Source organism: Stenella coeruleoalba (genome assembly GCF_951394435.1).
Source record: "Stenella coeruleoalba genome assembly, chromosome: 1".
NCBI classification, from domain to species: Eukaryota; Metazoa; Chordata; class Mammalia; order Artiodactyla; family Delphinidae; genus Stenella; species Stenella coeruleoalba.
Genome location: NC_137169.1, coordinates 38,060,580 through 38,130,745, shown reverse-complemented (window position 1 = coordinate 38,130,745; position 70,166 = coordinate 38,060,580). Strand labels below are relative to the sequence as shown.

The 70,166-nt window shown below is 54.6% G+C and overlaps 1 protein-coding gene and 1 pseudogene across 3 annotated transcripts; both read right to left on the bottom strand.

The window, feature by feature from the left end:
- Positions 1-24,581: 24,581 nt before the first annotated feature.
- Positions 24,582-45,462, bottom strand: LOC307195921 (fatty-acid amide hydrolase 1-like; annotated as a pseudogene). The gene is made up of 13 exons: positions 45,439-45,462; positions 45,013-45,108; positions 36,114-36,231; positions 35,704-35,853; positions 35,194-35,385; positions 34,475-34,668; positions 32,875-32,893; positions 32,270-32,393; positions 31,248-31,345; positions 30,830-30,929; positions 29,071-29,181; positions 26,090-26,235; positions 24,582-24,710 (listed from the first exon to the last, which is right to left on the bottom strand). The product of its transcript is annotated as a fatty-acid amide hydrolase 1-like (transcript).
- Positions 45,463-51,857: 6,395 nt separating this feature from the next.
- On the bottom strand, positions 51,858-69,147 carry FAAH (fatty acid amide hydrolase). 2 transcript variants are annotated; one of them, XM_079927509.1, is made up of 15 exons: positions 68,526-69,147; positions 62,876-62,989; positions 60,260-60,394; positions 59,920-60,053; positions 59,634-59,840; positions 59,342-59,382; positions 58,988-59,112; positions 57,228-57,353; positions 56,595-56,692; positions 55,354-55,453; positions 55,037-55,077; positions 54,276-54,315; positions 53,670-53,778; positions 52,985-53,130; positions 51,858-52,531 (listed from the first exon to the last, which is right to left on the bottom strand). In XM_079927509.1, the coding sequence occupies exons 1-15, from the start codon at positions 68,718-68,720 to the stop codon at positions 52,403-52,405; spliced, it is 1,740 nt and encodes a 579-aa protein (XP_079783635.1). In that variant the 5' UTR covers positions 68,721-69,147; the 3' UTR covers positions 51,858-52,402. The 2 variants fall into 2 exon arrangements, with proteins under 2 accessions (XP_079783635.1, XP_079783636.1); XM_079927510.1 differs by lacking the exon at positions 51,858-52,531 and having other exon boundaries at positions 52,998-53,225.
- Between the last annotated feature and the right edge of the window lie 1,019 nt (positions 69,148-70,166).

Sequence of the window (70,166 nt, the reverse complement as noted above, 5' to 3'; positions counted from 1 at the left end):
TAGAGACACACAAGGTCCCCTCTTGTCCTTTACAGATAAGAACTAGTCTTGGATTTTTCCAGGGCCCATCACAAGTTGCCACTCCCATCACTGTCCCCCTTTACCCACCTTGGGGGTGACTCAAGAAATTGCCACGTTGACGTGAGTGGGTTCCAGGCCTGAAATTTAGTAGACTAATGTTTTCCCTGAGCTTGAAGTTTTAGCCCTCTCCTCAGTCATCAGCACCAAGCCACCCCAAGCAGGCAAACCATCTTCATAAAACAGCACACTTGCAGTGCAAACCCAGCAGGCAGGGTCTTGAGCACCCCCCTTCCCTCTTGTTGGCCACCTCTGCAACCGCTATATGGAAATCCTCCGATTCCGGCTGCCGAGTCTTGCCCCCCAGGCTAGATAATTGGATGCCTTTCTTTCGAAGATCCCTGCTGGTTTCCAGCTGTGTCGAGGGTACAAAGTAAACAGGAGATGTTTGGGGGCCTTGCACACAGTAGGTGCAATCAGTTTTCCAGGCGCTGTGGGCAGGGACCCCTTCCTCTTTGGCTGGTCCCCGCCCTCACCCCCAGGGCCAGCGTGGAACATGCCCAAACTGGAGGAGAGTGAGTTGGACTTTGCCTCTTCACTTGGTCAGAGAAGAGAAAAGACAGCAAGAAGGCCCCAGGCAGACATGGGGTCTCACTCCAATCTTCACCCTGCTCGCCCCTGCCCCCAGCCTCAGATGGGCCATGGGCTTCTCTCTCCAGGAAGGTAATGGCTTCTGGCCTGAAACAACTGAGCCGCTGAGCCACTTCAGATTGGCCTCCCTCTCCCCACCTACTCCTCACACACTTGTACTTGGGGGCTGGAGGGAGGGGGGGTTCTGTCTGCCTCCCCTCAGGGTAGACTGCCCAGACTAGTTCCCCCAACCCGTGTGTGCTCTCCTAGGTAATAAACCTGAATGGGGGAGGGGAAATGGTCATGGATCCCAAGGGGTCTCCCTTCTCCCCAGCCTCCCTCCTTTGGGGGAAGGGGTGTCAGATTTCATCGGCTGTTGGACTTTTTTCTGCGGTCTGCCTCTTCTAAACTAATTATAATATGGTAGTAACAGTAACAGAAGTTCCCACAGCCTGAGCACCTACTCTCTGCTAGCCACTCGGCCACATGCTTCACATTTCCTTTATATAGGTCCTATGAGGAAGGGATTATCTTATCCCCATTTTAGAGATGGGGCCTGAGGCATACAGAGATGAAGTACCTTACCCAAGGATACACATCCACCAAGTGGGGCAGCAGGATTCGGATCGGGGCAGGCTGTGGGGGAGGAGGGCCCAACCCAGCTAAGGACCACTGAGATGCCACTGAGCCCCCCCCGGAGGAACCCTGGGTGTGTGTAGGGGTGTGCTTTTCCCACCCTCATTCCCTTTAATCCTGCAGGCCTCCGCCTGTGTACCTCTGTGGTGGGCTTCTGCCTGGTCGGCCCCTCCCCACAGCCTGGCTGCTGATTAATTGTGACTCAGCCCTCCCTGCAGCCAGCTAGTCATATCTGCCCCATTGGCAGCCAGAGGAATCCTTCCTGAGCATGAAATCAGGCCTGACTGCCCCATGGGGGGCCAGGCACTTTAGGTGTGAGGGGCTGGCCAACTGGACCTACAGGTCCTGTCCAGTAGGTCAGGGATACCCAAGAGAATTTCCTCTTGAAGGTCTGATTCCTTCAGCTTCACCTCCAAGGGATTCAGGACCAGAAAGGTTGCAGGAGGGAAGGTCAATTAGGGAACCAAGCCCAGACAGCATCAGGGCCTGGCTGTAGTTACACAGGGAGGGGACTCTCCTCCTACCATGCCCAGCAGCCTGAGACACCAGAGCACATCTTCACCACACCGTAGAACCTCCCTCCCCGACTGACCAGGGTCCAGGGGTAAGCCCAGACCACTCTAGGGTGGATCCCAGATTCTGAAAATAACGCCCCCCCCTCTCTTACACACACACACATATACCCTCTTTCCAGTGACAACAATGGTGTGTGTGATGGACACAGGCACACATGCACACAGCACAGGGGCTGGAGGCCGCAGCCAGTGCCATGCTTGCTAAAGACTCATTAACCCTGACCCCTCTTCCCCATTGATCGAGCCAGCCACAGGATCACTCTGTCACTGCCTAGGCCATGGGGTGAGGTGTCCTCCATGCCACAGTAATTGCCCTCTGCCACCTTGACAGCAGCTGTGGGGACTGAGAAGGTGACTCTATTTAGTGTTCACTGTCTGCCCACGCAAAGGATGGGCCTCTCTCAGAGGCGTGCTGTGTGTGTGTGTGTGTGTTAAGAATATGTGTCCATGGTCATTTTGAGTGTCCAAAATGAGTGCCTGTCTGTGGTCGCTGTGTGCCCTCAGTCATTATATGTGGCTGTGATGTTTGTGTGAGGGGTGCGAGGCTGAGGATATACATACTGGCAAACACAAAAGCATACATGGACATACACTGAGCATGAAAGCATGTGTGTTCCCTGGACATACCCCAATCATACACACTGAACATTTTACACATGAAAAGTGGCTGAGACATTCCTGACAGCCTGCCTTCCGTTGTCTTGGAGCTGGGTTCTGTGCCCTTTTCCCAGATGGGTAGGGGGAAGCTACTGCCTTCTTTCCCCAACCTCCTCCCTGACTGCACCTCAGGGAAGCAGCAGGCCCAGAGGACCTGGTGAGGAAAGTCTTGGACCCCCAGCCTACAGAGAGGACCCCCAGCCAGAGTCACCAAGGGGACTCAGTGTCATGCCTCAGTCCCTTCCACCCCGTTGCAGAAGCCCAAGAGTAGGCCCAGACTCCAGAGACATGGGCCACCCTGGCAGGCTTACACTCAAAAACACTCATGCTCACAGACACTGGCACATGCTCGTCCTCAGGGTCCTTCCAGGGGGCTATGCACCTGACCACATGCCTGCATGGGCCATCCTGTGGCTGGCATCTCCACCTGTGTTGGGGTGTCTGCTGGGGCGGCAGGGAGGCACCACATCTGGATGCAGGATGGTGTGTCTGTGAATGGTAGAGCATCTGCCTGTTTCTGCGAGTGTGTACGTGAACGCTCGTGTGACCGTGAGCCACTGCTGTGTGAGTGTGTGAGTGATCATAGGCCTGGCTTATGGCTTACCTGGGACGCTGAGCCTGGGGGCATGTGTGCACGCCTCTGTGTGTTCTCACGTGCTTTTGCAGCTTGGAAGGGTGATGGCGAGCCAGGGTGTGTGGGTTTGTGGGCTTATGTACGTAGCGTTATCGTGTGTAACTCTGTGCGCGCGCGCGCGCGCTCGTGCGTGTGCGTGTGTGTGTGTGTGTGTGTGTGTGTGTGAGCGTGTGCCTGGAAAGGTGCTGCCATGCCGGCGTCTGAGGTGCGCCCCACCTCGGGCTCTTCTGCGGCCCTGCGGCCTCCACCCACCCAGCTGGGAGCGATGGGCAGCCCGCCCGGGGGAGGCCCCGCCCCCTCCGCCCGAGTAAACTTTTCCCAAATCCCCGAGCCGCTTAGGGCGAAGCCGCCCCCGCGGCCTAATCCGCGCCCCCCGCGGATCTGCATAATCGGGTTAGCGGCCGCGCTCCCTCCCGCTCCCGCCGCCGCCGCCGCGTGCGATTCTCTCGCTGTCACTTAGGGAGGCTCAGCGCGATTTGCGGCCTAATCCCCCGGGATCGCTCGGCCGCCGCTCCCCGAGGGGCCGCCAGATTGTTCCCTTCATAATTGATTGACTCTATTTGCCGGATTGGGACTTCAAAGCGCCGGCGGCGCGGGGGCGCCTGGGAAGGAGCGGGGCCCGCGGCGGGTCTGCCGGCCTGGCCTGGCGAGGCCCCTACCCCGGCGGGCGCCTTCCACCCCGCAGCCGGCGGGGCCCGGAGCCGGGAGGTGGGGCAGGAAATTCGCCCGTGATGATGACGGTGGCAAGGACTACGCTGATGAAGTCGATCACGTCGTGACCGCCATCGCGGCGAGCTCTGGGCCGGCGCGGTGCTCAGCGCTTCCTGAGTCCGGGCTCTAGATCCCCCTCACGACCTGAGAGTCTGCAGAGTGTGAATATCCCCCATTTGACAGGTGAGGAAACAGGTTGAGAGAGACCTCTTCCTTCCGGGCACACCTTCTAAGGGCAGCGCTGTGCTAGGTTCTGGGGATCCAGCTGTGAGCCAGGCTGACCCGGCTCTGCCTGCATATGGAACGCTCTTCTAGTGAAGAAGACAAGGGGGCACACAAGAAACAAGTCAAGAAATACGTGAACAGAAAATAAGGCAGAGGGATGTGACAGTCACTCGGGGGTGGGGAAGCAAATTAGCCTGAGTGGTCAAGGAAGGCTTCCTGAGGAGGTGATGCATTGTCTGGAACCTGAATACTAGGGAGGAGCCTGCTCCACGAAGAGCTGGGGGACAGGCCTTGGGGCAGAGCACCAACCCGTAGCAAGTAGTAACGCTGAGCGCGCAACTCAGGCTGCCTGACTCCAAAGCCCAGAGGCTGAGGCCGCACCTTTCCTTTTCCACCTGCCCAGCCTAAACTGAGCCCCAACCTGAACATGGGCTGAGCCCTTAACAGCAATGTCCAGACCCACTCGCACAGGCGCCCGCCCAGCTCCACGCTGCCCACTCCACTGCGGGCTCCTGGATTGGCGGGTAGGTGCTGGCCCCTGTGTGCTTCCATATCCCACTGATCAGAGACTGCCTCAGTGGGGAGCCCTGCACCCAGAGCCTCTCTGGAGCTAGGGCCTGCTGCTTCCCCCAACTCCTGAGGAAGCAGGGGCAGGGGCAGGGCACAGGGGAAGCTGGAGGGGGCCCCCTCCCACACCCTGCACAGCCACAGCCAAGCTCCCAGGAATCCCTGGCCCAGACTCGGGAATCCCCAGAAATGCTTAATTAATTCTTGATTACCCACTGTCTCTGCAGCTGCCATTAACCACCTCCCCAGCCTGGGCCCAGTTAGGCCACGTAATTAAATTAGTGCAGGGAGAACACTTCCAGGCAGGAGTAAGGTGCTCCTGCTGGGCCCCTTGGAGGTTCTGGGGGACTGATATGGAAAGGCTCAGAGACACCAGGGGAGCATCCAGGGTCACACAGTGGGGCTAGAACTGGGGCTCAAGTGTAACTCCCTCAAATTAGTTCTGGCTCCCTCATCCTACCTCTCTTGAGACCTCTACTCTAAGCACATTTTATTTTATTTATTTATTTTTATTATTATTTTTTTTTTTGCGGTACGCGGGCCTCTCACTGTTGTGGCCTCTCCCGTTGCGGAGCACAGGCTCCAGACGCGCAGGCTCAGCGGCCATGGCTCACGGGCCCAGCCGCTCCACGGCACGTGGGATCTTCCCAGACCGGGGCACGAACCCGTGTCCCCTGCATCGGCAGGCGGACTCTCAACCACTGTGCCACCAGGGAAGCCCCTAAGCACATATTTTACCTTAAATGTTTTTATGATGACAAGAGATTTGCTTGCTGTCCTTAATTAAATTTATGCCAATTCACTGAGCTTTTGGAGGAGTGGATCTGGGGCAGGAGAGGGGAGACCGGGATGTCCACGGGTAAGAAGCAGGAGATGGAGGTGAGGGGTGCTCGGCATGGAGGCATTTCCCACCTTGGGGATCAGAGGGCTGGGGCAGAGGGAGATGGTGGCAGCAGGGGAGGGAAAAGAGGGGGCACAGTGAAGGACTGAGACTGTCCACGGGAGCTCCCTGGGGGAAGGGGGAGTCACTCTCCTTTTCACAAAAGAAACCAGAGAAAACAGCCTAAAAGAACACCCTGAGGGTGGAAGTATATGCGCCATAAGCCGAGGCAGAAGGGGCTGGAGAATCTGGGCCTATAGAGTGAGGAGGGCCTAGCTGGAGTCTCCACTGCCACATCCCCTGAGCCAGGCCTCCCTCCCTGCATCTTCCCTCCCTCAATCCTGGAGGATGCTGGCTGACAGCCCTCCCTCCCCCAAACCCAGCTCCTTGTCACTTCAGAAAATCAGAAATAAGCCTTAGTGATTAGAGGGAGACGTGAGTGAGATGGGGCTTAGAGGCCCAGGCTCAGGGAGGTGTTAAGAGGCGAGCAGGACTCAGAGTATTAGGGGGGCAGAGCTAATAGCTTCTCTGGATGCCCCTCCCTCCAGGACTATAGTACCCAGGGGAGGAGGGAGAAGGAGAGAGGGAAGGCAAAGCGATGAGAAGATGTGGGGAAGAGAGCGGAAAGAAGGAGCGGAAGGGGAGAAGGAGGCGAGGAACAAGAGGAGTTGATGGGGATGGGGTGGGAGAGACAGAGAGAGAGGAGAGGCAGGCTGGATGAGATTGAGGAAGAGGAGGGAGTGGGACACGGAAGTAAAGGAGAGGTGAAGGGAGATAGTAGATGGGAAGAAGAGAAGTACAAATTAAATCACAAGATGTCATTTTCCCTATTTGGTTGAAAAATAATTTTAAAAAGATAATACCCAGTGTTGATGAGAGCAGAGGAAATGGAGAATTGAGAGTACAAATTGGCACAATCTTGGAGGTTCTGGAGATGGAGAGCATTTTGGCAATAATTATCAGCATTTTAAATATGCATCCCCTGGGGCCAAACAATTCCACTTCTAGGCATCTGTCCCATAGCAACACTGGTCTCTGTGCACAGCCATATAGGGACAGAGGTGGTCGCTGCAATGATGCTTGTCATCCCAAACCTCGGAAACAACTCAACGTCCATCAAGAAAGGACTGACCAAATATATCATGGCGCAGCCACACGGTGGATTGCTATGCACCCAGGAGAAGGAAGAGCTCTGTGCGCTTGGACATGGAGAGATGCAGCCGATATGACATATTGTTCAGTGAATACAGTAGGTCATTAAACAACATGGGGGCTTCCCTGGTGGTCCAGTGGTTAAGACTCCGCGCTCCCAGTGCAGGGGGCCCCGGGTTCAATCCCGGGTCAGGGAACTAGGTCCCGCACACCACAACTAAGAGCCTGCACGCAGCAACGAAGATCCCGAGTACCACTACTAAGACCCGGCGCAGCCGAATTAACTAAAAACCAATATGAATAGTAGGGCCCCAATCTGAAATGTTTAAAAAAAAAGAACATTTAAAACTACGTGTGGTGTGTATGTGTAGATGTATAGAATCAAATGTCTGAAAGTAAAGAGAACCCCCGCTTACTGACTGGGATTTATGGGGCGGGGGTAGGGTGGGGATTTAGCTTTTCACTTTGCATTCTTTTGCATTACGCTTTTACAATAAGGTTTTTTCAAACCTTGTGTTAGTTATGTACCAATAATATTTAAGAATACTGCTTTTTTTTTAAGAGGGATGTGGAAGGAAGGGAGGGCAAGAGAGAAGAGTGCGAGGGAAGGAGGGAAGGAAGGAAGGAAGGAGGGAGCGGTGGCAGGGAGCAGACTGGCCCGGACAGGAGTAGCGGTGCCTGCGGCGGGGGGGAGGAATGGAGGGGAGCTACCATGAGGCAGGCCCAAGCACATTCCTTACCTCTGTCCCCATCACGGAAAATCTGGCGGAGGCCTGAGTAATTGAAGGCTAATTGGGTTTTAGGCCTGTTAATGCTCCTGTGAATGTTTGCACTGAGGAGAGCCAGTCTATCCGGATAAATGACTCCCCGTGGGACTCTAGGGTGGGAAGAGACGCAGAGGAGGAAGGGCCTTACAGATGATGAGCCGGAGCGAAGAGCTTGGTAGCCCACGCTGAGGGGGGGCGGGGCGTGCATGGGAAAGTGGAAGAGTCCTTGCACTTCTGTGGGGTGGGGGAAGTGGAAGGGAGAGGCTGGTTCTGGGAGGTTCTGGGCCAAGCCCTCGTGGGAGCAGGATCTGGGCAGGCAGCAGAGAGGGCACCAGGAGAGAGGCCAGGACTGGTGACCCCAGCCCAAACCCTCCAGACTGCAGGGTGGGGGTCTGGTCTCCAAAGGGAGTGAGGAGATAAGTCTGGCCACCAGGGATAGGCAATGGGGGTGCCACCAGGGCCTCGGCCCACATCCACGAGCAGGTTATTTGGCTCACAAAGGGATGGGGTCCCTTTTAGAACTATTTCCTGGGCTGGGCTGAAGTGGGCCCTTCATACCCACCGGAGCATCCTGCACCTCCAGGCCCACATCACAGCGCTCCCACCCAGATTCCCCACCACTGAGTCCAGCTCAGGAGCCGTCCAGCAAAGAGGCAGCTGGCCCGCTGGGCTGAAGGGTCTCTGAGGCTCCCCATTCTCTAACCAGTGGGCCTTGTTGGCTTCTGACTGTGGAAGCTTAGGGAGGCTCCATGACTCTGGTGTAAACGTATCGCCAGCAGGGAAGAGGCCAGAGGAAGGGTGGCACCTCTAGTTCTCCCTAAAGAGACCAGCTGATGCCAGCGGAGGCACCGTGAAGGGGAGTCAGGCCCAGGCAGCTAAGGAAGAGAGAGGGAGACCCTTAGCCTAGAAAGGTTTTGTTTGGCAGAATAGCTGCCAGGGGGAGCTCCGTGTGCCACAGGAACTGGAAATCCCAACTCGACTCCAGAGGAACCCACGGTGAGGCCCTTCCGTGGGTAATCCCCACCCTCGATAATCCCTCTTCTCCAGGGGTCAGGAATACAGGATGTGCTTTCAAAGGATCAGCTGCACATTTGTTTGCTTCTCCTTCTCCTCCTCCTCAGGCCTGACTCGGGGACTTGGGCCCCTGTAACAAGGCAGGGAAACATTTAATGAGTTTGTATTCCCGGAGAGCACGGTGACTGACAGCCGCCCCGGGGGTCACCACTCTTCTTGTCCTGGAAGAGGATGCAGCAGCTGCTGGGCTCTGTGTGTGCGTGTGCGTGCACGCCTGTGCCCCGTGTATGCACACCTGGGGCTGGGCTGGAGAGGGACTGGCCAGGAACACCCTTCCCACGAACAGAGGCCAATGGGAGGGTCTGGGAAAGGGGAAGGGTGTTGGGACTGCTGTCCCTCCTGGGGGTACCTCTAGCCACACGGCCCAACCCTCCACCTGGTCTCCTCAGGTCACCCTCCACACTCAGCCCGGGCCAGCTTGGTGGGAGGGAAGCCTGAGGCTGCCCGCAGTGGGGTTTGAAGGAATCGGGTGGGGGGGGCATGGTCGATGTGGAAGCCTGCGTCTGCATGGGTAATGAGGCCAGGGACTGGCTTGTCAATAGCATTTAAGTACTTTTCTCCCATTTTCAAGCCAGACTGAATTATTTATTTGTTTCTGGTCAATCGCTGGTAATGTCATTAGCATTTGTCCATCAAAGGTAGGGAACAGAGGGGAGTGGTCCCCCTCAACTGACCCCCACCTCCCAAACTGACTCTCAAAGGTCAATCCGTCCAGTCCCCTAGCCCTGCTCTCAAGTTACCGGAGGACCAGAATTTCTCAGAGACCTTGCTTACATCCAGGACGATCTCTGTCCCCATGTGCCACAGCTTCCAGCCTAATGGAACAAGGACCCATAGTGGATGTCCCTCCTATTCTTCTCACACACACCCCGTCATTAACTTAGAAACCCAGTCCTCCCACATTCAGGCATCACAGTGACTGTCTGACCCTTGGGAGAGCAAGCCAAGCCTGGCAGTGGAGGACCTGGAAAGACGGTGGTGGGGTGGAGGGTCCTCGGGCAGACAGTCTGGGTAGGGTCTGCCTTTTCTCTTGGTCCAGAGCCTGGTCTGCTTCCTCACACTCAGCTCCTAAGGAGCGTCCTTTCTTGCCCCACAGACTAGGCTTCCCAAGCAGAATTCTGCTGCTCCTCTCAGACCAGGTTCATAGGAAGTGACCTGCTTCCTCCCTCAGATTAAGCTCTCAGACCAGGTGCTTTCTCCTCAATCAGCTCCCTGGACAGAATCTGGCTCCTCTTTCAGGCCAGGATCCCAGACTGGGTCTCCAGGGCAGGACCTCTCTCCCCACTCAGTCGACAGGATGCCTACAGCATTGAAACCAAAGGGGCCAAGGATTAATCCCCAGGGAAAGGACTGCCGGTCCTCACCCGGCTGGGCTGCAGGCATCTAGGTCAGGAGCTCCGGAATCTAGGCCCTTCACTGATCAACCTAATCTTCTCTCCCTGACCTTGAGACTTAAAAAGGAAAGTGAAGGGTGAGACTTCTCACAGAGATGGGGGCTTACGGGGAGTGCTCTGGGGAGCAATGCCCCCAAAGCGATGAGGGACAGGACTGGGCAGAGGGAGAGGCTGAACTGTGATGCAGCTGCAGCGGCGGCCCCAGCCAACCCCACAGAGAACTCTGGTGCTGGGATGGCCTTTCAGAGTCGCCGCAGATGGAGGGAGAGGGGCCAGAGCTTTGTACTCCTGCATTGACCAGTCATCCTGTGGACTGTGCCCAGGGAGAGGGCATAAACTTGGGGGAGGCGGCTGAGAGCAATACCCCGGGGAGGAACTTGACCATGAGCCCTCAGCAGCCCACACTCCAGCGGCTGCAGGAATGATGCCTCGGCCCTCAAGGAGGATCTGGGCAGCCCTGCAGCACACACTATTGGCTCTCTGGGCAGCATGGATCGATGGGGCACCAGGAGTCTCAGTGGGATGGCTCAGTTCATGGACATGTGGGTAGCTATGAAAATCGGGCACCATGGCTAGCCAGGGCAGTTCAGGTGGGCACAGCAGGATGAGAAGGTTTGGGGTCACATGAAGGGCCAGGGCAGTGTTGGGGACAAGGCATTGATGGTTGGGGGACCCCAGTGGACCCAAAGTTTGGAGGACGGGCGGGGGTCTTCTGTATGCTGCTCTGGCCTGGGCCCAGGCTGGGCCTGGTGGACCAGGCAGGTCTGAGCACCCCGGGTGGATGGGAAGAAGCCCCCCTACCCTCAGAACTGCCGGCTCCTCAGTCACTAAGCAGGATTAGCCTCCTCTTCCTCAGGAGGAGGGGTTCTGCTCCTGCATCAGCCACCAGCTCTGGCCCTAATCCGCCTCGCTTTCTAATCCACCCACGACTTTCTCAGGCATTAACGTTGGGCTCTCAGCTCCCTAAGCACCACCCTGAAGATGGGAGCCAGGCTCTGGAGGGAATTAGGCCAGCCTCAGAGGACAGCTCTGCAGACAACTGGGGGGAGGCTGAGAACCCACCCCGCCTCTCCTCCTCTGCAGCCCACCCCGCGTAGACAGGGCCCAGGGTCTCACAGGGGTCTCTTCCAGCTAGAGCCAGGTGAGGAGGGGTGCAGAGAGGGGCTGAAGAGGATCCCCTAGGAGAGGTGCGGAGCCTGAAGGTGGTGTGGACAAGGATATGAGGGTAATCACGACCCGGCAGCGACAGAGGGACAGGAGAGTTCAGGACCCTCTGTGTCATGTGAGAGACTGGAAGGCCAAACGGAGGCCAGATTGCGTAGGGCCTTGAATTCCACCAGCTGAGGAATTCGGGCTTTACCTTGGGGAGACTAAGGAGTCACGTGGGGAAGTGGTAGTATTCAGAGCAACTGCTCTGGTGCCTGTGAAGGACTCGGGGAGAGGGGTAGAGACTGCGGGTGAGAAGGCTCTTGCAATGCCAGTGACAGGCAATGAGACCCAAAGAGGCCCACTGCCCAAGGTCACCCAGCACCGGCTCCCACTGCGGCGGGACAGCACAGCGCCCCGTGTGGTGGCAGGGGCGGGTGCAGCCCCAGCCCGGTTCAGGGGCTCCGCGTGCACCTTTAAAGGAATAGCTGGGGGTGCCCTGGGGAGGCGAGATGGAGTGACAGCCCATCTGCTGTTGGCAGCTGCCCAACCAGGGCTCTTAACTGTCCGTTATTCCAGTTATTCGAATCAGGTAGCAGCAGCCTGACTGCAACACAGGACAGAAGGAGTGGCTGAGTGAGCAGGACCTTCACCTGCCCCAGGACACCTCCCTCTAGGGGGTGGGAGACCCGTCAAACCCACTCCAGGCTTGTGAGAGCGACCATACACAGGCTTCTTTCCTCTGAGAGGGGCCCAGGCAGGGAGCTGGGAAGGCAGGAGAGGGTGTGAGTCCAGGGGCGCCCAGGTCCTGGAAGCCAGGAGGGGCCCATGTCTGCTCATGAGCTACTTCCTGGGAAAGCCCAGTTTCCCTCTCTCCCCTTCACACCCCCCTTCCCCACCCCATCCCAGGCTAAGTTGTCTGCAGATATTTCAATGGTTATTAGTATTCATTAAACCAGGTACTTACTAAAATTCTCCCTACCGTATCCCTTGGGCTGGGAGGCCCATTTTTTACAGATGAGAAAAATGAGGCTCAAAGGGAAGTCCCTTTTCCTAGACCCACACAGCCAGTGACAGCGCAGAAACCAGGGAAGCAGAGAGGAGAGGACGGCCATCTACAATCCAGCAAAGCAAAGCGGTGCAGTGGTTACAAGTGTAACTGTTGCCGTCTGACGGGTCGGGGTTCACATCCAAGCTCTGCCCGCTGATTTCGAGCCGGGTCCCAAGCTTCTCATTCGTAAATGAGTTAATAATGACAACTCACAGGCCCCCTTCAGCAAATAGACACACAGTGTCCCAGTGGGAGCCTTGGTGCGGGCTGGGGAGACACAATTGCTGTTGTCGCCACCCAAGGCCACTGAGTGGGCAGGCAGAGGGCAGAGGCTGGTTCTCAGCTCTGTCTGCTTCCACAGCTCTCAGATGCACCTGCCCGAAGGTGGTGGCAGGCAGCTGGGGTCCCCAGGCTCCTTGAGGGGGGTGGGCAGTAGGGCCGGTGAGTGTCGAGCGGGTGGTGGGGTGTTGAAAGCCTGGGAGTTCATCACGGCAGGCCCTCGCATTGGGCCCTGCTAATGAGCTTCCACCGGATTATCCGCTCCCACCTCCCGCTCAGTTTACTCTGTCAAATCGAGTTTGCATTTTAAATGGGAATTTGACAAGACGGGCAATTTGTCTGCTGACGAGGTTAATGGGTGCTAGCCCTGCGGACTGAGGAGGGAGAACCCCTGCCCCGGCACAGCCTGGCCTCTGCCTGGATCAATGACCCCGGCTGCTGCTCCTCCCTCCACTGCAGCCACTCTGGGCCTCCCACTGGCCAGAAGCTGTCCCTGTGTCTGGCTCACCACCTCCAGGCAGTCTTCCCAAAAGTACCCTGCCCTGGGCCACCGGCTACTGCTCAGGCTGGGTGACATTCCTTCCGCCTGGACTCAGGGCTCCTGAGGGCTGGGCCATGTCACCTTTCTAAGACTAATGGCCTCCCCTCTCAGGCCCAGGTTCCCAGGGCAGGACCAACTTTTCCCTCACTGTTGGGCTTCCAAGGGCTGCACGGTGTCCCCTCCCTCCCGCCTCCCTTCCACTTCCCTCTCCCATATGGGACTTGAAATGGAGCCAGGAGGGCTGGCATTGCCACATCTTAAGTTTCGGTGCTGAGATATGGCTGGAATGGTTTGAAAGCCATCACCTCCGAGCTTGGGGCCCCATCTAGACTAAGCCCCAATGTTGGGGCTCACAGGGGAGCTGGGGAACCCGTCTGAGACTTCCTGATGGAGCCTGGCTTCTTCGAGCCACCCCCTCCAAGGCTGAGCAAGAACCCAGGTTTCTGGGACCCCAGCATGAGCCCAGGAGTGGCACCAGGCCAGGGTGGACTCGGGCTATGGAAGAAGACGCTTCAGCCTCCCCTCCTCCCTGGGACCCGGCGCCCTTGCCCGCCCCGGCTAATGTGCCACAATTACCTCCTAAGTGCCCAAACAAATGTGGCTGCTGGGGAAAGTGACACGGGCTCCAGGTGATGGATTCGTGCCATCGGGGAGCCGGGCAGAGCGCGCCCCGAGCGGGGGGGCAACACTAATATTGTATCAGCGTCGGCGCCGGCGCCACGAGCCGGTGATGAATATGTGTCACTTTACACGGCGCACACTCGGGGGCCTGGCTGCGCAGGCATGGAAAATAGAGTGTCTGGGATTAATGATATTGAAAATGATAGAGAGCAGATTGGAAATGGCTTCGCCCGCCCGACCCGCGGAGATGGAAACGTACCTCACAGCTATCTGCCCGGCCGGGCCCCCCTCCCCCCTCTCCACCAGCCGCAGAGGCCCACGCCCGGTAAGGACCCTGCGTCCCTTTCCCACCAGCAGCTCCTTGGGATGGCACACATGCGGGTAAACCTGTGTGCAGAGACACAGGCATCAAGGAAATCTCAGCCCCTGACTGACCTTTGACCTTGGTCCCAGATGAGCCTGACCCCAGTGAACCTTGACCTTGGCCACAGACCAAGCCCTGACCCTGGTTCTAGCTGAGCCCTGTCTCTGGCCCCTGACTGAGTCTGCTGGAGCCTGAGCCTCTCACAAGACCATGAGGGCTGGGGCAGTGGAGCAGGGGGAGGTGCAGGGATGAGACAGGAGAGTGTGGGTCACTCAGCATAGTGCATCCCCTGCTGGAGGGCAGCTCAGAGCCCAGTTAGTCGCTCCATGGTGTGGACTTCTGAGTCAGCAAGCAAGGGAACAGGTGTCTTGTCCATTGATGTCATTTTTAACGTTTAATTATGTTGTTTCATGACTGTGTCTGCACACATAAGTGCTTGTAGTATTTGTACATGTGTGTGTATATGTGTACACCTGTCCACGAATATACCCGTGAGGTTGTCTGGCATGTGTAGGAATGTGGGTACTGGGCCTGTCCCTGTGTGTGCCTTGGTGTGTACAGGCATCTGTGGGGATTCTGTGTATGCATGTGAGTGTGCCTTAACTTAGGCACTCTGTGCAGGGCTCTGAGTAAGCCTGTGGTAAGAGTGTGCGTGTGTGTGTGCGTGTGTGTGTGCGTGTGCCTGTGTATATATGCTTACCCACAGGTGGAGGGACTCCTGTATGTGGGCTTCAGTCAAGGAAAACTCTTTTATGAGGCCTGATCCTAATCCCAGGCTAAATTCCCAACATCAGGGCAAGATGCCTTTCCCTGTTGGAATGAAATCTATCCCGCTGGGGTTCTAAATTTGCCAGATGGACAGCAACCCTGAGATCATCAGTCCAGCCTCAACATCCATTCCAAAGTGAGTCCCAACACACCAGGGTAAGGAGGATTCACCTACATCAACATCATTCATTCATTCATTCATTCATTCAATAAGTACTTCTTGAGGATTTGTGATACGGCAGTTGCTATCTTTGAGGAACAGGACAAACATGGTTCTGACTTCGTGGAAGGTACAATCCATCAGAAGAGATAGATACTAAACAAGCAAAGAGATAAGTCAATGAATAATGACAGAGTGTAAAAAGGGCCACAAAATAAATATTCAGAAGGCCACAACAGAGTTAACAGTGTGATCAACCCATCATTAGATGGAGTGGTCAGGATTGGCCCCTCCGTGCAGGTGACATTCGAGGTGCGGAATGAGGAGCCAGCCGGGTGGAAAGAGAACAGTGAGTGCAAAGACCCTGGGCACATTCTAGCCCCTGTCAGGAGAGAGAAGCCAGGGGAGGCACAAGAGGGGAGGATGGGGTCAGAAGAGACTAGGCCTAGGAAGCCAGGGTGAGGAGTTTAAGTTTTCTTTTCAGTGGGATGTGGAGTCATTGGAGGGGTGAACCAAGAGAGTGGTATGATCATATCTGCATTTTAAAAGAAATTGGAGGTGTTGAGAGTAAAAGCAGGAACCTTCCAGGAGGTTCTGGTATCAGCACCAGGTCCAGGAACCATGTCCTCCCGGCACCGCCAGCATCTCCCACATGCACCATCATTAATACCACCAGCTGGTGCTTCACTGAGGCCCTCCCGGCAGCATCTGAGGAACTAGGGTCCCCATACTCTCCCCGGTCCTGCCATTACACCACTGCCTGGACCCCCTCTGCTACACTCTTCATCCTATGGGGTCTCCTGGAAATGGTCTCTCCCCCAAACCACCTGAGTCTTCCTGGCCCTTCTCTCTTCCAAAGACCAGGATTGGGAAATCTAAAAGCTGCTCTGAAGATAGCAGGAGGGGAGGAGGGGGTCTTACACTGGCAGTGAGAAGCCCAGATCTAGGAGAGCCTCCAATTCTGAAGGTCGAGGCACGACTCCCACGCAGACCACTCGGAGCTGTGGGAGCTCTGAACACCACCACCCCCATCCGCAAGTGTCCCCACAGGGTTCTAGCAGATTTGTACCACCCAGGGAACAGCCCCCAGTCTGTCTGCCCCCTAGGCTGTGAGCTGCTGGAGGGAGGAATACCAGGTGTCTGATTCCCCACTAGCACAGCGCTGGCATGTGGAGGCCCACGGGAAACCTGAGTGGAGGGGAAGGACTTGCAGCAAGTCCCAGGGGGTGGGGCGGGGAGTAGAGCTAGGTGACCTGACTCCACCTCCAGAGGCAGCACCACACCTCCTGCCCTGGTGCCGAGATGGGCACCCCCTCCCCGCCACAGGCTTCCTGTTGGTGGCGACTTTTTTGGGAGGGGGCATTAAAAGGGGGCTGAGGTCTCTCGTGGCTGCTTCTCTCCCCCTCTCTGCTTCATCCTCTTGTCTTCTGCTCACTCGCTTTCTCTCTCAAGCTCTCAATCTCTCCTGGTGTCTCTCCGCTCCTTTCTCTCCCTCCTTCCCTGCCTCTCTCTCCCTGAGTCATTTGCAGAGCGGAGATGGCCTAGCCCATCTGGGAGCGAGAGCGCGGCCGGTGACGGAGGCGCAGGTAATAGCCGAGTGGAGGAGAGAGACTTGGAAATTTATGACATTGAAAATGACTGAGAGAGAGAGTGTGTGTGTGAGTGTGGGAGAAGGAGAGCGTAGGGGGGTGGGAAGGGAGAGAGAGGGAGCGCTTGCGCTCTCTCAAACACACACACACACACACACACACACACACACACACACGCACACTCCTGCCCTACCCCTCCCTCCAACCTTGCAGAGAGGAGAGGACATGGGGGAGAGAGCTGCCAGCCCAGAGACAGACAGGCAGACAGACAGACAGTGGGTAGGGGTAGGACAGGGAAGGCAAAGAGAAGGAGGGGGAAGAAGAGGGAGGGAGACCAGGAGACAGCGAGGCTGAGGACCTCTTGGGGAGAGACAACCCGAGTATCTGGCTGTGGTGCCTGCTTCTCTCTGGCCTGGTCCCCACTTCAGAAGCTCGCATCTGAGGGTGTCCCCATGGCATATGGCAGCAAGGAGTCTGGAGTCCAAGCTGGAGATTATCTAGGGTTGAGGCTCAGAAAGGGCCAGAACGTGCTCCAGCAGGTCTCCCTCCTCCTAGCACGGCTGTTTCCCCCACTCGGGTGCTGGGGTGAGGGGAGCCAGGAAGTGGATGGACTAGCTCTTGTGAACACCCACGACATCTCCTCCCCGTGGACCATGGGAGGCAGGAGAACGGCCAGAATGACCTGCCCACAGGGACTTCCCCGGTCCAGTGGTTAAGACTCCATGCTCCGGGCTTCCCTGGTGGCACAGTGGTTGAGATGCAACCTGCCGATGCAGGGGACACGGGTTCGTGCCCCAGTCCAGGAAGATCCCACATGCCGCGGAGCGGCTGAGCCTGTGAGCCATGGCCGCTGAGCCTGTGTGTCCGGAGCCTATGCTCCGCAACAGGAGAGGCCACAACAGTGAGAGGCCCGCGTACCGCACGGGTTCGATACCTCCTGATCGGGGAAGTAAGAGCCTACATGCCACTCGGCCAAAAGAAAAAGAAAAAAGAAAGACCTGCCCACATCCTCTTGAAGTCAGAGGAGAATCTGTTTCCTTGGGGGTGTTAAGCCCCTAATCCCCTCTGCCCTAGCCACACCTAGACCACTCAGGATGGCACTGCTGGAGACAGGAGTAATTAGACAGCCTTCATAGAACTGCACCCCCATCCCATGGCCACCCAGACCCAGCAGGCTACACTCCAGTCGCATCCTCAGCTCCATTCTGCTACCTCCTGGCTCTGATGCTGCTGAGTCCCCTCCCAGTCACCAGACCTTAACCCTGGGCTCAGCTCTTTGCTCAGATTCCTTCCTTCTCTGGGCTGAAGTTTCCTCATCCGTAAAATGCCTGTGCGCATCCTCCTTGGGCCAGAGAAGCAGTGCCAAGGCTCAGGGTGGACTCTGGTCCACCTAAGTCTAGAGATTCTTCTCCATTGGAGATTTGGGTCATCTTAGCTCTAGAGACGCTCTCAGCAGTTCTGGCTGACTTTGTGGGGGAAGGTGGAGGAGACAGGACTCCCAGGCAGCCTCCCACCACAAAAACCCAGCCATCTCCCAAGGCAGCCGACATATCAGGTACCCCAAGGGCAGAACCCTCTGCGCCCAGGTATAGACAGAAGGCTGAGGTCACACAGCTGAGAAGGTCTAAGGCAAGCCCTAGTCTACTAGCCCAGGCCATGCACCACGCCCCTTGCCCTGCCGGATGTGGGCAGGACAGGTGCCTTAGGGCTCTGGGAGACCTTGCCCCCATTCCCAGCAGCTTGCGGCCTAACTCTGAACAGGGGTCCAGGTTTCCCCAAAGTGAGAATCACTCCCCACTCCATGGCCCTGCCCCCTTCTCCCTGCCAGCCTTACATGAGGCCCCTTTCCCTCCCCTCTCTTCTCCTTCCTCCTCTGCTCTGTAGCCCTCTCTGCTGGAAAACTTTCTTGGATTAATCCCTCCTAGAGCAGGGCATCTGAAGAGATGGTAGAGTGCAGTAGTTGAAACCATAAGCTTTAGGGCCAGAAAGTCCCCTAATCACCACTCTGCCCACTGGCTGGGTGACCTTGGGCTCTTCGTTTAATGTCTCTGAGCCTTACTTCCTCATCTGGCAAATGGAGATATAAATGTCTGGCCCCAGGATTCTGATGACGATCACATGAAATCATGAATGTAAAGTGACTGGCACAGAGGAGGTGCTTGGCAAATGCCAGCTGGCATCTGGCCCCCAGCACCGCATCTAACTGTGTCTTAGCTTTCTGCTGCACTTAGAGGGATGAGGGTGAGAGCTGAGGGTGGGGAGAGGAGGAAGAGCAGCCAGAGCTACAGTGGGAGAGACTCAGGGTAGCCCCAAGAGGGACCTCCCCATTCTAAGACCCTGGAGGAGGCCACATTTCAACAGACCCGCCTGGTCCAGTCTGTTCTGAGGCCCGTGCCCTCAGCCTAGAGGCAGCTCCAAGGCAGCAGCGGTCGCTCTGTCTGGCTGTCTGGGGAGGAGTGGGGGAGGTGAAGAGTTCACTAGGCCCAAGGGCTGCAGGCCGAGGGCCTCCCACCCAGCCCCCCATGCCCTGGCCCAGCCCATTGTGGCCGCATAAAAGGTGACGGATGGTTAATGGGGGAGATAACAGGATTCATAAGGGAAATTTATCGGTCACTCTGGTGGTATAAATATGTTTATAGCGGACAAAGGGGAAATGAAGAAGCCTTAATAAATCACTGGGAAGCCACCAGCCAGTAATAGGCGAGCAGCCGCAGGAACCCCGGCGTTGGCGCTTGTGGACACCCCCTCTGGCTGCCAGCTAATGGCATGGCGGGGCTGCAGGCTCATCAGGCCGGAAGCCGGCCCATGCACACTGTGGTGGGAACAAGACTCCACAAGCCGCCTCTGCTGGACCTGAGCTATCCTGCCCAACTTGCTGTGGCCCCCTCCGTAGACCTGGGCTCAGTCAGACTGGAAGGGCTGAAGGAACAGGACAGGGGTGCACGGGCCAAGTCTGGGAGGCCCCGTGGCATGGGGGTTAAGGAGGCTCTGGAGTCAGACCTGACTTCAAAACGACGCTACCACTTCCCAAACCCTGCCCTGCTTTGAATTTCCTTGTCTGCAAAGTGACTTCACAACCTCAGAAAGCTGTTGAGAAGAAGAGAAAGATAACCCACTAGTCACAGCACTTGGCACCTGTAAGCCTCAATAGATGGGAGCTATTCTTACTCTAGGCAGGGTCTTTTCTTCTGAGGGAAAGTGCTGTGCAGATGTGAGAACACTCATTTTACACTCAGTGTAAAAGTGATTGCACTGTCCCCATTTTATAGGTAAGGAACCTGAGGCTCAGAAGTTAAGAGGCTCTCAGAGGCCACACAGCTAGAAGAAAAAGGCTCTGCTTGATTTCTAAGCTTAGACTTTTCCCTCTGCGGTTTGACCCTGCTCCTTTCTCCTTCCTCCTTCCTGGGGGTTCCCTGTCCCCACCCACTGCAGAAGAAGAGGCCCTGAAGCACTAAAGGCACAGCCCTGGGGGCTCTGGCAGGAATTTGCTGGTGCTGGTGAGCCAGGCCTCAGGTCTCCTGCCGCCAACCCTCCCCTCCCTGCCACTGCTCCTGACCTCCTCTCACTCACCCTCTGCACAGCAAGGGCTGGACTCAGTTACTGTGAACTCGCCCTAGCACCAAGGTTGCTTGAAGCCTTCCATGTGATCAGAACAGAGTGCTTTAGACTTGGCCTTTCCCATCCAAACTCTGGTCCTTGGTCACATCCTCAGGCCAGACCAAGGTCCCCTCTAGCCCAGCTCACTCCTTGATCCATTCATTTAGCAAATACTTACGTCTCTCCCTTCACAGGGCACAATACTAACCAAGGCCCTGCCCTTACAGTACTTACTGATCACATGGAAAAGTCACACCTGGATCATGGAACATGGGGTGTGTGCTGAGGCTAAGGCAGGCAGGGCAGCTGGGGAGGCCTGGAGTCAAAGAATGAGTAGGAGCCCAGTAGGAAAAGCATTTCCAGAGAGGGAACCGCTTGGGTGAGAAGTTGGGAGGCAGACAAGACTTCCTGAGTCCGCTGGGGTTGGTTTCACCTCCTCTTTCAATGCTGAGAGGCCGCACAGACACCCGCGCATCAGGCTCTGTCCTCACTTTGTCCCTGCTCTTCACCCACTCCTCCTGGTGACCTGACAACACAGTGTCCTGCCAGGACAGGCCCCTCTGCAAACTGTGCTCCTCACCCTATCACACTCTGAGCCCGAGATCTACCCCCAGGGCCCCAGGAGTCCAGCCTCCCCCAGCACAGGAGAATTGGACCCTGGGGGAGAGGGAACGGGCCTCTGCGGTCCTGGGGCTTCACCTCTCCCGCCCCCGCTCAGGGGAGAAGGAACCAAGCTGCCTTTGCCTGTCTGATTCTCCGCGCGTTTCTCTAGATCTCAGGCTTTCGGTCTCGCCCTCCCGTCCCAGTTTCTCTCTCCCTGTCTCTACGGGTCTCTGGATCTCTTTCTCCCAGCCTTTCTCCCCGTCGTCACTCTCTCCCTCCCGGTCTCGGGCCCCGACTCTCCAGTCTCTCCCTCCCGAGGCCGGGCGGGGGAAATCGCTCCGTAAATAGGCGGATGGCCCCGGGCGCTCCGGGCGCAGACACTCGTTTTTAGAGCCGGTAATTGACTCCTTTCAGTTGATAATTCATGGGTTGCATATGCGCTTTAATGCGGGCGCCCGGGGAGGGCGGCGGGCGGGGCGGCCAGTGCGCGGAGCTGCGAGCGACGGAGCGGCCAGGGAGCCAGCCTGTCTCAGGGCGGGTTGCGTCCGGCCGTCTGTCCGTCAGTGTGCGGGCGGGGAGGGCCGCCTCCGCCGGGTCTGTCTGTCCGGCCCACGGGAGACCTGGCGCGGGGATATACCCGATCGCGGTGGGTGGGGCGCAGAGTCCCGGACAGCCGCTGGGCAGCGAAGCGAGGCTGACCGTCAGAGCCTTGGAACTGAATGGGGAGGGGACAGACACCCCTTCCCCTTGCAGCCAAAGGGGAAACTGAGGCCCAGAAAGGAGATAGGTCTTATCTGCATCCCACAGTGCAGAAACTGGACCAGAACTCAAAGGGTCCTAGTCAGGGGCCTCAGTCCCAGCCTTTGTAGAACCAACCACCCCCTCCCCCCGGGAAATTTCCTGTTACTGAGCTAAACTCCTCCCCATGAGTGAACCAACCTCAGGCTCTCAGACTGGCTTCCCCAGGAGGAGCTGGCTCTTCCCTGGGAATTCTGGACACAGACTCCTAGACCTGAACCAGCCTCTATCCCCATTGTGACTCCCAGGCTGAGGAGGGGCAGCCCATGTCCTCTTCCACCTGGCCTTCACCTTCTGTGGATGTCTCATCCTGAGGCCGTGTCATATGTAATCATTATTTCCATCCTACAGAAGAAACTGAGGCTCAGAGAAGCTGGGAGACTTGCCCAAGTCCTCGGAGGAGGCAGAGCCGGAACCTGGACATGTGGACACTCAGATGAAGCCCTCCACGATGGAAGTATTGATGGAGTGGGAAGGGGAGAGGGATGCGTTGCCCTGTCCCTGGAGGTCCCATATGCACCCACGCAGGCCTCAGAGAAGCCCCTATGAAGAAAGGCTCTGAGGAAGCCAATGACCTGCCCACAGTCACACAGACCAGGGAGTGATTTCAGCTGAAGATGGTGCTGGCAGGAAGTGAGAGATTAGAGGTCAGCACAGGAGATGGAGCTGGGACTGGGGAGAAAGGCAATTGTTGACCCCAAACGTCAGCTCAAGAGAAATGAGAGAAGCCCAGCCTGTAGGGAAGTCTTGCCCAGGATGAGGTTTCCCACTTTGCCCCTTGGGCTGGTATCTGCCACTCCCTTTCCCTAGGCTGATTTCAGCCAAAAATAGGATCCTGCCCCCATCTCCTAAAATCTGCAAATGCACCTGGCTTATTCCTGGTCCTCCAATCTCCACCAGCTAGTTTCCTGATCTGCGATCTGCGCAATGGAGTTAAGTCTGGGAAAGACCTGATGACGGGAGTCGGCCAGGTAATGTCTGGACTGTGTGAAGCTCAATGCTGCCCCCTGGTGCCTAGACTGGTGCAGCCAGCGGGACGCAGGGAAAGGAGGCAGGAGGCACTTGAGATAGAAAACTTCTCTGCCCCCCACATCTCTGAGCCTCTTAGACCTCCCTTTTATGGGGGAGGAGGGACAGAGTAGGAGCGACAGAGCAGGAGCCAGCCCTACGAACCCTGACTGAGGGGGAACCATGAGGATCCTTCTCCAGCAGAGATCTCAGACTCTGCAGTAGAGCCTGGAGAGAGAAGGAGGCCATGGTGAGGTCAGCAATAGCCCTGTCCAGCCTACACCTGAACAATCCAAATGATTCCTTCTATCGTAAGTAGAGTCAGGGCTGCCTTTCTGGTGTGATTCCTGGGGTCTCCATCTTAGTTAAACTCAGGCCTTTTTCTGCCTAAAATCCCATCATTTGTGTTCAGAGGAGGTACTCAGCAAATGTAGGACAGATGGATGGATGGATGGATAGATGAATTCCATTCATCTGCATTAAGATATTATCTCCTGGGCTTCCCTGGTTGCGCAGTGGTTAAGAATCCGCCTGACAATGCAGGGGGACACAGGTTCGAGCCCTGGTCCGGGAAGATCCCACATGCCGCGGAGCAACTGAGCCTGTGCGCCACAACTACTGAGCCCGCGTGCCACAACTAGAAGCCACCGCAGTGAGAAGCCCGCACACCACGCAGCAACGGAGACCCAATGCAACCAAAAAATAAAAAATAAAAAAGATATTATCTCCAGGAAATCTGGGCTATCAAACACAGGGAGGAATGAGTTCATTAGTTTGCCGGATTGATTGGAACTAGGGCTACAAAGAGGAACGGGATAGAGGAAGGGGAAGTTTTGATGGGGGAGAACCTCAAGAGAGTTCAGGTGGAGGGAAGATCATGGGGAAGTTGGAGGGCTCAAATAAGGCTTCCTGGAGGAAGTGGCATTTGAAACAGGGCTTGAAGGGCAGAGAAAACCGTGGTGATGTTTATGTAAAGAGAACAGTATGAACAGAGGCAGAAGCACCCTTTGTGCTGGCAAGAAGACTCCCATTTGAGGGAATGGAGGGAGGCTGTGCTATGGTGGAGCCATGCCACAGGAGGCTGTGGAGGCCCTCAGGAGGTGCTGGGTGTCAGGCCAAAAAAATCAGCAGCTGGGGGACTTCCCTGGTGGTGCAGTGGCTAAGAATCTGCCTGCCGATGCAAGGGACACAGGTTCGAGCCCTCGTCTGGGAAGATCCCACATGCCGTGGAGCACCTAAGCCCGTGTGCCACAACTGCTGAGCCCACGTGCCACAACTACTGGAGCCCATGTGCCTAGAGCCTGTGCTCCACAGCAAGAGAAGCCACCACAATGAGAAGCCCCCGCAACACAACTAAGAGTATCCCCTGCTCCCCGCAACTAGAGAAAGCCCATGCACAGCAACAAAGACCCAATGCAGCCAAAAAAAATAAATAAAATAAATAATTTTTTTTTTTTTAATTAGCAGCTGGACTGTGAGCAGGGTTTAAGTCCCAACACAGGGTCTGTTCTGACTCTGCTTCACTCCCTTGGCCTTGCTCTATGTAACTTTCTCTAGAAAGCAGTGGGAGCCATGGCAAGTTCTTGATCAAAGAAGTGCCTAGGAATCACAGCTCACTAATAGTCAAGTACTGGCAGGTACCATGGACCTCATCAAGTCTAACCCCCTCAATCTGTAGATGAGAAAACTGAGGTCCAGAGAGGGGAAGTAACTTGCCTAGCATTGCACAGCAAGCCAGTAGCAGAGCCAAGACTTGGACCCAGGTCTCCAACCCCTCAGTTTGGGGCTCCTTCCCCTCTGCTGCAATGTGGGACAGCATCTTGGGGACTGAGCTGGAGGAGAGCAGCTGGAGGCAGAAGACAACCCAGAGGCTACAGCCCCACCTCCCCACCTAGACCAGAGATCACAAGGCTGGCCAGTCAAAATGTTTATTAAGCACTTCATCCTGCTCCCTATCTTGGGATAATCTGGGGCGTCTGTATTGAGCAGACACGCAGAGGGATAACAAACAAAAACTCTGGTGGGCTTCCAGGAGGAGGAGAAATGAGGCAGATCTGGTATTCATGAGAAGGAAGGGACATCGAGAGCAGACTTAAGTGAGGATGTAGAAAGGCCTCCAGGAGAAGGAGTGTCTTGTCACTTGGATTCCCTGTGCTTCTTGACCAAGGCCTCTACCTCCTTCATGAACCGGAGACACAGTTCCTCTTCTCATGGCAAAGCGGTGCCCTGCACAGCCGCCGAAAGCCCCACAGATCCTCTCACCACCTGCATAGAGAGAGGGTCTGTGTACTCAGAGCCTGCTTCCTGCTCACAGACCCCGTGTCCAGCCTTCCTCACCACCTTCAGGTGTGCATTAATCCAAATATCTCACCCCCAGTCTATATTAAGGTAGAGACGTCCTGGATCTTAGATTTCCAGGCTTCCTCAGCTCTCAGCAGAACCTGGGAAAACAGTTCTGCTTTGGCTACAATTCTCCAAGGTTAAGATATAAAACTTGCTCCCTGTGTAGAGAGCTGACTATAAGGATGAAATATAAAACCGAGTATCCACCCCAGTGTTCTCAGCAAAGGAAAGAAGAATGTGCAAATCCCTGACCCAGAGTCTCATTACACTTCTGCAATGAAAGGGGTGCCTTGACCCCAAACACAGGCCCAGGAACATAGGGGCTGAGCCTGAGTCCCTGCCATGAAGTCCAAGCATAGTCGTAGGCATTCAAACATGTTTTCATTGCTTTATGACAATATCATATAAGCCCTTATTTGCCTTTGTCTCTGGAGCCAGGTCACATGGCTTCAAGTCCTGGCTCCTTCACTTCAGCTGGGTGTGTGGCTTTGGTCAAGTCCCTTAACTTGTCTGTGCTTCCATTTCCTCATTTGCAAAACCTCACAGGACAGTTATGGGATTTAATGATTTAATATATATACAGCACTTTTAAACAGCTCTTGGAACAGAGTAAGAGCTCAAAACACATTAGATAGTATCATTATTGTTATCTTCTCAGAATTCAGGTCAGCAGTTCCACTGGGTAACTCTAGCACTAAAATCAATTTCCAGAAAAAATAAGTTACTTAATGTCTGACTCAGACACATGCATACTTTTCAGAGCCAGTCTCTCTCTTTCCCTCTCTCTCTTCCTCTCTCTCACCCAAGTCAGGGTGGTTATTTTAGACCATGAATTAAATAGGTCCATGGAAATATTTCCTTTGTGAAGCCCTCTCTGAATTAGTAACAGTAGCCTTTATTGAACACTTCCTACATACAAGGCATTATGTTAATTGCTTCACTCTTTTTCCATTTAAACTTTAGCACAATCCTGCAAGGTAGATGTTTTAAATCCCGTTTCCCTGGGGAAGAAACTGAGGCCCAGAGAGGGTCAGTGTCCAGTTCAGTTACAGAGTAAGCTCCTAACCAGGGACCTTCGCCCTGCTCCGCCTACCCAGCCTCTGGGATCGACTTTTCCTCCAGAAGTGTTAAGGAAACCACTGCTTTTGCAAAGTACTCTCCCCTGACAAGGACAGAGGTTGACTTGGAGGTCAAATAGTGTGTCAGGGATGGGGTGAAACTGCATCGGAAGTCATAAAGGGCGAACACCAGGAATGAACGGCCCCACCCCAACAGGGAGAGAGGCAGAGAGGGAAACTGACCTCCTGGAAATTTTTTTCGGAACGATCTCTGTAGTAGCCCCTGTAGAAGGCCAGTTTCTCCTCATCCTGTAGCATCACGGTGGTGACGGGCAACACACCGGCAGGGAAATTCAGGATGTTGTACAGGGCCCAGTAGGAAGATCTACCTGTAGGAAGATCCAGGTAAGCCCAGAAAATTATCTGCTCAGAAAAGACTCAGTGGGAAAGAATGTGGGTGAGCACTCCCTCAGGGTGCTTCTTGGAACTGCAGCCCTCTGCTTGTAACAGCCAGTTCAGTGCAGGTGGTCGGCCTGACCGCTATCTCCTGCTCCCCACAGTGGAGGGAAGGAGAAAATCAGAATCCGCTCTGCACACGTGGCCAAAACGCACATGAAAAGATGCCCAACATCACTAATTATTAGAGAAATGTGAATCAAATGAGGTAGTACCTCACACCAGTCCGAAGAGCCATCATCAGAAAATCTACAAACAGTAAATGATGGAGAGGGTGTGGAGAAAAGGGAACCCTCTTGCACTGTTGGTGGGACTGTAAATTGATACAGCCACTATGGAGAACAGTATGGAGGTTCCTTAAAAAACTAAAAATAGAACTACCATACGACCCAGCAATCCCACAACTGGGCATATACCCTGAGAAAACCATAATTCAAAAAGATACACGCACCCCATTGTTCATTGCAGCACTATTTACAATAGCCAGGACATGGAAGCAACCTAAGTGTCCATCAACAGGGGAATGGATAAAGAAGATGTGGTACATATATACAATGGAATATTACTCAGCCATAAAAAGAATGAAATAATGCCATTTGTAGCAACATGGATGGACCTAGAGACTTTCATACTGAGTGAGGTAAGTCAGATACAGAAAGACATCATATGATATCATTTATATGTGGAATCTTAAAAAAAAAAGGATACAAATGAACTTATCTACAAAACAGAAGTACAGTCACAAATGTAGAAAACAAACTTATGGTCACCAGGGATGGGGGGGTCAGGGATAAACTGGGAGATTGGGATTGACATATACACACTACTATATATAAAATAGATAACTAATAAGAACCTGCTGTATAGCACAGAGAACTCTATTCAATACTCTGTAATAGCCTATATGGGAAAAGAATCTGAGTGGATATATATATAACTGATTATTATTATAAATATATAACTGATTCACTTTGCTGTACACCTGAAACTAACACAACATTGAAATCAACTGTACTCCAATAAAAATTTTTAAAAAAAGAATCCGCTCTGCAAAGCCTTACTCACGTGCCAGGCACTGTGCTCCCCTCTCTGTGTTGCTGAGTCCTTGACTCCTCTCCACCCCGTGAGATGTGGATTACTATCCCGCATGTACAAATGGGAAACCGAGGTGGCAGACAGGTACACAGGTACACAGCTAGTGGGCAGCAGAGGATTCAGCCATGCCCTCAAGTACATGGGGCTCCAAGAGGGCTGGAGTGCGCAGTGCAATCCTGAGTTGAAAAGGCAGCTCCTCCCAGCAGTCACCTGTGTGCAGGGAGTGAGCATCAAAGCAGCAGTGAGGTGGACAGAGGGCACTAGAGCAGAGCCAGATGTGGGGTGTGCCTTTGGGCAGCCACGTGGGGGAACCCAGAGGAGAGGACTCCAGGCTTGAGGTGGGTTTGCATTCTGCATGGTATCACCTCTGAGACCTGCACCTGCGCTGGGGATGGGTTGCTGCCCTGTGCTGAGGCTTACATTTGCAGGTGGCCTGGGCTGAGGCCGCCTTTGTAAGTGAGGCAGCAGAAAGCATGTTAAGAGTGAATGGGGGGGACTTCCCTGGCAGTCCAGTGGTTAAGACTCTGCACTTCCACTGCAAGGGGCGTGGGTTCAATCCCTGGTCAGGAAACTAAGATCCCAAATGCCATGGGACCAAAAAATAAATAAAAATAAAAACGTAACATTTGAGGATTTCCCTGGTGGTCCAGTGGGTGAGACTCTGCGTTCCCAATGCAGGGGGCCCAGGTTCAATCCCTGGTCGGGGAACTAGATCCCACATGCATGCCGCAACTAAGAAGTCTGCATGCTGCAACTAAAAGATCCCGCATGCCACAACTAAAGATCCCGCATGCCGCAACTAAAGATCCCGCATGCTGCAAGGAAGATCCCACCCACATGCTGCAACTAAGACCCAGCACAGCCTAAATATATAAATATTTTAAATGTAATTTTTTTTAAAAAAAGAGTGAATGGATATGCTAAGAGAAAGAAGTCAGACCCCCAAGCCTCATACCTCATGATTCCATTTATATGAAGTCCTAGAAGAGGCAAAATCGTAGTGACAGAAGGCAGACCAGTGGTTGCTGGAGGTAGGGGTGGGGTGAATTGCAACAGGACGTGAGGGGAATTTGGAGGATGATGGAAATAGTCTATATTTTGATTATGGTGGTGGTTATACATGTATATATACATTTGTTAAAATTCATCAAGTTACTCAAAATTGGTGAATTTTATTGCATGTAAATTATACTCCAATAAAGTTCATTTAAAAAGTGAATGGAGAAAAAAAAAAGTGAATGGAGGGAATTTCCTGGTGGTCCAGTGGTTAGGACTCCACGCTTCCACTGCAGAAGCCACGGGTTCGATTCCTGGTCCGGGAACTAAGACTCCACAAGCTGCAGGACGCGGCCAAAAGAAAACAGAAAAAAATAGTGAATGGAAATTGGGAGTGAGTGCTAACAGGTACAGGGTTTCTTTTCAGGACGATGAAAATGTTCTGGAACTAGATAGTGGTGGTGGTTGCATGACATTCTGAATATACTAAAACCCACTGAGTTGTACGCTTTAAATGGTGAATTTATGTAATCTGAATTTTTTCTCAACTTAAGAAAACATTTTAAAATAGTGAATAGCATCAGAGGTCAAGGCCACAGAGGCTGTGGCAGGACTCAAAGGTCCTGGACTCCTAGTCTCACCCACCCCACCCCCGCCAAGACTCAGTGCCCTCTCACTTGATGCCATGGCAGGATAGCCGATATAGAAGGCAGGGTCTCCAGAGCTGGTGCCAGCGGCACGTCCAGGTCCAGGGACATCCACTTGGCTATGAACTCTTGCTGATATGCCTGCAGGGATAGTGGTGGGCAGGAGGGTAAGACTGGCAGAGGTCAGTGTTTTCAGGACAAGGTCAGGTGTTGCCAGGCCGAGTCAGCTTAAACACCAGGAAGAATCCCCAGGCTGTGAGATGCAGACTGAGATGGGGGCAGGACGGGGGGATGTCAGGGTCTTCCCAGGGGCCAAGGCAAAGGGATGGGAAGGGGAGTCTGAAGCTACAGTGATTGGGGGACAATGCATCAACCTGGCCCCAGGGAGGCAGACTACATTAACCTCCTAGGTCACCACCCTGGTGCAGCTGGGCATGCCCTGCCGGCCAAGACAGAGATCTACCTCCTGTTGGGCTACTCCTGTCATCACTCAGGTGTCTGCTGCCCCTGTTCCAGCAGTCCCTTAAGGTCTCCCCAGGCATACATCGCCTCCACTGCTGTGTGCTGCTCTCACAGTTTCTTGGGTGTCCTTGGGGAATGGGGAAGACTGAGAAGTCCAAAGGTCAGCACGGGAGGACTCCTTTTCATACAAACGGGGACATGACAGCCAGGAGGCAGGGTCTGGCCTCAATGCCGGCTGCATATCAGCTGGCAGCCGCTACAGGGAATCACCCTGTATCTTGTCCCCTGGCCAAGACACCTTGCCTGTCCAATGTTCCCAAGAGTACACATCCCCTGATCAGAGCCCTACCACCACCACCAGCCAAAGGGACCCACAGTCCCCCACAAAAATCACAGGTCCCCTCCCCTAAACTGCGAGGCCCCAGGTCAGCCCTCAGGCTGCTCCAGCCCCGATTCCAAACAGCACCTCAACTCCAAGCACACCAGGCCAAGCCCAACAGCAAGGCCAAGCCCAAACCAGCCTCCTCTCCCAGCCACATCCCCACCACAGTTCCAACCTTAACCCCAACCCCAACCCAAACCTAACCTCAACTCAGGCCCAACCGTTATCCCAGCTTAACCCAATTCTAGCACGCACTCAGATCTCAACTCCAAATCTAACCCCAGCCCCGGTCCCAGCCACACCCAAAAGTCTAAATCTAACCCCATGTCAGGCATGACTCTAAAACGCTAATTGGATCCCAAAGTCTAAACAGCCCTGTCCCCAGCAGACAAGCTCCCCGCAGCCACGTGACCCTCATCCAGTTCCCATGGAAAACCCTCGTGAGCTGGACCTGAGGAGACTCAACTACTCACCCCACTCCATGAGTCTCTTCCAAATTCTGGCCAGTCCAGGGCTCCCAGAGGAGGGGAGAGATGGGGAGACCGACTTCAGAAACCACAGGGCAACACCAGCCTGCCCGGGACAGGGGTCCAGGAAGAGCAACTCTGCTCTGCTTGTCCCTAAGCCCCTGACCACCACACCAAGCCCTGGGACCTCTCTAAGTCCCACCCGCTCTAAATCCCCTTCCCTCTCACTGACACTCCTCATCACTGAGCCTCTCTGAAGCCCCTCCCCTCTCTGAGAGCACTCCTCTCTTTTGGCCCTATCCCCCCTCTTTCAGTTCCTCTCCTGTTGAGCCCTTCTCTGAACCACCACATTATCTGGGCCTCCTCTTCCTCTCTGACCCAACCTCACCCCCCTGGGAGCCCCTCCCCTTTCTGAGCCCCTGTCCTCTCTGGGCCCTTTTCCCCCCCCGAGTCCCTCCCGCTCTGGGCCCACACTCACTGTGTACTTCAGGATCCAGGCCAAGAAGCAGTTGAGTGGGTCTGGCAGGCGGAGCTGGCTGACCATGTCCTTCATGTTGGGGTCCACAATGTCCCCCTTACTGAGGAACCACAGACACAGAGCTGGTCAGTTACAGCCTTCAGCCACCGGCTTGCTCCCACCGCCCAGCTTCCCCTCGGTAGATAAGCCACGGAGGGAGGTCAGACCCAAAGGAACACTCTGCTCTCACCAGCACCACCCCTGGAATGCGTGCATTCTGAAGACAGGGCCTGAGTGGGTGACTCGCTGCATAAGGTCACACAATTAGCCGGAGGCATCCCACCAGCCCAGGCCCACAGCTCCCCTCCTAGGGCTCAAGTTGCCACCAGCCCCCTCCCCATTTCCACCATGCCCCATATCTGAGTCCCAGCAGACATACACCTTCTCCAGAAGAGGGGCCCCTCCCTCAGCAAAAGGACCCCCGCCCTGCAGGTGTAAGAAGGCATACACGGCACGGCGGATAGCGAAGGGGATGACCTGGGGAGACAGAGGCCGAGTCAGGGCCTGGAGCTCGTCCTGCTCTGCCCTGTGTTCTCTCTGTATCCCTCAGGATTTAGAGAGAGGGTACCACCTCATCCCTCACCTCCATCCACCTCAGCCCCACAGCAGGGCGTGAGAAGCCTCGTGCCATGCCCACTCCCTCAGCCCACACAGAGATGAGACAGAATTCGAGCTGCCTATTTAGCTGTGACCCAGCCCCTTGCCAAGTGCTTTACTGTGAGCTCATTTAACCTGCACAGCCACCCGGTGTGGTAGAAACCTGAGGCTCACGGGGGTGAAGAGACTGGCCGGGCAATTCTCAAAGGGGAGGCAGGGCAGGGAGGAGCTGCCGGGGCGTGGGAGGTGGGGGAGGAGGGATTTCGAGGACAGAGCACTCCTTACAGCCAAATGGAGGCAACAGAAACCCCGGCTATGGGAATCATAGGCGTGAGCCCCAGAGTCCCCACCACCGAAGGGGGATGCCTTCCTCACAGGGTGGGGCCCACCCTGCTCCCACCTCCACCCCATCAGTCTTCTGGTCCAACCTCTTCATTATACCCGTGTGGAGACTGAGGCCTAGAGAAGTGATGTGACTTGGCCAGGGTTACCTAGAGGCCTAAGGGCCCAGCTTCACTCGATACCAGGCTCTCTAAACCACACTTGCTGAGTACGCTCTGTGTGTGTTGGGTATATGACGCTGGGGTCCCTCCCTCTCTGGGGGTGATACCTTCTACGGCTCAGGGCGGCAGAGAAGCCAAAGCAGCGGGCATCCAGCTGACTGACCGAGCGTGTGGGCTTCCTGCCCACTGCACCCTGGGCTGAGAAAGGAGGGCTTCACAGGGGGTCAGACAGCAGACCCGCCAATGAGGAATGAGGGGTGGGGGGAGGGAGCCCTCCAGGCCTGCCCCCCACCTGGCTCACCTCCTCCCTGAAGGGCAGGGGGGCACGGTGGGGTGCAGCGGGTGCACGTCTTCAATCAGCAGCGCTCTCAGGCACAGCGCCAGGCTCTTCACGTCCCGGGCCGTGGGGCCAGCCGCTGTGGTCACTGCACAGAGGGGGCGGAGGGAGGCAGATACACCGCATCCTTTCTGCTCTGGGGACCCCCACTGCCTGGCCTCGGAGGGTGGGACCCAGGGCCATGATCAGGGCAAACGGAAGAGGCCCTGGGGCCAACCTGGGTCAGGGGTTGAGGACGGGTGGAGTCGGCAGACTGGCTAAAGCGACGCTAGTGCCTGAAAGGAGACCCTCATCTGGGGCAGAACATGAAGAGACTGCTAGGAGAGGTTAAAGCACCTCTCAGTGGGGCAAGAGTCACTGGACTAGGGAGCCACGCAGAACCTTCTCCCAGATTCCTTGATCACCAGTGGGGCCAGTCTGTCTGAGATACAGGACAAGTGACATGTCCTTGGAGAAAGGCAGGCAGGTTTGTCTTTGAATGGATGTGGCCAGAGGCGGACAAGACCTCACCTGATTTCCTCCCCTCGACAGCAGAGGCAACTCCGGAGTAGCTGCAAAACCCCACCCACCCAGAGCCCAGCTCAGCACCTGAAGGGAAGGCCGTGGGTGCCAAAGAGGCTTGAGCACCCAGCCAGTGCACTCCCCTGGGACCCAGCACACAAGAATGGGAGCTATTTCAAACCCTCCCATGACTTTCTACTGCCCACAGCATAAATCTGAGCTCTTTGACTGCCCTTCAAGGCTCTAAACTATCAACTCCTTCCATAACTTCCCCTTCTAGCCTTTCCACACACCCATATCGCTCCAGGCAAAATAGGCTGCTTACAGAATTACAGCCTTCTAGATGCCACTGCATGTCCGTCCTTCAAAACCAAGCTCAAGGGACTTCCCTGGTGGCTCAGTGGTTAAGAATCCGCCTGCCAATGCAGGGGACACGGGTTCGATCCCTGGTCCAGGAGGATCCCACGTGCTGCGGAGCAACTAAGCCCGTGCGCCACAGCTGCTGAGCCTATGCTCTGGAGTCCATGAGCCACAGCTACTGAGCCCATGTGCCACAACTACTGAAGCCCATGCGTCACAACTACTGAAGCCCATGCGCCTAGGGCCTGTGCTCTGCAACGGGAGAGGCCACTGCAATGAGGAGCCTGCGCCCAGCAACAAAGAATGGCCCACGCTCACCGCAGCTGGGGAAAGCTCGTGTGCAGCAACGAAGATCCAATGCAGCCAAAAATAAATTAATTAATTAATTTTAAAAATCCAAGCTCAAACACTGCCTCCTCCAGGAAGCCTTCCCTGCCTTTGACCTGCCTCTGAAAGTTTAAAATCTAGGCTTTTAATAAATCTCTGTTGAAGAAAATGTCAGCTTCACCCTGTAAGTTCCCACAAGATTTGACCCTCTCTTAGAGCCTCGATCACTTGCTGACTAAGCCATTCGGATGTCTAAGAGCACAATAGGGCCAGGGACTAGGTCTGAGAGTGTTCTGTGTCCCCATTACAGGGCCCACACAATGTAGGTACTCAGAGTGGGGTTGAAAGATAGGTGGAGGGGTGGATAGATGTACGGATGAATGCAAGATAGATGGAAAGATTAATGGAAATACGTATGGAGAGGTGGGTGGATGGATGAATGGAGGCAAATATGGATTGATTGATGACCAGTTGAGTGGATGGATGGAGAGATAAATGGGTGAATGGATGAATGAATGAACGAATGGAAGGAAGGATGTGTGTAAGTTCTTCAAGGGCTGGGATATTTGTCCATTTTGTTCACTGATGCATCCCAAGTACCTAGTACAGTGTCTGTCCAATAAATTAAATGGCAGATGAATGGTGGAATTGCTTGATGGATAGAGACTGGGATGATGACTGCATGGGTGGATGAATGGATGGGGAATTGTTATAGACGGATAAATGGATGGGTTGATGTATGAGTAAGGGGAAGGGTAGGTAGATGGATGCATATACAGATGAATGAATTAATGAAGTAATGAATGAGTGGACAGTCTATTCCACTGCCACCCATACCAAACATGGTGTGTTTAGCTGTGGCTGAGGCAGGAGTTATTTGAAGCCCTCCTACCTTGACCCACTTCCCCTAGTACTAAGCTAATGAGAGTTGATGTGCGGACCAGACCCCTAGTTCCTCCAGGCCGGGCTGGAGGAACCCACCACCGAGTACCTGAGGCAGTATCCTGTGGTTGGGAGGCCACAGACACCACTAAAGCTGGCTGGAAGGCAGACACTGCCACCAGGGTTGGTACCCATGCCCAGGATGGAACTCCCTCCTGCCGGGAGAGCTCCCTCACCCCCTGAGGAGCCCCCAGGTGTCTTAAGTTCAAAGGGTTGAATCTCTGCAATCAAAGCTGAGGGAAGCAGAAGAAAAGGGGCTGGGAGGGGAAGGTTTAACTGGAGAAGACTGGCCCGCCCACAGAGAGGCCGGCCTCCCTCAGAGTCACCCCCAGGGCTGGTGAGCTCCACCCGGGGTGCTGGAAACCTCCTGGTGTCCCTTCAGCTGAGGTGAGGGGCTGCTGCTGCAAGAGTCACCAACCACAACTCCTCAAATAAGGATCAAGGAGCCCACAGCTCTGCTATCAGAACTGGGAACAGGTTCCAAAAACAGGTAGAAATAGATACACCAACAGCTGAGTGGGGTGCAGGGCGGGGAGGAGAATAGAGAATAAGAACAATTAGAGAGAAGCTGGAATAGAAACAGAGATGTAACTTTCCAGAACCTTGGGACCTGAGGGCCCTTAGGGAGCATGGAGTCCACCCACACGTTGTCAGATGAGGAAGCTGAGGCTCAGAGGGCAGAGAAGACTTGCCCAAGAACCTCGGTCCCAAGGTCTGCGTGACCGGCCCTCACCTCACCCTCAGCGCTGAGTCTGGACTCTCAGCTCCCTCTTCGTCCTGGGCCCAGCCCCGGCCCCGGCCTGCCTGTTGCAGAGAACTGAGCAGTGTCTGGGGGATGTTGGTCTTAACGAAGGGAATAGCTACCCGGCCTTGAGCCCTTTCACAACGACCCCATCCTTGGCCACCGGCTTCTCCAGGAACTGGGCCAGGCCACATGTCAAGTCATGGCCCTGCAGGGAAGTGACATGAGCTCCAGCCCCTGGGGGTCAGAGTGGAATCAGCCAGCGGACAGACTCTCATCCCCACTCCACTCACACTCACATGCATTCTCTTGCCCTCTGAGACTCAAGTGCTGCACGCTTAGAAGGATTCACAGATGGCAGAAGAGCACAGCACGGTGGTTAAGAGATGGGGTTTGGGAGCCCGACCGCTGGTTCGGTTTCCCAGTTGGCCAGTTTCTAACTGTACAGCCTCGATTCAGTAACTTGCCCAATGTCACACACTCAGATGCTCATGTGTATACATGCACGTGTACCCCCAGGGCTCACCACGCAGTCATAGGTAGCCTTGAGGCTGGGGGAGACCCCGCAGAGAAGGCCTCGCTCTCTCTTCTTCACCTTCTTCAATGCCTGCCGTTGTTCCTCACATTCCCCCAGGACATCTGTCAGGCATTTCACCTCCTGGTGCACTTTCAGTGCCTGAGCAGCTCTGAGGGAGACCAGAGGGGGGCTCAGGGGGTGGCCAGGCACAGGGCACTGAGTCACCCCATCCCCTCTGCCCACCCTGACTCAGAGCAGAAGTGACAGATGACTGTGGCACGAGTCACCTCCCAAGCTGGCTGCAGCGCCACAGGGTCACACCTGTCCCGCAACTCCTCTAAGCAGAACAATGACGGGTGACATCCCCCACTCCACCCAGAGCCCCGGGGTTGGGCCCTGACCCCAACCTTCCCCCCCACCCCGCCCCCAAGGTAGCTGCAGAGGATGCTCTCCAGACTCAGCTTGTCAGCCCGCAGCTTCTGGGCCAACTTCTCTTGGGGCAGCTCCAAGAATGGGCTTGGGGTCCAGCTCTGGCTCCTGTGGAGTTGGGGAGCAGGCAGATGTCATACTGCTCCACTCAGGGCCCCTCACACACTCAACATCACGTCCACATACTCCAGTGGACACAGTGTGCTCATCACATGTTCCTGTGCTCAACCTTAGCATTAAAGACATCTCCTGGTCTGTCTCCCGGTTGTCATGAAAGCCCTGCAGGGACACAGGTGTCCTCTTCTGTGTCTGCCTCCCCAGAGTCCAGCCCAGGGCCCGGCACAGAGAAGGCCTGCCTCCCTCCTCGTACCGCTATCCAGCAGGGACACCAGGGGAGTGGGAGTGACTCTACAGGCACATCTTGGGACACAGGGGTTATGGAAAGTGAGGCTCAGTTCTGTGAGGTTTGCCTTCAGAGCTCAGCCCGGCATCCCACCTTTCCTTCTTCTCCAGTCCTCCCACCCCTGCTGGTCTGACCTTGGGGAAGGGCAAGGTCCAGCGTGGGTGGCAGGAGAGCTGGGAGCCAGCCTTAACCACAGCACTGGTCAGCTCCCCTCCCATGGCCTAGGTCTCCTCAGAGAGGCAAGGACCGGAAGTCAATGAGGAGTCAGCCATGCAGGTGAGCACAGACAAGCCCCCCAGCTGCTCTAAGCTCAGCCCTTCAGGGTGTGAGGGAGGGCCTGAATCAGCCCTCAGGCCTGGATCAGCCCTCAGGACTCCGGTCAGGGGCAAGGGTGACGTGACAAGGACCTAGCACACGGCGGGCACTCAAGAAGGCAAAGCTGTCTCCCTTTGCCCTCCACGGTCCCAGCTGAGACCCTGCCGCTGGCAAGCTGGAGTGTGGGTTGGGTGGAGCGTTCTTGGTCCTGGAGGGGAGCAGGGGAGACAAAGGGGTTTTCTTGGGAGGTTGGGGGCTCCAAGGCTTCTTGGATTCTTCCTATCCTCACCTTACTCTCCTCTGCAGCGTCTGACTCTGAGACACCTTCCTTCTGGAAACTCTCCTTGCCCTCAACTCCCCTGACTTTCCCCTGTTCTCCAGCAATTCCCGCTCAGTCTCCTCTGGCCCTCCTCTCTCCTTACCTGTCCACCTTCCCTGGGCAACCCCAGTGGCCACATGGGCCCCACAGTGCCCAGATCTCCCCATTTCTCCAGTCCAGGCACACTTCCCACCAGGCCTCAGACCCATTTACCCACTCACGGACCCACAGTCATCCAGGACTCATCATTTTTCTGTCAAACCTGTTCTTCGTGAGATTCCCAACTGATGCTACTTGTGTCACCAATGCAGTGAACCTCAAGATCACCCTGGATCCTCAGACCCAAGTTCTTTTTTTTTTTTCTTTTCACACACACACACTGTATTTTATTTCTACAAGACACCAAGCATTGTAAATGGATGACCACAACAAAAGCAGCAATGATTGCAATTACCAAACACGAAACACACTCACACTGTGTCATAATAGTGACAGACCCAAGTTCTGACCATGGATTGATATAATGCTAACACAATCACATGTGAGATAGATGTGTTACAACCCTTCATACGTGCCAGGCCCCATTCCAAGCATTTTACATATAATAATTCATATTACTCCTCACAACAACCCTAGGAGGTAGGTCATGTTATTTTCTCATTTTACAGCAGAAGACCCTGAAGCACAGAGAGCTGTTTACCCAAGGACCTGGATTCATGCCGGCCTGTGCAGCCCCAGTGCCCATTCTCTTATCCACACACAATGCCAATAGGGGGTCCTGCCTCCTTCAAATCTCCCACCTCGGACTCCTTCCTGCCTAGAACCTTCTCTGTCTCTCAGTTTTCTTACAGCCTCCTCACTGGCCTCCCTGCCTCTAGACTCTACCCCTCCAACTCAGCCTCTTCACTACAGCCTGGGTGATCCTTTCCAGAACTTATAAAACCCAAATCTGACTGCAGGTCCCAGTTGCCCTCAGAATAAAGTTGCAACACCATTCTCTTCAGGATGGTTTAAAGACTTTCACCATAAACATATAACGTGTTCACACAGATACACCAGTATTCGCAGTTACCCAGTACTTACCCAGCACCAGGAACACGTCAAGCACTCTGCCTGTCCCATTGCATTAAATCTTCACCAAAACCCTTAAATGGGTGCTTTTATTATCATTTCAGTTTCACCAATGAAGGCAACTGGGACACAGAGGTTAACTTTCTTGCCCCAGGTCATAAAGGTGGGGACACTTAAGCCCAAGTCATCTGTAGCTTCACCGCTACTCTCTAATGGCTCTTGGGAGGGGAGCTTTTCTGATGAAGCACTTCCTGGGTGCCAGGCACTGCCCTAGGCCCTTTCTCTGCCTGGGTTCCGGTGGGCCCATCTCACCAGCCTCTTCTTGCCTATTCCCCTCCCGTATACTGCTGCCCAATCTTTCTATTCACTGTGCCATTTTGCCATCTCCGTGCCTCAGCTCAGAGCTCCCCAGCCTGTTTGCCACAAGTGAGACAGGCTGGGACCTGGGACCCTTTGCTGGGACCTGGGCCCCTTTGCTGCTGTGCTGCAGTGCTTGCACCTGGACACACCTCTCCTCCAGCAACAAAATACAAAGAAACTGTATGGGACTAAAAATGACTGCATACATGCACAGTTGGGGCAAATTTTGGACCCAAAAGATACAAAGAGACCAAAAACCCAACTGCCACTTTTGCAGAACCTGGAGCAAAAGCAGGGTGTCGGGAGCAAAAGCAGGGCCCTGCGCATGCCCCCTGCACACAACACCACCTAAGGGGTGGGCAAAACACCTAAGCCACCCCTCTGTCCTGACCCTTGGACACACCCCTACCCTCATCCCATGTAAGAAACAAGCTTGCCCCCCTTCAGGGAGTGAGAAAGCAAGGGAACCTGTTGTTTGTTCTCGTTCCCCCACTGCAGCAGGGGCCCCAGTAAAGCCTTGCCTGCATTTCTTGTCTGGCCTCTAGTCGATTTCTATGGATTGGGGAAGGCCAAGAACCCTAGTCGGTAACACAAGGACTTTCAGGAGGGCCCGGATAAGCATCACCTTGGACAGGGCGAGCATTTGGCTAGAATGCACCTCAACAGCTGCACCCTCCGTGCCTAAAAGATACTGAAATCCTTCTGAGTCACTTAGCAAAGAGCCACTGCCCTGAGCACTGCACTACCCCAGCTGCCCTAGCGCCTCCCCTGGGATTGCATCCTCTCTTCACAGCCCAGCAAGAAAAGGGCTCCTCTAGGCACAGCCTCTGACTCCCTCAGGGGCCACGGAGGGCCAGCCTGTGCTCATCCCTTGACTTTCTCTCCCCAGTCCTGAGGAGCCCCACCAGTCCCACCAGGGACCACCCAGCACTCGCCAGTCCACGGGCACACCATCAAGACTGAACGCCAACCCCGATTCCCACATAGCTACCTGGGGAGGTGGTACCCCTGGTGACACCCTGAGGGCAAGTGCCCGGCGTCCATCTGGACCCCTGAGGCTAGCGTTGCCCTGCAGCTGTCCTTGCGTGGCCACTGGTGAAAATGGCAGCCTCTCGGGAAGCTGGGGAGAGGTGGGGAGAGCAGGCCAGGAGACACAAAGGGGGGCCCTGCAGGCCTCTGCTGGGACTGCTCCTCTGCCAGTGCTGGGGTGGGGGGCTTTCAAGGGCCCGAGGAAGCTTTTCACCAACCCTGATGAATGGAACAAATCTATTAGAATAAATTCACTGAAACTCACTAAAAGCCCACTCAGCAAGGACATTAGTTTTATTGCTAAAATGAGAACTATCACTTAGATAGTGCTTGCTGTATACCCACTGTAAACATTTATTAACTTACTTGTATACTATAATTATAATCATCACCCCATTGTAGAGATGAGGAGGTTAAGGCATAGAGAAATTATTTTAAATGTAAGCATCAGAGTCAGGATTTGAACACAGGCAGCCCAGCACTCTCTTAACTACCACACTCTTAACTACCGTGTTACACAGGTTCTCCCAAGGCCTGTAAGATCAGGTTCGATGTAATTTATATGACATGCTAATAACAGTTTTATGACTTAGTTGACAACAGAGATGCTTGAATATATAAAATCTCGGAGGGCATTAGAAGACCTAGGAATTGTGAGTGTCAGTGCTACTGTTTCAGCAGAAGCTGAGCTAGACTCAGCCCAAGAATGGATGTATTGGTGTGGAGAGAAAGTCTCTACTTAATGAGACTGCAAGTCACCTAATGACTCAGTTTATTGAGAGAGCTTTGAAAGATAGGGACATCTTCAAAAGATGACAACCACATCAGACAATCCCCACAAATTTTCTAAACATCAACAAATTATTTGGAAATTATTAGAATAATCTGATGAAAGAATTGAGCCTCAACTTATATTGCTTTTAAGCCATTTTAGTATATACTAGGTGGGCCAAAATGTTCGTTCGATTTTTTCCGTAAGATGGCTCTGGTAGCACTTAGTTGTCTTTAACTTCATTTGAAACAATTTTGTTAGATTGTATGTGACAGCTGTCATATCACCCTGCATTTAAAAAAAGACTTACCAAAATTGGTGAATTTTTGTGTAGCCATTTTTTTTTTTTTTTTTTTTTTTTTTTTGCGGTACGCGGGCCTCTCACTGTTGTGGCCTCTCCCGTTGCGGAGCACAGGCTCTGGACGCGCAGGTTCAGCGGCCATGGCTCACGGGCCCAGCCGCTCCGTGGCATGTGGGATCTTCCCGGACCGGGGCACGAACCCGTGTCCCCTGCATCGGCAGGCGGACTCTCAACCACTGCGCCACCAGGGAAGCCCTGTGTAGCCATTTTAATATTGAAGACAGAAGAAAAAAAGCAATATTTTCAGCAATATTATGTTTTATTATTTCAAGAAAGGTAAAAACGCAACTGAAACGCACAAAAAGGTTTGTGCAGTGTATGGAGAAGCTGCTGTGACTGATCGAACGTGTCAAAAGTGGTTTGCGAAGTCTGGTACTGGAGATTCCTCGCTGGACGATGCTCCATAGTCGGGTAAACCAGTTGAAGTTGATAGTGATCAAATCAAAACAATAATTGAGAACAATCAACGTTATACCACGTGAGAGATAGCTGACATACTCAAAATATCCAAATCAAGCGTTGAAAGGCATTTGCACCAGCTTGGTTATGTTCATTGCTTTGATGTTTGGGTTGACATAAGTTAAGCGAAAAAACCTTTCTTGACCATATTTCCGCATGCAAGTCTCTACTGAAACGTCATGAAAATGTTCCATTTTTATAACGAATTGTGACAGGCAATGAAAGTGTATACTGTACAATAATGTGGAACAGAAGAGATCATGGGGCAAGCAAAATGAACCATCGACAACCACACCAAAGGCCAGTCTTCAAACAAAGAAGGTGATGTTGTGTATATGGTGGGATTGGAAGGGTGTCCTCTGTTGTGAGCTCCTTCCGGAAAACCAAACGATTCATTCCAACAAGTACTGCTCCCAATTAGACCAACTGAAAGCAGCACTCGACGAAAAGCATCCAGAATTAGTCAACAGAAAACGCATGATCTTCCATCAGGATAACGCAAGACCGCATGTTTCTTTTTTTGTTTTTTTTTGTTTTTTGTTTTTTTCCTTTTTTGTGGTACGCGGGCCTCTCACTGTTGTGGCCTCTCCCGCTGTGGAGCACAGGCTCCAGACGCGCAGGCTCAGCGGCCATGGCTCACGGGCCCAGCCACTCCGCGGCATGTGGGATCCTCCCAGACCGGGGCACGAACCCATGTCCCCTGCATCGGCAGGCGGACTCTCAGCCACTGCGCCACCAGGGAAGCCCCGCATGTTTCTTTTTTAAAAAAATAAATTTATTATTTTATTTATTTATCTTTGGCTGTGTTGGGTCTTTGTTGCTGTGTGCAGACTTTCTCTAGTTGTGGTGAGTGGGGGCTCCTCTTTGTTGCGGTGTGTGGGCTTCTCACTGTGGTTTCTCTTACTGCGGAACATGGGCTCTAGGCACGTGGGCTTCAGGAGTTGTGGCACACAGGCTCAGTAGTTGTGGCGCTCGGGCTTAGTTGCTCCACGGCAACGTGGGATCTTCCCAGACCAGGGCTCGAACCCGTGTCCCCTGCATTGGTCGGCGGATTCTTAACCACTGCGCCACCAGGGAAGTCCAAGACCACATGTTTCTTTGATGACCAGGCAAAAACTGTTACCGCTTGGCTGGGAAGTTCTGATTCATCCGCCATATTCACCAGACATTGCACCTTCGGATTTCCATTTATTTTGGTCTTCACAAAATTCTCTTAGTGGAAGAAATTTCAATTCCCTGGAAGACTGTAAAAGGCACCTGGAACAGTTCTTTGCTCAAAAAGATAAAAAGTTTTGGGAAGATGGAATTATGAAGTTGCCTGAAAAATGGCAGAAGGTAGTGGAACAAAAGGGTGAATACGTCGTTCAATAAGTTCCTGGTGAAAATGAAAAATGTGGCTTTTATTTTTACTTAAAAAACTGAAGGCACTTTTTGGCCCGCCCAGTAGTGTAGAAGAAATCACCCCATCCTGCCAAGCCCCACAGGTCCAGGTACGTCGGGGCTTCTCCACGCTCAGCTGGTCCTGCCTCCACGTGTGGTTTGAAAATCAAAGAAAATATATTTTGAAGTTTTTAGTAGACTGATTTATTATTCATATTTCCAAAGTGGTTGTTAAATATGTTTAATGTCATAAACCCCCTCAACCTGAGGTGACCAGAGCCTCCTAGGCAGCAACCTTCAGCCAGTGGACCCTACAAATATTATTTTCTAAGTATTCTATAGAAACACTGCCTTATCTCAGGCTTTTCTCTCTCTGGTACTGCCTTTCCTGTTCCTTCCTCATTTTGGAAAACTCCTACACGTCCTGCAAGGCTTAGTTCCAACACCACCTCTCTGTGAAGCCTTCCCCACCAGCCCTCTCCAGACAGAAGAAATCACCCCTCCTGCTGAGCCCCACAGCTCCCTGGGCATCTGGCCTTCTCCACCCTCAGCTGAGCTGCCTCCCCTCGTGGTCTGCACAGCTCTGTTTCCATCACACCCCACCCAGACCGGGAGCCTCTTTAAGGCAAGCCTGGGTCAGATGTTAGATTCATCTGTATAATGAATCTGTCCCCAGGGTCCAGCAGAGACAAGACCCAGGGGAATCCTTTGCGAAATATTCCTAAATGGCAATGAATTGTATTTGTTTGAATCCTGTGAGGGTTTGAGCTGTGTTTCAACCTCCCACCTGCCTGGGTCAGAAAGCTGGTCATCTGAGGCCTTGAGGGTAACCCTGGCAGAGGAGTGGTCTGATTGAGAAGGTGCCCAGGACAGACATGTGTAGCTATGTTGGGAAGAGAATAAGGTGCTGAGAGCCAAGAGGCCTTGAGGGAAGGCTGGAGACACCATGGGTAACCTCACCCCAAACCCTTTACACTCCTCCAGCCAATCAGACAAGCCCCTCCAGGTACCCAGCCAATAGCTACCTATCCCAGACAACCACACATACACCAACCAGATGCCCAGACACACCCAGACTCAGACTTCCTCACACATCAGACACACGACACCATGTGTACACACTCAGCCGAACATGCAGACCCAAGCCAGCCGTACCTACCTAGATGAATACACGCCAATCAGTAACACGTACACACCCAGCCAGGCACATACACCAAGGCCCGTAACCAAACCCAGGCAGCGTACAGCCAGACACACACCCATCCAGCACACAGTAAAACGCCAGCAGGAGGCACACACAAGCAGACCATTTACTGTTTGCAGTAAAGGAACATAAACTCACCAATGCACACAGATGCGACCTCCCCACGCACACAGGAATCTTCTCCATCACACGGATTCGCCGCAGCAACCCCATTAGCCCAGATTTCCTCCTCATCAACCAGGGAGGGGCAGCTGCTCTCTGGGGGCAGATTGATTTATCCAACTAATTAGCCCCAATTAATATTAATACACATTCTCAGGAACTGCAGCAGCTCGGGCAGAGAAGCTGCCTGGGCCATCAATCACCGTCCAGGGGACAGCAGAGGACACTCAGGAACTCCAGAGCACGGGGACAGCACCTCAGGCACTACCCCAACCCCCGCTCCCTGGGCTCCCAGAGGGAGTCCGCCACTATCACCCAAGACATCACCAGCCCACCCCTCCTGGGGCAGTTGGGGAGCCCAAGGCCCAGAAAGGGACTGTCACATCCTGCAGGCCACACGGCAAACCGCAGGCATGGGGCAGAGTTGTCTCCATGCCTCTCCTTCCCCCGCTCCCTCTGCCGCTCTGGAAAGGCTTTGCTGACTTACCCGCAGCTAAACCGCTTCACTGCGAGGCCCAGCCCAGCCACAGTGACTTGCCTCAGTGCCTTGCACTATCCCCAGCCAAGCTGTCCAAGCCCCCTTTTAAGAAACATAGCTTCCTGGGAGGACCCCATCTCCAGTGCCCCCATGTGCTTTGCACCTGTCATGTGCTCAGCAAACATTTGCAGAGCCCTGTGCTGGCGGGGGGAGGGGGGGTGAGAGGCAGAATATGTAGAGCAGGGTCCTGTCCCAGTGGGGTCTGGGGGTGCTCAGGGGCTGAAAGGGCTCTGGCCTCCTACCTCCAATCACCTCCATAAGTTTATTTTATTTCAACAAATAGCCCAGGTAAACACCCACAATTCTGCTGAGCCCTGTGCTGGGCACTGGGAGAAAGGGAAAATACACAGATGGAGGAGGAACTGACAGGGACACAAGGAGCCAGGATGGGGAGCTGAGTGGGGGGCTGCTCCCTGTCTTCTGAAGAAGATGGAGCAACAGGAGGGGCCCTGTCCTGAGGTGGGACCCACTACTGGGACTGAGTGCTGGGGACCTCAGGGGTCAATGTCCGCTCACCTGCTGCCGGAGACGCTGTGCCAGGGCTGCCATCTGCTGCAGCGCCCCCTCTCCGCGCTTCTGCGCCCTGGGATCATTACTCAGGGCTGCAGCCTGCTGCACCACCAGCGAGTAAGAGAGCCAAGCCGCCACAGGCGTCGTGCGGAGGCGCCATCTGCTTCCTCAGGAGCGCTGCCTTCGTGTTTGTCAGCTACACAGCCAGAGCACACTCCCACGCCTGTTCCCCAACGGGGCAGGAGCCATGGTCCCAGGTGTTGACAGAACCCAACCTCCTCCCAGCCAGTTCTTACTGCCATCTGGACTTATCCCCTATCTGGACAAAGTCCCCTGTTCCTCAGGCCATGCAGAAGAAGGGGCTTTGGCAGAAACTAGCCTGAAGAGGAGCCCAAGACTGCAGGTGGGCAGGTGACCAGGCTCTGATCGCACCTCCTTCACGTCCTCCTCCCCCATCCCACTCATCAGACACCCCACCAGCACCCTAATCTGACCCGCACCAGTTCTGGATGGGGTTGCCTGTGGCTTGAAGGATAATCACCAACGCCCTTAACATGGCTCATAGGTCACAGGGAGAACGACTGAACAGCCCACGGCCGCCCAGAGTTAGCAGCTCACTCTGCGGGCGTCTGGGGCTCAGGCAGAGAAGAAAGGAAGGGACATCGTGGGGGGGGGGGGGCAAGCAGAGCTCAGAAGGCATCCGTCCCAGGGGACATGATGCAAGGAAGTGAGGACTGAGGCAGGCAGGCATAGCACTCACCCCTGCCCCCGCCAGCCCAGCTAGACTTTCATTCCTGATTCCCAAAGCAAGGCCACACTGCTGCCCCGGGGATTCCAGCCTCCCCAGTCTACTGGTCGTCCCTTCCAGACTCATGTCCCATTTCCTCATTGGACTAGGAGCTCCCTACCAGTAGGGAGAGCGTGCAGAGAAGGAATCTGTGGGGTGGGGTGGGGTGAGGGGATGGAGGTAAACTCCTGGAGGAGGGGCAGGAAAGATGGGGAAGATGTGCAGCAGTAGAGCCGGAGGGACTTGATTTGGGAGCCCTTCCACTCTTGTCTGTTTGGGCCCAGTCGTCTGTATCAGAGGAGGAGAGGGGAGCAGTCGGTCACATCTCAGGCTGCCAGTCACCAGTGAACAGGAGACTGGTGGCCGCACCCTCAAGACTGGGAAGTCAGAAGCAGATTTGGTGGGAAGGAGACGGGTCTGTGGTTCGTAATGTTGAGTCTGAGCACCCAGGGTCACCCAGGGCTGGATGTGGAGTCACAACCTACAGAGTAACCCCAAGGTCATCCACCCTCTAACACTCTTCACCATCTCCCAGGGGCCTCTGGAACTAGCCCTCCTCATCAGCAAACTCCCTGCGTCCTTCCTCCTCTTCCCCCACCGTTCCCTTCCCCACACCGCCCCCCTCACTGAACCCTGGCTTCCCCTGACGGCTCAGCTCCCCCAGGCCATCTGGCAGCTGCACCACCCCTGCAGCACCCGGGGCCTTGTTACATCACCCTTTCCTGATTCCACCCCTCCATTACATCACCCCATTTTATCTCCTCATCACACTTACCATTCGCTGAAATTATCTTATTTACTTATGTCTTGCCTTCCTCCCTAAAAAAAATAAGTTCCGTAAAAGCAAGTACCTTGTCAGCCTTTTTCAAAGTGCCTGGCACACGACAGCTGCTCAGTAATATTTCTTAAGTGGAGGAATGATAGATAGGTCGAACCCTCCCTTCCCGCCTTTATCTCGATGTATCTCCTCTATTACCTCTATGGCTCCTTTCCAGCAGCATGTAACACGCTTAAGTCTCTCCCATCTTAAAAAAATAATTTAACATTTTTTCCAAGATTCTCTCAGATCTACATCCTTCATAGCTACCACCCTGACATCTTTCCTCCGCTCCCAGCCAAGTTTCTCAAGTTATCTACACTTGCTGCCTTTACTTCCTCATCTTTCACTCACTCCTCCACCCAATCCAGTCTGGTTTATGCCAAATCATCTCAACAATCTCCCTGAAGTTAATTCAGCAGCATGTGCAGCCATTGCCACCACCCTTCTTGAAATACACTCACTCCTTGGCTTTTGTGACAATGCAGCTCTTGGCTTAAATGTCACTTCCTTCAGGAAGCATTCCCTCACACACACACACACACACACACACACACACCCAGGATGAACCAGGTACCACTTAGTTTACTCTGATAAAGCAGTGCTTCTGCTTTACTGCACTTCTAACAAGTGTTTTTATGTAGTTGTGCACTTGGTGTCTGTTTGCTAGAAGAATGAAAGCGCCATTCAGGCAGGGACTATTTCTGATTGGTTACCCTGAAGTAATTCCTGTGGGAGGAGTTCAATACGTTTATTGGATGGATGGAGATGAAGGGGGTATAGAGATGGGGAACTGGATGGATGAGGACTTGCAGACGAGGAGAAAGTCCCAGGTTGAATATATACTGGGAGCTATTTGTCCTTATGGGCACAAAGCAAGGTCAGAGCAGTAGTTAAGATAAATGTGAAAAGGGCTGAGGACAGGGGCTGACCAGGACATTCCTGTTTAGGATGAGAAGGAAGTAACAGGTGGGGCCAAAAGGGTTCACTAATAACAAATCACCCACTCCTCCATTCAACAGGCCTTCACTGGGTACCCACTGAGTACCAGGCGCCATGCTGGGTGCCGGACATGCAAGGGCAAACCCCACACGGCCCTGACCCTAGGTGACTTCATCTGCCTCAGGTGCAGAGGGCCGCCACTCCCAATCTCTGTGTAGGAAACCTGGGAGGTCTCGCCAAGGCTGGCTGGGACGCTCAAGACTTGATGAGACTTAATTATGTGGCAATCTCTTATGCCCAGGTTGTCTGAGCAGGTGGTCTGGGGTGACACACCCCACGGCTCTTTCCATGGCTCTGATCTGATTGTTTATTGGCGACTTGGATGAGGTTGGAGAGGTCCAGTGCTCAGATCTGTGGATGGACAAAGCTGGGAGGCAGAGCAGAAAGAGTGGGCAACAGAGCCAGGATCCCAAAGGCTCTCAACAAGCTGGAGCTCTGGGATGACCCTAAAAGATGGTGCTTTTTAGGGACAAGTGGCAGGTCCTCTGTGTGTCCTAAACTCCAATATCACAACCCTTCTGTAAACAGACACCAGCAGAGGAGCACAGTGCCTGGACGTGGCTTCTGTCTCCAGTGTTGTGGTCACTTAGCAGAGAACCTGGCACCCAGAGGGTGTTTACTGCCTGTCCTCGGGATGATTGTGCAGACAAGGAAAGTACACTAAGTCTGGAGTCGGGCATGTGGATTCAACTCTTCTCTGTTCAAGTCTTTGTCCTTGGACAAATCAGCAACGCCTTTCTGAACTTCAGTTCCCTCATCTATAAAATGGAAGTAATAATGCCTACTTTTTCCAATGAGATAGTGGATTATCAACTCCACAACCTAACCAATATTGGATTCTATTATTAAGACACAGCCCCTGCTTTCGAGCATGGACAGAAGCACCAAGAAGCCCTTTCAACACAGCCTGACAGTTGTAAGAGGATGACCACCCTTACCTTGGAATAGTGGGATGTGGGGGGCGGGGATCTTCAGGTGGAGACATGAGGAAGAGCATTCCAGGCAGAGCAAGCACAGTGAACAAAGGGCATGGAGGTGGGAGGTGTGCAGTGCCCTGAGCACCATCTCAGGGCCCCAAGGAAGAGGAGGAATCAGAGTGGTCAGTTGCATGGCCAGGGGAAGCGTGGCCTTGTGGGTCAGAGCCAGGAGTCTGGACTGAGCACAAGGTTTTAGGCATGATGAGGTTTGTTTTTAGAAAGGTCACTCATCTGCCATAGGAAAGACAGTTGGAGAAGACCAGTCTGAAGAGGGGAGGCCAGGCAAGAAGCTATGGCAGTGGACCGGGGAGTAGGGGAAAGGCTGAGACCAGGAAGTAGCCACGTGACTTAGAGGGTATTGAGGTGGCTGGACTGGTCAGACAGGAAGAGGCGGCGGCTGGCTTATGCTGTCATTCCTCTGTGCCTCAGCATCATGGGACACCAGGCAGAGGCTCTGACACCGAATGAATCAGATATCGATTCTAACTCCCCTGCTTCTAGCTGTGGGACCTTTCTGTAAAATGGGGACACAAACACTGACAACAGGGTGAATAGGATAAAATGACACGATCACTATAAAGTGCCCAGAAGGTAGATGGCTCATATTCAGAATGTCCTCCCCCCCTTGTCCTGATTAAAAGTCACCTGATCACTTCATTCATTAAATACGTACATCTTTACTATCACAACCGCCTGCCTCCCTGCCTCCTTTCAGTCAACGAATATCCTCCAGAATGCAGCTCCGAGAGGACAAGACCCCAGTCTGCCGCATTCATCACTTCAGTCCCAGCATCCAATACAGCGCCTGGTCCCTAGGAGACGCTCAGTTAATGTTCACTAAATTAACTAAGCACCTTCTAGGCACTGTTCCACATGCTGAGTATCAGGCTGAGCACGACAAAGTGCAGCTCTCAGGAAGCTTGCCTGAGTGGAGACCAAAAAAAAAAAAAAAAAAGTATGATTCCAGATAGTGATAATGCTATAAAGTACAAACGGTGGCATGTTAGAAGGTGTCAAGGGGGACTGTTTGCCAAGTGGGTGATCAGGGAAGGTGACATTGGCGCCAAGTGTTCCAAACAGAGGGACAGCTAACACAGAAGCTCTGGAGCAGGGACCAGCTTGAGACGATCGAGAGACCAAAGGGTGCTCGTGTGGCTGAAGCACGCACAACGAACGAGAGGAAGAGATATCCAGGAGGAGGCAGGGGGGTGGGCAAGGGCCACGTCACGTGGGGCCTCGCAGGACTCGAGGAGGAGACTGGATTTTATTTGCAGTTGATTGGAAGCCATTGCAAGGTCTTAAGGAGAGAGGTGGATGGATCTGATATACACTTTTTTTTTTTTTTTTTTTGCTGTACGCGGGCCTCTCACTGTTGTGGCCTCTCCCGTTGCGGTGCACAGGCTCTGGACGCGCAGGCTCAGCGGCCATGGCTCACGGGCCTAGCTGCTCTGCGGCATGTGGGATCTTCCCGGACCAGGGCACGAATCCGTGTCCCCTGCATCGGCAGGTGGACTCTCAACCACTGCGCCACCAGGGAAGCCCTGATATACACTTTTAAATGATCACTCTGGCTGCTGTATGGAGAATGGATTGGCGGACAGGTGAGGAAGGAATCAGGGAGCCCAGTTTGGTTATTAGTGTCCAGGTGAGAGGCAGGTGGCTTGGACCACAGTGTAGAGGTGGAGGTGGAACGCAGGGGGTACTCGCTTCCTCGCTGACCACCTCCGCCGCCCTCAGCAGCATTTGGCCCCATCGTCTACCCTTTCCCCCCAGCCCTGATCACAAGAGAGCCAACGTGCTTGCATCCTCCACACACACAGGCCCAGGAGCCTCTCAGGGATGGGATCCAGGCTTGGCGGAACTCCGGCACCACTAAGCACAGGGCTGGGCACAGCCCTGCTGGGGTCCAAGGGTGACATCAATAAACCAGGGAAGGAATGGAGGAGAGGTGGCCCCCCACGGCAGCCTCGTGTCTGAAAGCACGAGGCTATCATTAACCAAAGAGAGAAATGGGGCAGGAAGCTGGGGCAGATGGCACGTGGTTTTATGGAAGGATATGAGGCAAAGTGACGGAGCAGTTAAGAGAAATCAGGGCAAAGTGCAGCAGCTGCCTGGTCACCCCAATCTAGGCATCCATGTGGGTCGGGCCTTCTAGTCAGCCCCAAGGTAGGGCCTCATGTCTGCCCTGAGACTTGCCCCACTGAGGCAGGGATGTCACTGGCAGAAAGTACAGGTGCCACCGGGCACGTGACTTGGAGGGGAAAGCACCACTGGAGAAGCAGGAAAATCTCGGTGGAGAAGGGAGCCTTGGGAAAGCAGCTTGCCCTGAAAAGAACATGAAGGAGGTCAGGTGGGAGCCAGGGGCCCACCCTGCCCGAGGGCTCAGGCCAGAAGCATCTCCGACAGCAAGCGGGCGAGTTAGGGCTGGAGCCAGGGAGGAGCGAGGCAGCTGTGCTGGTGGACCCAAGAAGCCCCCCAGTCATCCAGATGAGCTAACCCTCCACCCACCAGGCAAAGCAGTCCAGTAAGAGGTGAGCTGGCAAACTGGGCAGAGCTGAGCCTGAGCTGAGACGGCTCACTTCCACCCCGCAACTGTCAAGTCCCAAATCACCTCTCTCTCTACCTGGGCCACAGCCCTAGCTCAGGCCCCAGGCCCCCTTCCCCACATTAGGATCATGGAGCAGCCTCGTTACCCTCTCCAGGCTCTGCCCCTCCAGCCTACTCTCCTCGCCACACCTGTCTGATCCTTCAAGAGCGCCCCATTGCCCTTGAGACTGGATTCAAGTTCCTGAACTGGCCCTCCAAGTCCACCTTGATCTGACCCCCACCTACATCTCTGCTCCTCCTGTGCCCATTCTGGCTGTAGTACTGTTCCTTCTCCCTGGGATGTCCTCGTCCCCTATCTCAGCCCTGGGGACCTTCTATACTCAACACAGACACTCCTCCTTCAGGAAGCCTTCCCAGAACACTCCAGTCCTGCGCTGGCCCTGCAAGCACTCTCTGCTAGATCACCTTGTCTTGTGCTCGCCTCCTCAGTCCTGCGGGTTCCTCTCCCCAGCAGCATCCCAGACTCCCCGCTGCCCTGTGCCCGGCCCTGTGCTGGCCACTGAGGACAAAGACATAGAAATAGTATCCCTGCCGTCAAGGAGAGCCAGTGTGCTAAGGGTGGTGACCCACCCGCGGATGCCCACCACACAGCGCAGACTGGGAGGAAACAGCCCACCTACTCCAGGGCTCAGAAGGAGAAAGAGGGATCTGAGCTGGGCCTCAGAGGATTTAATGGTAGGGGAGCAGAAAGGGCATTCCCAGCAGAGGCAAGGAGAAAAGACAGTGTCTAACAAAGTAGGCCTTAGTCTAAGGGGGGTGGGAGGGGTGGGTGTGAAGTGCTGGGGCCGCATCGCCCATCCTGAGAAGCTTGTGTCCATCCTGCGAGTGACAGGAACCAGAGGAGGTTTTGGAGCAGGAGACTGACGTGGCTGGAGTCAGGTTCTAGAAGGTCGGGTCTCCAACCCCCAGTGCCCTAACGATGACTTCCAGAAAGGACAGACCAGGAACCGATTCTTGACTGTTAGCGGGCCTTTGCCCATGTCATGCCCACGGGCTGCCACGTTGGGGGTGTCAGGGCAGGGAGGGGAACAGGGGAGGGAGCGAGGTCCAGACTCAGCGGGTTTGGGCTTCTTGCAGGGGCGAGGGGGAGGGACTTGGAAGCCTCTGCCCCAGGCTGAACACTTCCTCCAGGGTGGCAGCTGTGCCCTGACTACGCTGGGCGTGGCTCCAGTGGGTCTCAGGTCCTCTAGGGCCAGGCGGCGGCAGTCAGCATGGCTGCCTCTCGGGGGTCATCAGTCGCTCCACCTCTCGCATGAACCGCAGACACAGCTCTTCCTGCCACGGCAGAGCCACGCACTGCACAGCCACAGGCAGGCCCACGCTCTTCTTCACGTTCTGCAGGGGACACAGGCGTCAGGACCCCACCCTGGGCCCAGGAAGCACCCCAGCTGGAGAGGAGGGCAGCACGGCAGGGCCAGCCCGCAGTCTTTAGGGGTCTTGCATTAAGAAAGACAGACGAGAGGATGTGAGGGCGATCTGGCTGTGACACCTGTCACTCCATGGATCGCCAGGGTTGACTTGGCTGATCTGGCTGGCTAGGCGGGTGTCCCCTTCCTCCCTCACCACTCCACGTGCGTCCCTCCCGAAGCTGCGCGCTCGGTGGAAGAGGACGACCTTCCCCGATAGAGGAGGACCGTTCTTCCGTCAAGGGTATACGAGCAGCTGCGCTCCCCTGCTAGAACCTCCAAACAAGCTCTCAAGACAGACAGACAAGGATACTCGTGTTTATACTATCTCCTCCACTAGAGGAAGGGGAGCAGGTGTGAGTCCAGGGGAAAAGGGACTTACCTTCCGCAGCGCCTTGTCCCAGATATCCCCAAAGTAGCCCTTGTAATGCTCCAACTGGGCCTCGTCCTCAGCGGTCACCGTGGTGACAGGCACTACCCCCGCAGGGAAGTCCAGGCAGTTGTAGAGCACAGTGTAGCTGATGGCCCCTGAGACACAGCACATGTGGCTGGAGCAGGTTGGGTGACCTTCCATGACAACTGTCCTCTCTGAGCCCCAGTCTTCCACCCTGTGAAATGGCACCCTGCATCCACAGACAGGGAGAGGTTCTCTCCTAGGGCTGAGACTTGAGTGAGAGCCCGGGAATCCAGATTCAGGGCGGGCTGGAGAGTGTGCTGACGAGCTTGCCCTGTGCCTCTTCCCTGCAGCTTCCCCCCGCCTGGACTGTTGTTGCTGTCTTCCTGGTTTATCTAAATCCCACCTGGGCTTCAAACACCACCTCCCAAAACCACAGACTCTGTAACATGATCTCCAACTTGAACAGTGCTGAGGACAGGGTCCCACATGACTCCCACCTCTCCAGCCAACCAGACTGTGAGCCTCTCAAGGGTGGAGTCCTCCCCCAGAGGGGCAACCCACCCGCAGGGTTCCTCTTCTTCTACCTCCCAGCAGCCCCACCAGGCAAAGGGCTGAACTCATAGAAGAGAAGAGACAGGTGACAGGGCTGTGATGGGGCTGCAAGCCTCACCTGTGGCCTTGCCTGGGCCATTCAAGTCTAGAGCAGGGCCCAGCATGGGGGTGAGCAGCACATCCAGCTCCACTGCTCTCCACTGGGCAATCACAGAGCGACGGTACACCTGGGGAGGATACCCGTACACCAGGTGAAGCACTCAGACCCAGCCCATTACCTGGACTCTCCAACGCAGGCACTGTGGCTGGGGTGACTCTAGCCCTGCACCTGCCCCGGATGTGAACTGAACCACAGTGGGATGGAGGACCTCGGGGGTATTCAGACAGGGCTGCTCTCAGGGGGCATCACCTGCTCCACAGAACCACAGACACCACTCTTCCTACCAGGGCAGGGCCATGGAGTGCTGGCTACAGGCAGCATCAGAGTGGCAAAAGAGGTATCCAGGACAGGAGCCCCAGGCTGACCCAGGCCCCTAGGACGGGTCTCTGGGCGAGTGAGGGTCTGACAGCAGTCCCCAAGCGGCCCGATCCAGGGAGTGGAAGGGAGAACGATGGGCCACTCCAGGGGATCAGTGGGACCAGTGACTGAGAGACCCCAACGCAGGTGGCCTGTCCAACTCCACCCCCCACCCGCCCTACTCTAGTCGAGAGGCTCTGACCTCACCTCAATCTCGTGGTGCAGTTCCCAGAGCTTTCCAGCTGACCTGGACAGAGGGAGTGAGGTCACTGACCAGGATGATCCCAGCCATGGGGATTAGCAACATCAGACCCCTACTCTCAACACCTCCCAGATCTCATTCCTCCGTGGACCCTTCTCAATGCCGGGGCACTCTGAGAGGAAAGTAGTGCAGGGCAGAAGTTCTAATCCCTAAGTTCATGTCCCACTGAGTCCCCAGGAGGGACCTAGGCCTGACTCCTTGCTACCCTCAGGACACAGGAGAGGCCAGAGCCACCCAAGGTCCTAAATGCCTGGTGGTAACAGAAGGAGGAAGTCCACAAGATGTCAGGGCCTGAGAATGGGACAACTTATTCCCAGCTTTTCCGGCATGAGCAACTGAGGGGCAGGCAAGAGAGGGCGCGGTGCAGTCTGATCTCTAAGAGTAGCACCCTCATGGGTTCCCAGCATCCCCCGCTCCTGCCTCCCGCCAGCTCCTTCCCGGGCCTTTCCACCCGTGCCCAGCCAGGGCAATCTTCTCCTCTCCACCCCCTCCCATTCTGTGTTCTCCCAGGTCCTTGCTCTCCAGGCTTTCCTGGACCTTGCTAAGACATCTTCAAGATCCTCCTCGAAAGCCACAGAGGTTGCCACCCTGCCTGGGCCCTTTCCAGCCTCAGAAGCTACTTCTCTCATCTTTTCCTGTTGGAAAGCACTTGGACCCAGGTCAGGGGAAAAGGGGGCAAGCATCTGGGCATGGGAAACATTCTTACCGAGACTTGATGCTGTTGAGAAAGGTTGACAACCTTGGGAGCTGCAGAAGGACAGACACAGTCAGTGACTCAGCTTTGGGCCAGGTGTGGCAATAATCTTCAGGCCAAGCTGCCTGTGCTTCCTCCCTCTGTCCCTCCCCCCATGTCCCGGGTCAGCACCCCTTTCAGCATGCATGTTAGCTGAAGATCAAAGGGCATGGGGGGAGGAGAAGAGACTAGGTGAGGGCTGAGAAGAAGAGGAGGCTAACGGGAGGGGGGAAGAGCCCCAGAGGCTCCCGCCCGGCCCAGCCCACCCCTTCTATTCCTTGTGCCCTCACCAGAGGCCTTAGCATGAAAGCCAGCAGTCCTTTAAGCCAGCTGGGCATCCTCAGAGCTGAGATCAGGTCTCCCAAGCAGGGGTCCACGAAATCACCTTTGCTGGGAGACAAAGGGTCCAGTCCAGACACATCCACCCCAGGCATCCCTCCTGGCTCACCCCCACCTACTGCATCCCCCGGTCTCTACTCAGTGACTCTGCCTACCTCCCTCCTCACCAGACTCTGGCAGCCACGCTCTCCAGCCCCTTCATCTCAGCCTCTCCTTTCCAACATGTGGCTTGTGTCTGCAGACCCTTTGCGATGCCTGGGCTCCACCCACACCCATGGAGCTCCCCAAGGCAGGACTCCCTGTCTACTTCCCTGGTAAACTCAGCTTAAAGCAATAAGAACTAGAGGCAGCACCTCCCTGGCCAGGGCGTGATACTGAGGGCATTTCCCCCGTGGAGGCGGATATTGGCCTGGAGGCACGAGTGGCGCAGTCTTGAGTGGGCACCGTGATCCTTGTCTCTCAGGCTTTCTCTGTTCTAGATCTCAGGGAAAGGTCTCAGGCGGCTGATCCTGGAGCCTCATTCCCAGGGCCAGAGTGAGGGGTAGCCCCTTTCGCTAAAGCCTGAACCATACTTAGCTACTGGGGGAAGTCCAGTCAGTCTGGGCATGTCCCCAGGAGGCACCTTCACAGGCCTGTCCTCTGCCCGTGTCAACCTTTAAGGACTGAAAACACCCAAGTGGAACCAGCTTCTCTAAACGTGAGTCCCTTAAAGCGGGTCTGGTCCAACCTACTGACTTTACAGACAAGAAAACTGAGGTCCTACTCAAAAGAGAAAGACGTGGCTCAAGTGAGAAGAGCCCGGAGTCACAGAATGACGTCTACACCCCTGCCCTCCTGTTTGACCCTACCCTTGTCTCTCAATCTTTCCCAAATAGATAGGCAACTCCCTGCATCCCTCCTACCTCCCAGCCAGCTCAGCTCAGGATGAGGCCATGGATGCCCAATCCAGCCTCCCCCTGCGCTGGCACCTTTCCAAAGACTCCCTGGCAAGGTAGTGCCAGGCTCAGCCTGCAGTCAGAGGGGTGGCAAGGTCCCTACCCAGAATGCTCAGACCTTCTTCACATTCAGCTGAGGCCTGTCCTCCATCTTCCCCCAGCCTGGCCTGTCTCCGGGGTTACAGCACCCAGCTGCTCTTCCTGGGTCTCCCCATGTCCTGATCCCACCACAGACCTCCAAACCCAACATTACTCACAAGTTCTGTAGGAAGCTCTTGCCACCGTCACTGAACAGCCCACCCATCGACAGGGTCTCCACAGCATGGGGTATGTTGCTTGGCAGGAAGGGAACCAGCTGCAGGGACCGAGTAGTGTAAGACTCCCAGACCTAGAAACCCTTGGGTCCCACCACCCCCATGCTACCCAGGCAGCCCCGAGCATGGACTGGACCAACCCTGCCTTCACGCTACCCTCACTGGAGCCGCAACGGTGGCCTTGTTGGCCCGTGATAACTCCCTGTAAGATGCACATCAGGAGAGAAGTCTGGAGCCACACATAAGCCTGTCTCAGATGAACATCCCCCAACCTGCCATCTCAGGGCCCCAGGAACCTCTGGACAGCTGTGCACCCCTGTCTGCGGTCGACGAGGCCCTCCCAATGCAGCTCACAGCTCACACATCCCCAGCACAGGGGTGAGCTCACCATCAATCATGTACCCCAATACTTCTGATCAGCCCCTCTTTCCTGGTCCCCCAGGGACCGAATTCCCATCCCCAACCACAAAACAATCAGGGTGGAAGGATGCCAGGGATGGGTGGCAGCCATGGGTACCAGGAAGGCTTCCCTGAAAGAGGGGCGATGCCAGGACTTGTGGGCTCCCACCTCCATACCGTGTGGCCAGCAGCTTCGAGTCTCTTCTTGGTCTCCAGCAGGGCCCGTGTCATGGCCGGGGTGGGCATGGTATAGTTGTCAGTCTCATAATACCCCACACGCAGGGGCTGAGAGCTTGTGTAGACCTGGGGGCAACACACAGGAGTCAGAGTCAGGTCAGGAGAGGGTGGCCCCAAGCAGGGCTCCCAGAGCTCAGAACAGCTACTCAGCCCCAGACGCAGCTTTGAGGCTGCACCCTAGATCCCCCGAAAACTGACTGCCAGTGAGGCCAGCCCCTTCTGCATATGACCCCTTCACAAAACACCTTCACAATGACTTTACAGGTGGGCAGAGCAAGAATGAGGATTCCCACTGGTCCTGCGAGGAAACTGAAGCTTCAGGTCTAGATAGGGAGATAGGCCCAGAGTGGAGCTGGGACTCAGCCAAGGCCGCTTGTCAGGGCAGAGCTACAAGACTAGGTCAGGAAGCCAGGTATCCCGCGTCCTGAGCCGAGGCTCTCCACAGCCTGTTTCCAGAATGCTAGTCTTGGCTCCCGTAAGAGATTGTTCCAGACCTCAGGACAGGAGCCTCCCCTCCTCCCCTCCTCTCAGGAAGGGGCTCTTGAAGGACTGGTTTCACTTAGAACATCTCCTCTGCTGAGGAGGGGTAGCTCACCCCATCCCCAGCCCCGATCTCCTGCCTGCCCCAGCGCCTTCAGCCCTTCCAAGGCAACCTGGGCTGGGTGAGGGCAAGAGGTCTGTAGGGAGAAATGCCAGACCGCTGAGAGATGGCGCTTACATCACACAGACAGCTTACTGTCTACATTAACATGGCTTTACTATTCCACTGCCCACATCGATCTACCTTGACTACTCCTGAATGTGTTGTACATAAAGTACAGATAACTTTATCAGTCATTCTTAAAAGACCCGCCAATTCTTCAATAGAAGCACCAAATGACGGCTTATCCTCTAAGACTCCTTGAACCCCTCTCCTCAGAATCCTCACCTTGCTGTATCCACCAGTCCTAACCTATTACATCATGATCTGTACCCAATCCTAACCAATGCCCCACACTGAAATATCCACCTGAAACCAACTTCAACATCCTAACTTCGCACCCCTCCCCCACACTGCTAAGGCTCTGTGGAGGCAGCACTCCCCCTCGCCACAGAAAGCATTAAACTCAGCCTTATCTGATCAACAGGCTGTTTTGACGATATTTTGAAGAGCCAGCATCTGACACTGCCCACAGATCCCAGCTTTCTCTGGGAGGGAGACAGCTCCGCTTTTAACCATCCTTAACTCACTCAGCCTACACGCCAAGCATCCCTCTGGAGGCTGGGGATAGGGACATGAATACTATAGGAAAGGCTCCTAATTACTGGGGATCAAACACAGATAAGGTACAGGAGTGCTCTCTCAAGCTGTTCTTAGCCTCGAGGACACTCCTGTTCCGCAGTGACAGCCCCCAGGCTGGGCCGGAAGGTGGGCCTTTCCTCAGCTCTGGCTCCCAGCCCACCAATTTGAAAGCCTCAAGGTTTCCAAATGCAGGCAAGGGCGCCATCTAGTGGCTGTCTGAAGAGGCGCTGCTGCTGGCCTCAGACACACACACCGCCCCCCCCTCACCCCCCTCACCCCACCCCACCCCCGGCCCTGCCGGGGTGGTTTTCAGGAGACAGGGCCTCCAAGTCCTGCTGCAATGCGGGGAGTGCTCTCTGGGCTCAGGAGCACCAGTGAGACCTGAATCCACCCCATGCCCACCCCCACCCCCGCTCACCTCCTCCCTGAAGGGCAGGGGGGGCACGGAGGGGTCCAGGTGGAACATGTCCTCACACAGCAGCGCTCGCAGGCACAGCGCCAGGCTCTCCACGTCCCGGGCCATGGGGCCGACCGAGAGCTGTACTGTGGGGCAGGGAGGGGAGGAAAGAGAGATCACCCAGCCCCAAGGAGCTGTGGGGCCAGGTCCAAGCATGGACTGGGCCATGGCCCAGTAGTGTGCACAGGGACAAGGCGTAGGAACTCAGACCTAGAGTGGCCTGGGGGCCCAACACTGCCCCAAGGAGAGGCAGGGGCAGAGGCGGATCAGGCAGACCCCCCTCCTCCAGGGCATAGAGGGAACCACAGACCTCACCTGCTACCTGTCCATAGACACAGCCCTTCAGGCCACTCTTGCTGGATAAGAAACACAAGATGTTGGCAATGGGAAATAGCCATCCTCTGCCCAACCCCACATCCATACAGCAGCTCCCAACTCTCTCACCACTTTGGAAACTAGGAACCAAGGACTGTGGTAATGTGACACTACCTCCCAGCAAAACCCCAGTCAGGGAATCCCTGCCTGGAGCCCAGAGAGGTGGGAAGCTAGGCCAAGGTCACACAGCAAGAGACTCAGAAGCTCCCTCCCCTGACCACCTACACCATACCTGATGCGGTTCCCTGTGGGTTTGAGGCCGCAGATGCCACAGAAGGCAGAGGGAAAGCGAATGCTTCCTCCGATGTCGGTGCCTAAGCCCAGTAGGGAGCCCCCAGCCGCAATGAGGGCCCCCTCACCCCCTGAGGAGCCACCTGGGCTCTTGGAAGACTTCCATGGGTTCACGGTCTGGCCAAAGAGGGGGTTACAACAGTCATAGCTGGAGGAAACAGAAAGGGGTCAGCCCATGTCACGCTGGCACCGGTGCCCCTGCCCCCACCCCGCTCCTGAGACACAACCTGAACATGGACTGGGGGACATTGGTGTACACGAAGGGCAAGGCCCCCTGCCGCTTCAGCACCTGCACCACCACGCTGTCACACTCTGCTGGCGCCCCCTCGTTCAGGCTCAAGCCCAGTGTCGAGTCCTGGCCCTAGAAGGAGGGATGGGCGAGAGGGACGTGGCTGATGAGCCAGGGGCGCCTTGGCAGCACAGGGTCTGTTCCCACCACCACCCCACAGGCCAAGGCAGGGCGTACCCATGGTGCCCTCTCAAGGCCTTTGGACCTGGTACTTCCTCTGAGGGCCCAGGGTGACCCAGGACGCAGAGCTGGCTGGCAGGGACTGGGGCAGGGCACACCTTGTAGCTGAAGCACTCCTTGAGGCTCACTGGGACGCCGTAGAGCAGGCCCTGCCTTGGGACCTGGCACAGCTGAGTCTCACAGTCTGCCAGGTAGGTAGTCACACAGTTAGTCCCTTTGTTCACTTCCCAGGCCTTGGGGAGAGAGAAATGGATACAAGAACAAAGTGAAGCTGGCTTCTCTTTTTTTGTTTCAGTTGTGTTAAAATTCCCTTACCACCCAGGGAAAGGGTAACCAGAAACATGACCCAGGGGCACAGAGGATAACCTAGGCCCAGCACTCGCCTCACTAGGGACACGTGGCTCCAGCCTCATCCTGGCTGTCTCTGGCCTTCAACTCCAAAACGGACAGAGAGTGAGAGTACTCCCAGGGCCAGGGCACAACCAGGGCACTCAAAGGGGCAAGATACTGACCTCAGATGCCCCCCAGAGGCCGAGCTGGGAGGAGGTTGACCCTTGGCCACCCCAACCCCTGTCCTCCTCCAAGCCACACCCTCTGCCCAGTGAGGCTGGCAGATCCCCGTGTCAGGTCACACTGGGAGTCAGTGCAGGGCAGGGCTAGAACCAGGCTACAGCCTCCCAGCAGCACAGGGAGCCTCCCAACTCCTCTGCCCCAGGCGGGCCCAGGTGAAGCCTCCCCTCCCCCAGGAACCCTTGAAACTGATAATCAACTCTCAGGGACGCTGGCAACTGACAGGAACATGGGTGTGGCCCTGTTGCCACGCTCAGGTACAGGAAATCTGTCTCCTGCCCCAGGGCAGAAAGAGAGGAGGCCAATCTGTAGCCAGAATGCTCTCTGTGGATGATTAAGGGGGGCAGGAGCTTCTTCAGGGACATGGATTCATTAGAAACAACCCCGGCTGTTGAGACTGTGTGTCCTCTCAGTGCACCCGGCCCAGGGGTGTCCAGTCCTTTCTCTACAGTCCCTCTCTGCCCCACTCTCAGCTGCAGTCACTCACACCACTCTCATACCCACCCGTCAGTCCCCCTGGCACTCATGTCCACCTGCTTAGGGGTCCCACTCACTACCACATGCTCTCTTCCAAGAAATCATATCAGATACAAGTCACACTCATAGAAGTAAGTCAGAAAAAGAAAAACAAATACCATATGCTAACACATATATATAGAATCTTAAAAAAGAAAATGGTTCTGAAGAACCTAGGGGCAGGACAGGAACAAAGGTGCAGTTGAGAATGGACTTGAGGACCTGGTGGGGGAAGGGTAAGCTGGGACAAAGTGAGAGAGTGGCATGGACATCTATACACTACCAAATGTAAAATAGATAGCTAGTGGGAAGCAGCTGCATCTCACAGGGAGATCAGCTCGGTGCTTTGTGACCACCTAGAGGGGTGGGATAGGGAGGGTGGGAGTGAGACGCAAGAGGGAGGAGATATGGGGATATATGTATACATTACTGATTCACTTTGTTATACAGCAGAAACCAACACAACATTGTAAAGCAATTATACTCCAATAAAGATGTTTTAAAAAAGTGCTATGGCATATATAGACAAGTCACACTCACAAAGCACATTTCCTTCTTTCATTTTGTTTCAAACACATTTCTTGAGCACTTACTATATAAAAGACATAGCGTTCAGCAATAAGGTGCAAAGACAAATAAGACTGTCCACCAAAAGCCCACATTTGCCTTGGGAAAGAGAAAGACAAGGCAAGCCCTACAATGTGATGAGAAACGTGCTGTTAGAAAGTGAACACTTAGGGAGGGTGGGAGGGAGGGAGACGCAAGAGGGAAGACATATGGGAACATATGTTTATGTATGACTGATTCACTTTGTTATAAATCAGAAACTAACACACCATTGTAAAGCAATTATACCCCAATAAAGATGTTAAAAAAAAAAAAAAAAGAAAGTGAACACTGAAGAGGAAACCCTAACTCAGGCTGGGAGGGGAGGAGGGTCCTGGGAGGCTTCCTGGAGGACTCCAGAGACTCCTCTCTGAGCCCTGAAAACTCTTCCGGGGGAGCCTGTTGCACTGAGCGGGGCAAGAAGGAGAAGAGCCTCGCAGGTAAAAGGAACCCCACAGGAGCCAGTGCAGGCGCTGGGTGCCAGGGAACTGCCAGCAGCTGAGCTGCTGATGCCCCAGGCTACAGAAGGCCTTGGCCAGAGAGGACGCTGAAGAGCTGAGGGGGCACCTGGCCAGGAGGCTGGCGCTTGGTCCCAGAGGGAGATGGTGGTGGAGGACCAGGGTGACTGAAGAGGGGGAGACAAGGGGATGGACTAGAGACAGCTATAGGAAGGGACCAGACCAGACTTGGTGACTGATGGGGTGGGGGCGGAAGGGAGAGGGAAGTCTGGGCTAAAAGCCAGGTTTCTAGCTAAGACAACATGCTCAGTATCCACCCCCCCGCCCCTCCCCCCCTCCCCAAATACACACACAGAGCCACTCTCTCTCTTCTCTCTCTCTCTCTCTCTCTCTCTCTCTCACACTCACACACACATATACACACACACACACACACACACACAGAGTACCTCCCTGGCACTGTGATCCCACCACGGCCCTCAGTGGGACAAAGTCCAGGCCAGGTTTTCCCCCCAGCCTTGCAGAGAAAGTGGAGGAAGGAGCAGGGTCACTCCCAGGCTTTACCTTTCCCAAGTAGGTGAAGAGCACGGCCTCCCGAGACAGCTCCCCACTGTGTAGCTTCTGTACCAGTTGAGGCAGAGGCAGGGCCAGCAGTGCCTCTGAGTCCAGGTCAGGGTTCTGGGGAGACACCTCGGATCAGTCCCCTACTCCCCGCAGGCTCCATGTGCCTGCAGCAGACACCAGTGGCCCATGCCCCCAAATCCCCACACCTACCAAGCACGTGCTGTCACCTGCCAACCCGTGACAGATGTGCCCACCCACAGCTCTGACACCACAAATGTGGTCCAGCCTGGGCAGGCCCCTGCCACCTGTAGAAAATACAGATCTATCTCTTCAAGAAGCTTACCTGAGGGGGGTCCAGGGAGAGGCCATGCCCAGGCTGATCATTAGACCATTACTAACAGGGACCACCAATGACTATCTACTGTGTGCCAGGCACCATGCCAATGTGCTCCATGTCTGGATGAAATCTTACTACCATTCCCATTGCACAGCTGAAGAAACTGAGGCTCAGCAAGGGGAAGTGCCTTGCCTAGGACTTACAGATAAACTATAGTTCTCTGCCCATTCAGCAGGGGCTGACCACTGGCTGTCCACCTGCACCTAACTACTCAACACCTTGTCAGGGGAGGGCAGAAATAAGAAAACCCTGTCCTGGGTGGTTAGGGCTGGAGCTGGAGCCACATCCAAATGAGAGGGTTTTTGTGTTCAGTCCATAGATATTCATTAGGCACCTATTCCGTACCAGGCACCATGCTAGGCAAGGGGATACAGCAGTGAACAAAAAAGTCACATCCAGTCTTTGGGGGAGCTTACACAAGGTGCAGAGTTGGGGATGAGCAGATAATTCATAAGTAAATAAGAATTTTAGATAGCAAGAAATAAAGAAAATAAAATGGGTGCAGTGAGTGGGCGGCACACAGGTAGAGGGTGGTCAGGGAAGAGCTCTCTGAAGGAGAAGGGATGTTTGATCAGACATCTACTGCCAGGCCTCGAAGGCCCCCAGAGCCTCTGGGGTCAGCCCCTGCCTGCAAACATCCTGGCTTCCCCCTCGAGGGTATTGGGCTAATTAGTAAATAGGGCTAGGACGACATCTGAGTTGCAGGTACCACATCTCATCTCTACCCTCCTCTGCTCCTGCCAAAGTCACCAGGGACTTCCTTGTTGCCGAATACAGCAAACACCTGACTCTGTTCATTCTGCTCCAAGTCTCATGGAGGCATTCAGAGGGCTCGCTTCAGTTTCCTCTGGGCACAGACATACCCCGCTCCCCGGGGCTCCCTCCCACCTCTCCGCTCCTTCTGTCATCCGCTCATTCAGTCAACACACATGTTCTGAGCATCTACTATGTGCTGAGGACTAGCTAGGGCTGTGAATTTAGAGATAAATTAGAGAGATAACCAGGACAGACAAGTCTCTGCTTTCAGAGCTTAGAGCTTAGAGATAACCAAGACAGACAAGTCTCTGCTTTCAGAGCTTAGCTTACCTTCAAGAAAACAAACAAGTTAATTGGGAAAAGAATTTGAAGAAGAATAAAAGAAAAAAAATATTTTTTAAAGAAAGAAAATAAGTTAACAAAGAATGGACAGATCATGGCAAGTGTGAGAAAGGATAAACGGAGCCTGTGACAGAAAGAACAGAGGAATGACTCAGATGGGCTGGGTAGGTGGCGGTGACATTTCAGATGTGATCTGAAGCATGAGAAGGAGCCAGACGCGGGGAGAGACAGAGGCTCCTGGAGGTTCCTCTGGCACCTCTTCTTCCCTCTCTGATGCTGGGAGAAGTCACTCCTTCTCATGGCTTCCACTCCAGGCCCTCTGCCTATCTCACAGCCTCCAGATCATCGTCCTTCGACTGACCCAACTGAGCTCAGACCTACTCGCTGGGCTACTCCCTTTTCTCCCTCTGTCCCTGTGTCGTTCCCCTGAGCTCGGTGCCTCCCCACCCCTCTCCACTGGCTCCTCTTCCCTCAGGGAAGGACGCTGCCCTCCATCTTCCACTCCCCCCCTCTCCCTCCCACCCACATCCAGTCACCAAGCCCCCTAAGTAGCTCTGGCAAATGGCCACCTCTCTGTCCCCTCTACCAAGACCCTTGCCAGTGCACATCCTTTCTCTCCTGGGTCAGACAGGGGCCACCCAACTGGCTGCCCCACCCAAGCTTTGTGGCCAGGCCAGACAGTGCAATGTCTCAGCCCACCTTGCCTCTCCCCTTAAAGTCCCCTTCACACCACGAGATCCAGGAGATGCTTCCAGGCCGTGGTCCTGTCAGACTCCCCTGAACCCCCTCAGTGCAACATGGCCCCCTCACACCCACCACACGCCCAGAGCTGAACGCCCACCACACACACCCACCACACAGCCTTTGAAGCCTGGCCTCAATATCAGGAACACTCCACCTCTTCCCTGAATTTGTTAAACGGATTCAACACTCACTTGGGATTTTTTTTTTTTAAATAATACAGGCAGCTACAGGGAAGGAAAAAAAGAAAAATGGATCTATGATCTCCCCACCAACACACGAGACAACCCCTAGTGACGTACTTTTTTAAAGGTATACAGAATGAAAAGTGAACATTTCCCCCCACCTCTAGGGCCACCCTGCCCAGTCCCTCTTCTGAAAAGGAAACCATAGTTAACAGTTTCTGATGAAACCTCACAGGAAAAAAAAAAAAATGTCTGTGAAAAACCCACAATGTGGGGCTGCCCTGGTGGCACAGTGGTTGAGAATCCGCCTGCCAATGCAGGGGACACGGGTTCGAGCCCTGGTCTGGGAAGATCCCACATGCCACAGAGCAGTGAAGCCCATGCGCCACAACTACTGAGCCCACATGCCGCAACTACTGAAGCCCGCGCGCCTAGAGCCTGTGCTCCACAGCAAGAGAAGCCACCGCAGTGAGAAGCCCGCACACCGCAACAAAGAGTAGCCCCCGCTCGCCGCAACTAGAGAAAGCCCGCGCGCAGCAAGGAAGACCCAAAGCAGCCAAAAATAAATAAATTAATTTTAAAAAAATTAGTATGGAGAATGCAGGGAAGTGTACAAATAACGTCTCACCAAGCATGTGGCCATCTGTATGCCTACTTTTTCAAGCAAAAGATACTATAGCTATCATTGAATCACTGCCCCTCCTCCATCTGTTTTTCTCCTTCTGAACCACCTACTGTCCTAATTTCAGGTATCCTAGATTGTCCTCCAAGTCTTTTTTATTTTCACTTATGGGGTTTTTTTTTATCGCTTTTGTCCTATTTCAAGATATCTCTTCCATTTGATCATGTAGGCCACTGATACTGATCGAAACAAAAACCATACTGTTCTTCGCGTTATTCATTGAATTGTTTTGTTTTAAAATCAGCTTCAGGTTGGTCTTGGAGACGCCAGGAGATGGAACTACAGGTCAGATCCAGTTGAAGGAAGTGGCATTTGTAATCCAGTGGAATTTTGACAAAAGGGCTTGTAAGGGATGTGTGGGAAGGGCATTCAGGATAAAACTACAGGTGCAGAGGCACAGAGGGATAAGCAGGTGTTCTGGGATGGCTCTCCCAGCCATAATATTCTGTCAATGGTGGTCTCTCTCTTCAGTCCAGAAAGGATATTGAAACTCATTCAGGGGGCAAGGTGGAAACAAATGCAACAAATGGGCATGTTACAGGTTAAGCTTCACGCGGTCAACAGAGAATAGAAGAAATACGCCTCCTTCTAAAGTTGCTCTAGAGTCCAGAGAAAGATGAACCATCTTGCGATGTTCAGGAGGTGCTTAGTACTCCTCCTCCTCCAGCAATGCCTCGGGACACAGGAAGTATCTGGGTCCCAACTAGCTTTCCTGCTGTCTATCAGGTAGGAGCTGTACTATAAGCTGCTGTATTCTTCCAGGGCCCTACTAACCCTGGGCCCCTTCCCAAGGCCCTGGATGAGCTCAGCTAAACTGCCCACCTCCTACCCATTCCCAAAGCTATTGTCACGAAGACCTCACCTCTTTGCTGATTGCTCAACACATTGAGGCTCCTAAGATAGTTCTCCCTCTCTTCTCCCAGTCACTGGAAAACCAAAAGGTGATTTCCCTGCTTTCCCATCTGCAAGAGCCAAGTTTTGGTGTTCTGAGGCCAGGCTCTGCCCCATGGAGGCTGTTTCAACAGCTTTGGGTATTTCAGGGCCAACGTTTCTACCCTTGAAGAGTCAGTTCTTAAAAATAATGAAAGGCTGTTGCTCCAGTAGGAAACTGTGTAGATGCTGATGCTTGGAGTTGAAGTGAGGGAAGACCCACCCTTCTGCCACCCCACACCCCTACCAGCTGGTGGGTTCCTTGCAACCAGGACGGGAGTCCTGTAGGCACAAACTGTGGACAGATTCTTACAGCTGCCTCCACACAGCCCTCGGTGCTGGCAGAACTCAGCTAGCCAGCTGCACAGGACCTGGAGCCTCGGGAGCAGCCGAGGGTCTCCAGGCTGAGCCTGGCATCACTGCAAGGATCCCTGAGCAGGGCACCAAGGAGGTCAGCCAGAGAAGGAGGATCAGACAGTGATAAACCTGTGCCCAAGGAGGGAAAGTGACCAGTTTGGATGGAATACCTAAAAACCGACTGATTGTGTACTTTTCAGCCAGCTTGATGAGTGAAAGCTGGAACCAGATACATTTTTATTTCAAGAAATAAACAAATATGACATTTCCTGGTCCAGGAATGGTGTGGAGTAAATCCATACCATTACATTCAGCTAAAACCTCACGGCCATCAAGGCCATACCCAGGGCCTGGCATTCAAGGCCAGGGTCTCTCTTCCTAATATTTCTCCCCTGCTCCTCTCCAGCGGAATGAGGCTGGATGGTCCCACCAGGCATCTGGGTTCTAGTTCCAGCTCCTGTCTCGTGCTGTCCCATTATCCGGAATGCCTTCCCACCTGTCAGATCCAAATCCTATCAAACACTCGGGGCAAGTCTTCCCTCCCTCAGCACATAAGACCTGAGTTCAGCATTTTGACTTGGAACTGGGTCCAGTGTGTCACACACCTGGAGGGAAAGAAAGCCTCCCCTTCTAGGCCTCTCCCTCGCCCCCATACACACACTGAGCTGATCCAGAGGAGAAAATCTTGTTGACAGATCACCCACCTAAACCTATTCATGCAAAGGGCTTATAACCCATCAGACTCGACAGCCTAGGTGGCAGGGGTCCAGCTCCGCCAGTAACTCCCTGTGGACTTGGGCAAGTCCCTCTCCAGCTCCCTCTTAGCATCCTCAAGCACATATCAATGAGTTTGAACTGTAAGCTCTCCAGATGCCCTTGGCCATCACTTTATGATTCCAAAATCCTCAACCCGAGCATCCTATTGGTTCTCACACTTGCGTTTTAGAGTCCTAATAGTGATCTTGAGATTCTCTGACACCAGAGCAAAGCTCCTCTTTGACCCAGTGCGAGACAGCCTTCGACAGCCTGCCCAGTTCCTTTCGTTTCCCTTCCTCCCCTAGGCCCCATCTGGCTCAGAAACAGTACGGAATGCATTACGGCGAGAGGAGTTTCGGGGAGTTACGAACCTGCGCTGCCCACACACCTGCGCTGCCCGCTGCCCGCTGCCCGCCGCTCGCCCCTCCGCGCGGCCGGGCGGCCGAAAGTGCTGCCGCCACCCCAGGCCCTCCCCCTGACCCCGATTCCAACCCCGGCCATCACCTGGAGACGGAAGCGCTGCGCCGCCTTGTCCATGGTCTCCAGGGCCGCTTGCTGCTTCTGTCGTGCCCGGGCCGCCGCGCCCCGCGCCGTCCGGTGACTGGACCAGCGCAGGGCCAAGGCCGCCGCCACCAAGCAGCAAGCCAGGGTAGCCCCGGAGGGGCCGGAGAGCGCGTCCCACAGTTCATCCAGCACCATGGTATCCCGCCGCCGACAGCTGCCGAGGGAAACCGAAGAGGAATCAGCACGCGCGGACTTCGCCGCAAAACCCGGCCTGGATCGACCTGGGATCCAGCGCCCGCCTGCGCTGGAGGGAGGGAGGGGCGGTGCCGCAGCCGCAGACACGCGGGGCGGTGCGCTGTTGCCTGGCAGCCGGCCAGAGGCCGGTAAAGCGCAACCGACAAGGTCAAGCGCGGCAGCTCGGCTAGGACTGCTCCGCAAGTCCTCACGCACTGGACCAGGCGGAGCGGAAGGAGCACCCGATTCCCTTGGGCGCCCTCGGAAGCTCGAGCGTAGCAGCGGTTCGGCGCCCCTGTCCGGCCCGACCTCTGCCCTGCGCACCCGAGAGCCACAACTCCCGGAAGATGCAGTCCAGCCGGAGCCCCTGCGGGTAATAGGACGGAGAGCAGCGATAGGCTGAGCTCCCGGACCTGTTTAATCCCCGCAAACAGTTTAGCAGCATCTTCCTTGGAGAACCTTGGGTTGGGCGGTGCATCACAGGGCACCCACCTCTCCCCTGCGTGGGGCTTTGGGGTGCCAGGCAGAGATGGGCACAGGATGTTCCTCTCAGGGAGCCCACCTGCTGCCCCCCCTCCTCCCCCACCGTGGGACCCGGTGTCTCCCTCCCTGGACTCTTCTTCATGGCCAGAATACCCGTCACTTGTCCTTTTGCTCAGCCACCTCCCACAGACTGACCTTCCCAGGGTCACTCATTTCCAGTCCTGGGCCCTCCTGGATTTCACACTCAGGAAACAGAAAGAACTGCTTCTGTCTGGGGACCTGACACTCTTCATTAGTGGGGTGGGTGGATTATATATACACATAATATTTCTCCCATCTAGGCCTTTCTCACAGGACTTTATGTGCTTTATTTCATTTGTCCTCCCAACAGACCTATGAGGAAAGCATTTTTATTATCCTCATTTACAGATGAGGTAACTGAGGACAAGAGGGGTTAAATAACTTCTGTGGGTCACAGAAGTGGCTGAGTGGGGATTCAAACTCAGGTCCGATCCTAAACCATTGCTCTTAACCATCAAGCAGTACTACCATTACTGCCCCTGGAAGTGAGGCTTTGTGGGATGGGATGTGGGAAAGGGCTCTGTGGCTGGAAAACTCTGTCTGCTGAAACACTGCTGTCCATCCAGTTCTGTCTTTACCTCTTTGAATCCGTGCCTTTTCCTGTAAAAGGATGAATGCCTACCTCGCAAGATTGTTAGGAGGAGTCTGTGAGATCCTTGCTGTGAGCTGGGGAAACTGAAGGAGGTACCAGATCTTCAATCAGGCCTTATGGAGCTCAAGGTCTGGTTGAGAAGGAAAAAACATGCATAGACCAAGACACAAAAGACATGCTTTGGTGGAAATGCAGAGATCATGTGGCATGAATCCAAAAAGCCTTGGAGGCTGGGCCCTTAGGCTGAATAG

Excerpts from the sequence above, each read along its gene's own strand:
- FAAH (XM_079927509.1), bottom strand. The coding sequence starts at position 68,720 with ATGGTGCTGGATGAACTGTGGGACGCGCTCTCCGGCCCCTCCGGGGCT. Across the intron at positions 62,990-68,525 it reads CGCAGCGCTTCCGTCTCCAG|AACCCTGACCTGGACTCAGA; the intron begins GTGATGGCCGGG and ends GTGTCTCCCCAG. Across the intron at positions 55,078-55,353 it reads CTTTCATGCTAAGGCCTCTG|CTCCCAAGGTTGTCAACCTT; the intron begins GTGAGGGCACAA and ends GTCCTTCTGCAG.